This window comes from Pholis gunnellus, assembly GCF_910591455.1.
Source record: "Pholis gunnellus genome assembly, chromosome: 14".
NCBI lineage: Eukaryota > Metazoa > Chordata > Actinopteri > Perciformes > Pholidae > Pholis > Pholis gunnellus.
The window spans coordinates 10,924,173-10,985,120 of record NC_136541.1 but is presented as its reverse complement, the minus strand read 5'-3'; the positions used below and the strand labels follow the sequence as shown (position 1 = coordinate 10,985,120).

The 60,948-nt window shown below is 42.4% G+C and overlaps 2 protein-coding genes across 3 annotated transcripts; both read left to right on the top strand.

Moving 5' to 3' along the window:
* Positions 1 to 1,016: 1,016 nt before the first annotated feature.
* Positions 1,017 to 18,274, top strand: dnm3b (dynamin 3b; the record flags this gene model as incomplete). Its single annotated transcript, XM_079172729.1, has 20 exons — positions 1,017 to 1,177; positions 3,280 to 3,353; positions 3,571 to 3,720; positions 4,466 to 4,669; positions 5,607 to 5,705; positions 5,961 to 6,121; positions 6,462 to 6,604; positions 6,809 to 6,944; positions 7,599 to 7,666; positions 8,266 to 8,404; positions 8,590 to 8,676; positions 9,354 to 9,424; positions 9,581 to 9,635; positions 11,201 to 11,314; positions 15,250 to 15,359; positions 16,145 to 16,259; positions 16,648 to 16,812; positions 16,961 to 17,196; positions 17,291 to 17,464; positions 18,232 to 18,274. The coding sequence occupies 20 exons, from the start codon at positions 1,017 to 1,019 to the stop codon at positions 18,272 to 18,274; spliced, it is 2,505 nt and encodes an 834-aa protein (XP_079028855.1).
* A 3,689-nt stretch (positions 18,275 to 21,963) lies between these two features.
* Positions 21,964 to 38,343, top strand: LOC306706514 (SUN domain-containing ossification factor). Of its 2 annotated transcripts, XM_079173635.1 has the most exons (24): positions 21,964 to 22,166; positions 24,828 to 24,942; positions 25,223 to 25,342; positions 25,662 to 25,894; positions 26,127 to 26,240; positions 26,430 to 26,562; positions 26,652 to 26,769; positions 26,871 to 26,995; positions 27,103 to 27,170; positions 27,289 to 27,396; positions 27,488 to 27,593; positions 28,012 to 28,032; positions 29,030 to 29,085; positions 29,769 to 29,851; positions 30,104 to 30,169; positions 30,269 to 30,334; positions 30,499 to 30,589; positions 31,164 to 32,459; positions 32,576 to 32,663; positions 33,018 to 33,122; positions 33,387 to 33,544; positions 33,926 to 34,005; positions 34,151 to 34,206; positions 34,313 to 38,343. In XM_079173635.1, the coding sequence occupies exons 1-24, from the start codon at positions 22,102 to 22,104 to the stop codon at positions 34,775 to 34,777; spliced, it is 3,936 nt and encodes a 1,311-aa protein (XP_079029761.1). In that variant the 5' UTR covers positions 21,964 to 22,101; the 3' UTR covers positions 34,778 to 38,343. The 2 variants fall into 2 exon arrangements, with proteins under 2 accessions (XP_079029761.1, XP_079029762.1); XM_079173636.1 differs by lacking the exon at positions 28,012 to 28,032.
* The last annotated feature ends 22,605 nt before the right edge of the window (positions 38,344 to 60,948 follow it).

Here is a 60,948-nt window from a genome sequence, read left to right as displayed (position 1 = left end):
GTTGCTCTGCCTCGTCTCCAATCCCGCGCTTTTCATTGGTCCTCCGCCGCGTCGATATGGTGTAAGAGCGAAGGCGCAGCTTCGCAATTACACCGCGGAACAGAGGAGAGAGAGAGAGAGGGGGGAAAAAAAATGATTAATCTGTCAAAGGCGAATTTGTGTTTGGGATGAGACCGCTCTGACATTCAGCCGACCGGAACCAAGCCCACAGGCGAACACAATTAATGCACAGGAATTTGAGATCAAGCTGATGCACTGCCATAGCAGGTGGCGCTTGTATAATCGTCCAGGGTCTCGTCACTTGTCGTTGCTGCCCGATCTGCGCGTCGTTTCAGCACTGGACAGCGACCGGGACCATCGGACACCGAAAACACTGAGGGAATCCTGAGGCGGGGTAGGCTCACAACAGCGCACTAAAATATGTGATGGTTGCTGTGATATATTTTCAGACGACACTATTTTATACTGTGTGTCAACGTCTATCTGCACCCTGCGAACGATGCGTTGTTTTCGCCTTTATTACGCGCTGTTCGCGTGTGATTTGTGGATTCTGGAGGGCACGGGTTTGTTCAATGACACTGTATACGGAGCCTATGAAGCTCCACTCACCAAATGCCCTTGAAAGTATATGCTTCGTGCCGCTCGCTGTGTATGTGTGTGTTTGTATGTGTGCAAGGGGAGAGAGAGAGAGAGAGAGAGAGAGAGAGAGGGAGGTTATGGTGGTTGTGTTGAGCAACTGCGCAATTGTCTGTTCCTGTCTGTTCATATCTTTTCTCTGCACATCTCTCTCTCTCTCGCTCTCTCTCTCTCTTGGTGTCTCTCTCTCTCTCCTCTGCTTCCACAGTCGGTCCGACCCTCGCTTGGCTCGGGGCAATGCGCGGCTAGATGACTAGCCTCCATCAACAAGCACCGCGGTATCCCGGACTAATATAGCAGCGCCACATCCCCCCCTCCCCTCCTCTCTCTCTCTCTCCATTTTCATTCGCTGATCCCGAGTCCACCCGTCTAAAGGCACCATGGGAAACCGTGGCATGGAGGACCTGATCCCGCTGGTCAACAAGCTGCAGGATGCCTTCAGCTTCATCGGCCAGGCCTGCAACCTGGACCTGCCGCAGATCGCAGTGGTCGGTGGTCAGAGTGCAGGGAAGAGCTCTGTGCTGGAGAACTTTGTAGGCAGGTAAAATTGACCACCAGAAATAGGATAATCCCTTCTCCGGTTAACCTTGAGGATGACATAAGAGGCCTATGGAGCCAATCTCTGTGCAGAGTTCAAACCATCTTTCCCCAGCTTTAAGTCACAGCTGCTGCACCTTTTGATGATGCCTTTTAATTATGTTACGTGTAGTATTATTATGTTTTTATAGACACAAACTGTCCACTGTCAACACTGTCCTGTGGCTACTGACAGAGGAGGGAAGCAGTATTTGGGTTACAGCAGCACCTTAGGGATTTCAGTCCAATCAGTACCAACTGCAGTCAGGCTACTTCCAAGGTCCTAGAAATATCCACCTCTTCCTCGTTTGGAGGGCATTCAAATGCCGTTTGTCTCCTTAAAAAATGACACTGTCACGTTCTTTGTCCGATCCGAAATGCAGATTGTGCAGAGACATCTCACTGCATGAAACCATTTTAAAACACCATCCTGCTGTACATGTCAGCTCCCACTCCTGAAAACATACATGAATATTCATCATCTTGCCCTGGATTTTGGTCACCCACAACAAATAAATTATGAGCGGATGCATTTAATTTGATATTGTTTTTCAAGATAAGGATAAAGCATTCAACAACAAGGAGTGTGATTCTGTTGATAACAGAAATTCAAGTGTTTATTTTAGATAAAAGATAGATCAGAAACACAGCCACTTCCCACAACAACTGCCCATTTGCGAGAATATGATGCGCTTATGTCTGCTGCAAGAACCTTTTTTGCCTTATAGCCCATGCATCGCACATTTTAATTGATTGCTAGTTTAATATCAGAAATTTGCTGAAAAACTACCTCTCTAAATTGACTCATTTATTGTAGCATTTCTTTTTTTTGCTGTGCAGTGTTTGTGCCAGTTGATATAATATATAAAAAATGAAAGGGTCACTCTGATCTTACACATAAAGGTCAGTTTGCTCGCCATGGAGAACACTGTACCCAACCTGTGAAATCTGCTGTTTAATGTCCTCTGTGATTCTGGAGGAAGTTTTGCAACATCTGAGTAGGTAATTCTGATGATTTCATCTGATTTAGGCTGTAGACGAAACATATTTAACAGAAAGAAATGTGTTTACAAACTGGGGGTATTGATTTTGAAAGATGAGAGCAGGGAATTTCTAATGAAATATGCTATTGAGTTGCAGTATAGTAAATGGATCCAGCGTTTTTGGAGCTTTATCATGAATGTCTCATCCTCTGATGCTTCAATATTTACCAGGATTTTTTAAATCTGGGGCTCACATGTTCCCCAATTTCGTGGAAGTGCAACATTAGCTAGATTGTCTTCAGTGTGACCGAGTAGTTCCTTTCTTGAGCAGTTGTAACATGCATGTTTGCAGTTCCAGATGGATGAATAGATTTTTCCTGTTCCAGCCCTCATTGAGAGTCGTGATGCTGAGTAATGGTCCATCTGTCCAGTACTGTCTCTGCACCGTGCTGAATGGACAAGCAGTGGGCTGCATGGTCTTTTTTTTTTAACTCATCCCACTTGAGAGAGCTCCGAGGGTCGATATGTGTTAATAAGGTTTTCTTGGAGCAGACCTCTAGCATAGGAGGTGGCCGTGATGGCTGTCAGTTGTGTGCATACACATTCACACATACACACACACACACACACACACACACAGAAACGAGTTGGTGTGGAACCCCTCAGGAAATGGTGAAGTCATCGTTTTTAAATGAGAGCGCTTCTTGTCAGCAATGCAGCTCTTCATTTTGACCTGATGTTTAGCAGGTCACATTGTTCTGTGCTGTTGGAGAACTTGGTTGTTGCAGCAGCAGCAGCAGCAGCAGCAGCTGAAAGCTGCAGGAGTGACTGTGTTTTAAAATGGCCCCTATTCCACTCAGAGTACGTTGAATTGGCGTATAACATACCAGATGAGTGACACTGACAGGTCTACAGTAACTTGCATATAGGGTGTAATTATAATATATTTTCCCTTCAAGAGTTCCGAGGGAAAAAAGCCTCAAGATGAAATGATCAGTACACCAATAGCTATCCGTATAGTCTTTGGGAAATGTCTACATCAACTGTGGTTTGATATAATGAGTTTTGATTGGTCTTTCCTCAGGGACTTTCTGCCCCGTGGATCTGGTATTGTCACCCGCAGGCCCCTGGTTCTGCAGCTTATCAGCGCCACTGCAGGTGGGCGCACACACATTTACACACCCACACATGCTAGCATGCGCACATACACGCACATACACACATATGCAGCCTCCCCCTCTGCCCATTTTTAAATGGTACTGTTTTTTTTTTCCTGGCTTTTTTTCCCTCTCACACTGGCTTTCTTTTTCTCTCAGACACATGCAGCACAGCCACCACTAATCCCAGTTTTATATCTTCATTTTCATTCTCTCAGAATGGGCTGAATTCCTCCATTGCAAAGGGAAGAAGTTCACAGACTTCGATGAGGTTCGCACAGAGATCGAGGCCGAGACGGACCGCGTCACAGGGGCCAACAGAGGCATATCACCCGTCCCCATCAACCTGCGTGTTTACTCCCCTCACGGTGCGAAGCTCATCTCCCTTCCTTTCACTGTCAAGTAACAGCACACAATAACACTTTTGAATTAAGGTATATTGTGACAAGCTGTGAGTCATCATACTTTCGCTTTATTAGCTGGCAGAAAATGTTTTTAAAAACTGGGTCACTAGAAACACTAGAATGTGGTTTCGCTAGCAAAATAATTATACAGTACATTAATTCATTTCTATGTTATTGAGGAGTTTAAGGGAGGCAGCTTAACATATTCCTTTAAGTTTCTGAGTTAATACGGCTAAATGTGGTATTTTAATATTCAACGCTATACTGATGCTATGCTGATGCTATGCTAATGTTATACTGATGCTATACTTATACTGATGTCCTTAGATTGTTTGCATTATAAAAGTGAATACTGTACTTTATAACCAGAGCCTTGAATTTAAGAGAATTTGAATTGAGCTCCATTCAAAATAAAACTGATTATGTGAGTTGTTTAGAATTTTAATTTTAATTTAATTTAATTTAATTTGATCTTATCTTTTCTTATCTTATCTTATTTTTTCTTATTTTAATTTTAATTTTTTGGATGTTTTACTTCAGTTGGAAAATAGGGCCAATAGTTCTAATTTGATTTCAAATTGTTCCTGCTGTAGGAGGCAAAGTAAAGGGAATAACTAAGTAACTTCTGAAGATTGACTAACAACAGGCTACAGAAATGTCTCACAGGTATGGCCGGTTCTTTTTATATTGCATTTCTGTGTCCGTGCAGTGCTGAACCTGACGCTCATCGACCTGCCGGGGATCACTAAGGTGCCGGTTGGAGATCAACCCGCAGACATCGAGCAGCAGATCCGGGACATGATCATGCAGTTCATCACCAGAGAGAGCTGCTTGATCCTGGCTGTCACTCCGGCCAACTCTGACCTGGCCAACTCTGATGCTCTCAAACTGGCGAAGGATGTCGATCCACAGGGTAAGACGAGGGCACGAGGGCATGGAAAGGATTTTGGGAGTGAAGGAGGCTTTAAGTCAGATGTGGGATGTTGAATGGAAGTGAATGAAGCACGTAAAAGGAGGCCTTGTGGTTAGTGAAACTGACCTTAACAAGACATCTAATCTCCATCAGCTGCAGGGATGGTGCTTAGTGCCTGGTTCTCTTCCCTACAGGGGTCGATCAAGCGTCACATTATTATTAGAAACGAGGGGCTGAGAGAAAGGAGAAAAGAAGAATAAGGAGAGCATCAAAAGATAAATGAGGAGAGAGGAGAATGAAAATCAGAAAGAGATGGGTGGAATTAAAAAAACACAGAAGAGGGTGACGCGAAGGAAAAACAGACAGTGGAAGTGGGATAATGAGGAAGGGTAAGAAAGTAATCAATTTAATGCTCAAGAAGTTTGACCTTCAGACAGGAGGACACAGGAGAGGAGGATGAATTAGCTACGAACAGGAGGTGTTGGACAAAGCAACCTTGTGGGAGGGATGAATAATACCAGACAAGAAGAGTGAGATGGAAGAATATAGAAGGGAACAGAGAGATGTGATGGTAACAGCCAAAGATGCTTGGAAAGGATGACGTGGCGGAAGCAGAATTAAATGGGAGTAAAGAAAGAAGTACGAAAGAGGGAAGGAATAAAGGAAAGGAAAAGATAGATGTAAAGCTGCATTGGAACTGGGCAAAGGTCTTTAAAGTGCTCAACAACAATCCAAAACGCAAATATATTCAATTTACAATGATATAAAAGAGAACAAAAGCTCCCATTTAAGAAGATGCTACTAGCAAATGTTGCATGTTTACTCAGAAAAGTGACCCAAGCCATTAAACGATTATGAAAATAGTTCCTTTAACTTCCAACAAGCATTTCTAAATTCCCATTACAATCTTCCTCCCTCTTTTTAACCCATTTTCTAGGTCTGAGGACTATTGGAGTAATCACCAAACTGGATTTGATGGACGAGGGCACAGATGCCCGAGAAATATTGGAGAACAAGTTGCTGCCGCTGCGAAGAGGTGTGTGACAGTACAGTGAGCTATGCAAGCCAGAATCACTTTGGCTCTTGTACTTGCTTTTTCTTCTTGTAACACTCTCAAAGTCTCTCACTGTGCTCTTTATCACATTGTCCAATAACTCTGTTCTTGTTCTGCCTCCTTTCTCTTCACCGCTTGTCTTTCTGTTTGTCTCTCTCGTTGGTAACGCTGCCTCTATCTCCCGGGATTAACATTCATCATTTCTCTCAATTTGTGTCCATGTTTATTGATTCCCAGGTTATATTGGAGTGGTGAATCGCAGTCAAAAGGACATCGATGGGAAGAAAGATATCAAGGCAGCGCTGGAGGCTGAGAGGAAGTTCTTCTTGTCCCACTCATCATACAGGCACATGGCTGAGAAAATGGGCACCCCACGACTGCAGAGAGTGCTCAACGAGGTGATCATAGATTTACTCCCGGTGCTTTCCCACATGCACTTTACATAATTAATAAGAGGGCGGCCGTGTTTTTTTTCTTTCTCCCTCTTCCATTGTATGGCACATCAGTGTGGGTGTCAGTACGTGGAAAATGCACTCACTCTTTCTAGTTCAGCTCCTAATAATTTATAATTTCACTCAGACAGGCACTCCATATTTTCTCTGCTGTGTTATACATTATCTGCGGTTACAGTCTTTATTGGTAAATCACTGTACAGCCAAAATGCCAATAACATAATCTACTGATTGACTCCCATGTGATTATAATTTGTTTCATTTTGCTGGCTTTGTGTCTCCACAGCAATTGACCAACCACATCCGGGACACCCTGCCAGCTTTCCGCAGCAAGCTGCAGTCCCAGCTGTTGGATCTGGACAAGGAGGCCGAGGAATACCGGGGATACCGACCTGATGACCCATCCCGCAAAACCAAGCAGCTGTTGCAGTCAGTGCCCCCATTTTCTCACAACAACAGCATTTACTTGAGACTTTGTTGATAAAAGCTAAGTTTCCTACAAAAGGTCTGACCTCAGGCAGAGATTACTTTCTCTCATGGCCCGCATTGCTTATCCGCTCTTATTTTAGACGTTAGAAGTCGCTGCTGGTCTTTTATTTATCGTGCTTTTCTTTTTCATTGTTGTGTTTTCAGGATGGTGCAGCAGTTCTCTGTGGACTTTGAGAAAAGGATTGAGGGCTCAGGGGATCAGGTGGACACAGTGGAGCTGTCTGGTGGAGCGAAAATCAACCGCATCTTCCACGAGCGTTTCCCCTTTGAGCTGGTCAAGGTGACATGTTGCACATAGAGGAAGATGGCACACTGCAAAAAACTAAAACAAATGAAATAATCTACTTGGGTACAATTATTTGACCTCTTTCAAATAAATATATCTTTTTTTTCAAATTTGAAGATTTGTTGGCTTATATATATTGAACTAACTGGAATCCCATCATGTATCATTTTTTAAATGTAAAATGTACACTCTTCCCAGGTTGCTAAAACTCCCAACTTCCCAGTTTATGACCTCATTGTACTCAAAGGTAGCTATGGCACCTGCAGTCATCTGCCTGTCCCGTCCTGTACGAAGACTATGACACTCAGCTCTATAAAATTCCTTAAGCAAAAGAAAGTGCAGCTCAACTAATGACTTTTTTAAAATCTCATTTCAACACATTCAAACTCAGTCTTGAAGGCTGAATATAAAACTAAATTATATATTTAGCATTTCTATTTCCTCTCTATACACACCTTATAATGTCCTCTCTTGTGATTTTTTTAGTGAATGAGCCCTAAATAGCTTCACTATTATCAACACATTGATAGTACAAATTTCTCTTTTTTCTTCTTATAATCCTTATACATTTTTAATCTCTCATTTTTTTACAGTTAAATAACTCTGTTCTCTGTATCTGCTGTCTAAACTCCTCTCTGTTCCCTTCAGATGGAGTGTGATGAGAAGGAGATGCGTCGTGAGATCAGTTATGCCATCAAAAACATCCACGGTATCAGGTAGAAATGAATCTACCAAACTAAAAAAAACATTTTTCATTTTCTACACTCCCTGCGTTGCACCACAGCTTCATCAGCTTTTACCCAAAAGGCACAACATTCCTTCAAACATTTGAGATATACCTACCAGTGATGCTACCACTGCCCGTTAGCATTATAAAGGTATAAATTAATGAATTCACCGCCTAAAGAGAGTCACATATATTAACGTTGATGTGGTAAACATCATAACAAGTAAAAATACAGATCTTTAAATTTGGTAAAAACCTGAAATTACACGGTTTGGATGGAAATTTGTAAACAGCCTATCGTCCTTATTATGTTCTGTCCAGCCTCTCTGTGTGTTGCTATATTGGTTCAGCAGCGGTTAGCCACCACAGCCAAAAGAATTGCCACCCAAGCAAGAAATCTGACATTTAAAGTAACACCACATTTTAGCCTGAAGTCCCTTCAACAACAATCGCTGGTCTAATATCTATAATATCTATCCATGACTGTTTTTTAACACATCAATAAATGTTTTTGCACTCAGACTACCACAGAATATATGTTTCATCACAATTATACCTTTTTTTCCTCCTCCTCTTGGTGGGTGTCAGGACTGGACTTTTCACTCCAGACATGGCGTTTGAGGCAATTGTGAAGAAGCAGGTCATAAAGCTGAAGGGACCCTGCGTCAAGTGTGTGGACATGGTCATCCAGGAACTGATCAACACTGTGCGCCAGTGCTCCAACAAGGTAGCTCATGTGGTTTATGGGGGATTTGAAAGTCTGGAGGCTAACAGGAAGGAAAGATGGAATAATGAAAGAAAGAAAAATGAAAAATAAGCTCACTGTTATTTCTGAGTTCTATTTTTTACTATTCGTTATTCCATATTCCTCATTGCGTGGAGTGAGTGATAATCTGTAACATGTGTTTTCAGCTGGAGTGCTTCCCCATGCTGCGCGAGGAAACAGAGAGAATCGTGACTTCACATATCCGAGACAGAGAGGGTCGGGCCAAGGACCAGGTAACACTCGAACATTAGCAAACGTTAGTTTGCAATTATGGCTCTACACATTTGTTTATGAGGGAAGGTCTGTGGCAGGTATGCGCACGTATCTCAGTAGGCAGTTTTATACCCGTATCTGTCATTGTATTGTGATAGAATTATAAACAAGTTACCAATTAACCAAAAAGATTACTGTTAATACACATTCTGTATAACGTAATAGATTTAAAGAAATAGTTTTGGGAAATTTTGAAGAAGATCAATGCCACTGTCATGTCCGTACAATATAAAGCTTCCACCTGCAGCTGGTTAGCGTAGCTTAGCACAACAACTGGAAACAGAAACAGCTAGCGTGGTTCTGTCAGAAAATAGCAAGCTCCACATACCAGCATCTCTAAAGCTCACTAATTAACATTTTATATCTTTGTTTAATCTGTTCAACAAAGCTAGTTGTAAAAACAACACATTGGGGTTTTATGCCAGATAGAGACAAGCTAGCTGTTTTCCCCTGCTCCCAGTCTTTATGCTAAGCTAACTAGCTACTAGCTACAGCTACATATTTAGCGCACATACACAAGAGTGGTTTTAATTTTCTTATCTAACTCTCAGCAAATAAGAGTCTTTCCCAACATGTTAAACTACTATGTTCCTTCAAGAATGACTCGCTTCATGCTAAATGTTTTGTGTTGTTGCAGGTTCTGCTGTTGATAGACATCCAGCTCTCATACATCAACACTAACCACGAAGACTTCATTGGCTTTGCTAAGTAAAGACTCCATCTATTAGCTTGGCTCCACCATGACAGATCATTATGAACAAATGTTTAGATGATTTCATTTCGCCCCTGTGATGTTTTCCCTCATTCTCTCTCCTCTACATTCACCCTGTCTCTCCTGCCATCTCGGTTTTGTTGTTTCTGCAGTGCGCAGCAGCGGAGCAGTCAGACCAATAAGAGCCAGAGTTCAGCCGTAAATCAGGTAAGCATTTGTCATGTCTTGTATGTCACACAAACAGCAGAGCACACAAGGTCAAGGGAGTACTGCACACCCACACAGCAGCAGGATGGCTACTGCAGAGAGAGATGATAGAAATCTGATCCAAGATACTCTTTCATTTGAGTAAATCCTTTGCATTGCACACATTTGATGTTTTATACATTTTAGCCTTATGTTCTCTTTGAGTTTGTTATTATTATTTTATATTTTAGCCATGCATGGTGTATTATCTTTAGTGGGGCACCAGTTGTGTACAGTGGCTTGTTTTGCTTATTTGGTTTTATGATTTTGTCTCATTAAAAGAATCCCATTGGGTTCTATTACTTTATGCCACCATCATCACTGGTGTTGTTGTTGTTGAGACATTTCCCTTTGTTTAAACCCTTCCTGTGTCATCAAGGTGCCACTTTGCATTTCATCCCCATCCCTTAGTGAGAATCTCAGCTGCCCTCTTATGGGTGTCTGTTGGTGAGTATCACTCATTGTGGGTTATGGTTTGCATTGTCATTTGTGCCTGCAATAACACTTCTGCCCATTGGGTGGTGCTCTCCAGCACCACTGCTTTAGAACCTGTCTTTTTTGGGGGTTTTCCGCTCTTGATGGGTTCAAGAATTCCAAATTGGTTGTGTAAGCGACTGTTGGGCAGAGGCATTTTCTTAAATACAAGTTGCACTAGAAAAGCTACCATTTTTTAGTGCCTCAAGGTTTCTAAATCCCCCACATTCTGTTGCAGGCCTCTTCTCCTCCAGCATCAGGCCTGATTGTAAGAGTTTACTCTCTAGCTGTTAACTCTCTAACACCTCCTCCACCCACCAGCGCCCGAAGACTACAAGGGGTTGCCAACTAGAAAAATAGAAACAAAAAATCTCCTTGGTTTTGGCAGTTAATATATTATTTCTAAGACTAAAAGTGTGAGAATGATTTCTGTGAGATCGAGGCACTAAACAGCCCTCTAATGTTTGCCTATGACAGAAAGGCTTTGTAATGATTTGGGTAACCTCCTTAGTGAGTCTTAGGCGGTGCAAGACTGACAATAATCTAACCTAATAATCACTTGGCACTGTGCCCACAGGCCTGTTTCTGTAGGCTTGTAGGGTTAATACACCTAACACAGTTGACGTGCTTTATTGTGTGCTTGAAGCACTTACACAATGGTCACTTAACAAGCTAACACTGGCCTCTGCTTGAAGCATTGTGAACACGTTTCCTTGAATGAGACTGCACTGACACACAGTCACATGCTCGGCTCCGAGTGAGTCACAACAACACAATGACACACCTAACCTGACCTGACCTCCACGCACATTTCATCGCAAATCATGCATCGATTACCTGCACAGATTCATTTTGGCTAGCTTTAGCCAGGATGTGTTGAATTAAGTTGTTGTTTTAGAGGCGAGTGAGTTGATCTTTACAGATGAAGAGCTCCTGTCATCCTCTTTTTTTTCTTTAGTTTTTGAGTTTTTATTTTCTTTAATTTACTTTTTTTTAATTGTTAATTTTACATTACAGCAATTTTTGACTTTCTGATCGTACCCTCCACTCAGGTCATTCGCAAAGGCTGGCTGACCATCAACAACATCAGCATCATGAAGGGAGGAGCCAAGGAGTACTGGTTTGTGCTGACTGCCGAGAGCTTCTCCTGGTTTAAGGATGACGAGGTGAGCAGAGCAGCAATATTTTTTAGAATGCCAACGGATCAAATCACTCTTAAAGTGAAGGGGGTCGCTCGTAATAACAAATCCACAGAGAATTTTCCCTGACTCTGCAGTCCCACCTTGGCTTTACAAAGCATTTTATGGTCTTTCAGCTCAGAGTATTTAGCAGCTAAAGAGACATAAAGAGATATTTCCCTCTGGAGTTAGTGAGTTCATATTTATGACCTTGATGCTCAGATCAGGATGAGGATACAATAAGAGGTCAGATAATATGTCCCAGTTCTATGTTTGCTATGAATGTGTCCTGGTGGTAAGGAAGTTACTTTAGAGTGTGAAAATGATTGAGAAAATGTGAAAAACATTCTCTGTGGAATTGCTCTTTATGTATTTAACAAAAACAAAAACAAATCAACTAAAACCAATGGATTACAATCTGATGTTTAGCTGAATGGAAGCAGGAATTAAATTCATACACATGGTAGATAAATAACTTGGATCTCGTGGATGAATTTTATCATTTTTTATTTCCATTATCATTGATAATACATCGTAAAGACCAACAACAGCATACTGGTTTTGGAGGAAAGCACACCATTTGTGCCGTTCTGCAGCATTTGGTCCGTCCTGCTGGCTCATTAGGCGGGCTGATGTCTATCTGCCTGTCTGTGCCTGCTGTACAGGTTGGAGGTTATTCTGCACAGCAAGTGTAGATAGGCAGACACACTGCAACTCCTTCAGCCAGTTGGTGTTGTTGCTGCATTGTTGTTTCATTATTGGACCTTTCTTAGTATCTTACCAGGGTACAGTTCAAAGAGAAATACAACAAAGTACAATTTGTATTTGTGCAAAAGGAACAATTGATGGAGACATTGGTCTTCTCTCCCGACTGGATTATAGAATGGATGGGGTTCCACCTTAATGTGGGTCAATTAACTCACTCTTTGTGAGCATTTAGCCTTTGTTGAAGAGTCCCTCTTACATATGTGAAGACTGAGAGTGTGGCCATGGTTCTTGTCATTCCATTCATCTTTCCCTTTGTCTCTGAGTTTCCCTTCTTTTCTCTCTTTCTTGCCTCCCCATCTCTTTCCACTTGGAGTCCAGGCATTCACTTCTCCTCGGAGAATTTGGAACAGCCCCAATCCCAACCAAATGTTCACTATCACAGACACCCAAAATAAATGAACGCATACTCAGCCCTCAGAGAGCACATGGGCCGCACAGCACTGCGTCTACAGAATGTCATTTGATACGTTAGTGCGGTAATGTAGGAAATTATAGACTCCACTGGCTTCGCCTTGTATATTTCTGTTTTACACCCCATGAACTTTCTATAGTCACATACGCATACGCATGCACGTGCACACTCGTGGATACACACACACACACACACTCGCACACCCTCCTCACTCCTGTGGTTGGCAGTTACTTTGGAACTGCTCGCATTCTTGGCAGGAAAATCACAAGTTTTAAATCCAAACATCAGCCTCCAATACTTCGGCAGAGAGAAACCCCTCTATTAAATATCAATATCCTAAACCTTCAACTTCATAAGCAGCTATCACTTAAGGACACTGAGTCGCTGTTTTGTCCCGATATAATGCGTAATGTTACACATGCAACAGTTATGAAAGTTTCAATTTCCCCACAGACGAACGACACAAGAGCTTACCTAAATAGAATAACACTCATTTAATGGACCAGTGTGCACATATATTCTTTGTGCACTGGGGCTCTTGCACCATCTGCAGAACACTTTTTCTACCAGCCCTTTGCAGTTATTTGACACCACAGCAGTTTAGTTCACGTCGGCGTCCTTTGCCTTAAATCGTCCAACTCCATTTTGGCCACCCACTGAAATAACTTCACTGGAGGTGTCTGACTGTATTTTTTCAAACTCCACTTGATTGATTGGCCCTCATTCCTGGATGCTTTGCAGCCACACTCGCTCCTCCCCCTTCCAGGGGACCACATTTTCATCAGAGCACCAGCCTAGCAGCCTGCACACTTACTCATTCATACTATAAATTATGTGAGCTCGCCATTTTGTGAGTTTTGACTTTAAGTCTTTTATCGCTCTTGCTCAAAATTTTGATTCTATCACACGTTTTTTTTTTCACGGCACGTTGTCAAATCTTCAGTTATTGTTGAAAATGTGTGATGTATGTTTATTCCAAAAAGAAAGTGCCGAGTGTTAGAATGCACTTAGGACAAAATACAGATGAACAATACAGATTATGAATAGATGAAAAAAAAGCAAAGGGTGAGACAGAAAGAACAGATGCAAATACAACACACATCTTGAAATGCCAACAGAGAGACAAAGAGAGTGACACAGAAAGACAGACTGACAGAAGAAGGTCCATGCCCAGTCTAACCAATGTGCAGACTACTGTACACCAGTATGATAATGAACAGGTAGTCTGAACACTGGGTGGACGGAGCCGGAGTCAAGGGCCGGGCCCTGTGTGCTGTTTTCTGCCATTCCAGATGCTCGCGGGCGGCTCTGTCGTCCGTGCCCTCCCTTCGCCCCTCTCCATTTTGGCAGCAACGATCCCGTCTATCGAAAAACCCCTCAAAACTGCGATTTGCCTCATCCGTGTTTGGCGCCTTCCACCGGCCTTTTTGGTGCTCGTCTCTTGGCGTGTTTATTTGTTTTGGTAGAGGTTTGAGCTCTGGGTCCCCTCGCGGTCCATTTTGGTCACGCCGGCCATGAAGAGTATCCAGCCTTGACGTGGCATATTCGCTCAGACGACTGGGACAGACTGGCTGCACGTTCAGGGAGGGGGTATTACAAAAAAGAGGGAAAGAGAGAGACCGGGGGGGGGGGGGGGGCGGAGGGGGGGAGGGGGGGAGTAAGTGAGTGAGGAAGAGAGAGGAAGAGGGAGGAGACCCATGTGACCATATTTGGGCCGTAGTGACCCCTTGGGGAATACAACACCGAAGAGTCTGCAGAGTTTTCTTGTCTTGTCTTTTTGGTTCTCTCTTCATCCTATTTAAGTCTTACCTGCGACCATCTACCACCTCTTCCCGGACCTTCAGACCAGATGTGGGCTTTCTTCTGCAAATCTTTTGCAAATCCACTTATGTGTTCCTTCTTCTCGGTCTCTCCTCCTCCTCCTTCGCCCGCCGTCTCTTTAACTTCTCCCTCCTTCCCTGGTTCTCTGTGTGCTGCTAAGCACTACCAGATGTTGAGTTTTAACGCCAGGCTGTCATTTAATCTCTCCCTCTCTCGCTCTCTCTCCCTCCTTCTTCCTTAAAAAAAAAAAATCAGGCAGGAAGTGGGCCCCTCTGGAATGGAAAGAAAAAATATTGAGAGAATATAGAGGGGGAGGGATAAAAGAAAAAAAGACAGAGCGTTAAGAAAGATGGAGGCTAGGATGGAGTGTAAAAGTGAAGAGCAGAGTTTCATCAACCTAAGCATCCGTCACAGGCCCTCTTTGAATGTGATACAGCTGTGCTTCAGCTTCTACCTCCGAGGAGAAGCATTGTGTTTGAGCAACTGGCCCTCCAGCGCTCACGTAGATCTGCATTTTCCCCACCTTACTTAGTTTACTCAGCCTTTAGCTACCAGCTCTCCCTGGCAAAACGCACCGTGAAGAACGACTGTGTCTTGACCCGCACTGTAATGACTTCCACATGTGCTCTCCTTCTCCCTCTTCTTTCTCTGTTTCTGCTTCCCCCTTCTCCACACACTCTCCCCCTACCTCCCACTCTCGTGTCTCCCCCATTCCTCCTCCCTTCTGTCACCCCCTTTTTTCTTTGCTTTCCCCCTCTCCCCCTTTTTGAAAAACCTGATTTCACCTTTCTCTCGTGGACATATTCTTGCACAATTGGCAATAATTTCATTGCACAGGAATTCGTGCAAATAAGAAACAGGGCGAACTGCTTTTGTCCCAAAAGTGCTTGTGATCCATACCTTCTGTTTTCCTCATTCACAGGAGAAAGAGAAGAAGTACATGCTCCCTCTGGACAACCTGAAGGTCCGCGATGTGGAGAAGAGTTTTATGTCCAGCAAGCACATATTCTGTATTTTCAATACAGAGTCAAGGTCAGCTTGGAGATCTTAACATTTTCACTTCTGCTTTTCATGTGGCTGCAAATAAAACAAGACTTTGGACAGAAATCTTATGCAGTAGATGGAGTTAGAGAGTCCAAGGCCTGTGTGCTGGTGTGCCGGCTGAAATATGTTTCGGATTATGCATTTTGCACATCAGTATGTATGCATGATTGCAGGCTTGGGCAAACTGGAACTATTTCTAATACATCTACAGCTCAGTTTAAGAAGTTTGTTCTTTATATTTAGTATGTTCAAGAAGTACATAGAAGTGTAAAATAATTGTTTACAATACCAGACAGTGAATTATAGCCGGGGATTATCATAAAAACAAGTTACTTGAGGATCTTGAAGTTGTTATCGTAGGTTGATGATAACAAAAACAAAGGAAAAAACCCAGACAGGACTGTAATCTATCCATGACATAATGAAGCTGTGTAAAATGTTAAGTATCAGGCCTGTGTTTTTCAGTAATTGGTGCAGAACTTCCTGTCAAATGTTTTATGGCAATTCAGTTTCTTCATCCCTCTTGGCTCGAAACCCCAAAAAGGATTAAACAACAAAACATCCCACATGGAAGGAGGCACATAATCTAACACAGTCAATACTTCCAGATGTCAGAGTTGATATATTTTTGTTGAACACTTTTTGCATTAATGGGGAGCATTGTCTACATGTTTTGAAATAGGTAATCGTTTAGTTGGTTCAAATTGTAATGTTCATTTAATTAATTGGTGGTGTAAAATGAGAGCATATTCTCCTGTGTCATGGTCGTTTAGGAATGTGTACAAGGACAACCGCACCCTGGAGTTGGCCTGTGACGCTCTGGATGATGTGGAGAGCTGGAAATCTTCTCTCCTACGTGCCGGGGTCTATCCTGAGAAAGTCATGGCGGTTAGCAGACTCATTCATATCCTCCACTCAGTTTGTCCGTCACCATCTGGGTGACAGTTTCTTAGCTTTGGTTCCCCAGTTCTGTCTGATCCTTACATATTGTTATTTACTGACTTTACCTGTTTTTAATATTTGAGACATATTTTAACATATTTTGCAGGGCAATACTGGAAATATACACATTTGGCAAATGGGAAAAATGTTTCCTTAGTTTACTAACATTTACACTTCAGAGAGTTCCTGTGTTTTATTTCACAAAAAATGTACGCGTCCTGTATTAAATTGTCAGATTCATACAATGCACCCAATATCTTTTTTAAATGTAGGCCTGTCTCTCATTTTCTCTCTTCCCTTGTTTAAAAAGTATTTCTACTTTCTCTCTCTATAGGTTGAGAGTGAGACCACCACCGCCACAGAGAATTTCTCTATGGACCCTCAGCTGGAGCGTAAAGTGGAAACCATTCGTAACCTGGTGGACTCCTACATGGCTATTGTCAACAAGTGCATCCGGGACCTCATGCCCAAAGCCATCATGCATCTCATGATCAACAATGTAAGAAAAAATCACTCAGCTGTTCATTTATATGGGCCGTGAAGACAGCTTTCTTTTATATTACTGTATTAGAGTACTAATAGTGACATGATATCCACTGAGTGAAGGAAAAAAAGACTCCTACTTCACTACCTCTTCCTGCCACTAGGTCAAGGACTTCATCAATGCAGAGCTGTTGGCCCAGCTGTACTCTGCAGGTGACCAGAATACCTTGATGGACGAGTCCCAGGAGCAGGCCCAGAGGAGGGATGAAGTGCTGAGGACCCACCAGGCCCTGAAGGAGGCCCTGGCCATCATTGGTGATATCTCCACCTCCACCATCAGCGTCCCCATGCCTCCTCCTGTTGACAACTCCTGGGTGGGAGGTCCAGGTGGTGCTCGCAGGTAAAGTTCCTAGAATTAAACGGATCATACATGCAAATGCAACCTGCACCCTTTCTGTCCTAAATATTATTCAATATCTTCTCTCCTGCTCCAGGTCTCCTCCATCCAGCCCCACTGCCCCCAGGAGGATGTCCTCAGGCCAGCGCCCGGCTCCCCGAGGGGCCCCGCCACCACCAAACCGCCCAGGACCCCTGGGGCCCTTCAATAACAGTGCTGACAGCCCTCAGGCTCCCAGCCGCCCTAACAGGGCCCCTCCTAGCATCCCCAGGTAAATGCAACCTTCACATAACTTATCTGTCAGGAAGATGCAAAGAAGAAAACTGCTCTTCTGATGTCTTTGAGGGTAGAGAAGAAAGATTAAGACCCATATAACTACAATTTCTCATTGGAATTAATCATACTCTATTTATGTCTATCTCTGCTCAGAATCAAATCTCAGCTGCTCTTATTAAGTGATTTATATCTGCTACTAGACCAAGAGCTAATTCCTTTACAGCCAACAAATTGAATCTGTTTTTCTATGGAAAGCCAGCCAACAACAGTTTTGCAGGTGACCACGATGACGTATAAGTTGTACAAATTGTAAATATTGAGCTAAAAATGAAACGAGAGGTGTGTTTTTTTAAAATAGTGAAATGCTCAACAAATTGTTTGAAGAGCTCTTTCCAGGCAAATTCTTTCCCCCCGTTTCCATTCTTTATGCTAAGCTAAGCTAACCGGCTGATGGCAGTAGCTTCATATTTAGAATAAAGACGTGACAGTGGTATCGATCTTCTCATCTAACTAAGCATTTTAGTTTTTAACAATCTTTAAATCGATGAATTTGACTCTGTGTGAGACATTGAAGAAGTTTGTACAATTTTTACTTTGAAACAAAGCATCACACATCCCTTAAAGCTGCGTGAAGACTAATCTTGTCTCTTTTCTTGTCTCCTTTTGTCTTATTTACTCCTCTCTTCTCATTTGTCTCATCTGTTATCTGTCCTGTTCTCTGACACTTCTCCTCACACATTATCATTCATTTTCAACCCCAAGCCGGCGGCCCCCGCCATCTCCCACAAGACAAGCCCCACCGTAAACATCTAAATGGGTTCCTCACACACTTATCTCCCTCCCTCATCTACTTCATCCCTCCTCTACTAGCCATGGCTCTGCCGTCCTGGTCCCTCCTTAGTGCAGACACTGACGTCTTTGACCCCTTGACCCTGAATTCCCTGCCAGGTGACGATGTCCATATATCTATGTACAGTATGGTACTTGTATTGTGGTGTATGTGTACGTGCGCTTGTTGCTCGCCTGTGGTCCAGGTTTGCTTAGCAGATCCACTACCCAGTATCAGTCCCTGGAACCTCAACCCCCCCCCCTTCCTCACAAACCCCTCATCAAGGCAGCCACTTGCTGCTTCTACATAAAAATATGCTCAGCAGCCGCACTGCCCTACTCATTCCAAAATGCAGCATGGCACATAAGCTGCTTTTATTGCATGGGAGTGTGTGTACTGTATGTAGAGTGTGTGCGTGCGTGTGTTTTGTGTGTATGTATACGGGGGAGGGACTAATTTGCCTATATGTAGGCTGGGTTTGATTTAATATTGTATTAATTTATTGTATAATGCCCCCTTCAGTGTTAATTATCAGCTTAATGTTCTCTTAGGAACAGAAGTTGTATCTTAGTATGTGTGCGTGTATGTGCGTGTTTGTGTGAGAGTAACTCTGTGTACGTGTGTGCGAGTGTGTGAGGACACGTGTGCATGTGCTGTCCGTCTGCATGTTTGTTGACGTTTCATTTGTATTTGTTTTCATGGTCAAAGCTGTTAATGATGAATCATAAAACCCTCGGGGGTCAATTTAATGTTGGACTTTTGTGAGTTGTTCCTGTGTTGTAGTAGCAGCCACACACACATAGCAAGGCTGAGGAGCACCGTCAGTATTCTCTATATGGAAACAGCCTCAATAATACATTTAACCTTGTCATAGGTGTCCACCTGTGCTGTATCAATGGTCAAGTTGTGACCCTTGCAGCCTTAAGCTCAGGTTCAGATGCTGACCTGTGAGACGGAAAAAAAACAAGAACAACTTAACACAAGTTCCTTCTTGAACGAACAAAGAACATGTTTCCATTTAGCCTTTTTCTCAGGTTTGAAACTTGCAACTCCATGCCCATCACAACCTAGCGCTCTTTCTCTTTTCTCAACTCTTCTAGTCGCTCGTATTTCCTCTTCTCTCACAACCATCGAAGCTAGTCAGTCAGCATCTCCATCAGAGCTTAAGGTGGTATTGTCAATGTTCAAGTGCTTCTCTGTCAGTTTGTTATTGTGTATGTGGGCCTAAACTGTGTTCTGATGTATATAGGTAATGATAAGGAGATACTGTACCCGTGGACTATTAAGACCTCATCCAGGATCCTAGCGCTTTAATCGTTCTCTGTGTCTCTATTCACTAAATGCTCTCTTCTCTCTAATTTAGACTGCCTTACCGGCATGAGTTACAATTCTGTATTGCCAAAGCTAAATGTAGAAAGAGAATTGGAAAGTTTGAGAAAATAAATATAATCTGCTGAAGAACAACAACGAAATGGTTCCAGATGTAGTCAGATGGCATTGTTTAGCAGAGGGCATAATGGTAAACTGGGGAATTGCATCAGTTGTTATTTTTTGTGTCTCTGTATCGCTCCTCAATAAACTTCTTCCTCATAATGTCTCACTTTGTCAACAGTCTTTATTATAGATGCTGCTATAGGTTAAATAACCTGAAGTAGTATTATTACCACGTTCAATTATTTCTTCAAGATCACAAACTTAATGTTGAATTTTCTGTTAGCCAAAAGATGGCTCTAAGAGATCATTTTCATCACTGTGAGGCAGTGCATTACACATACATGACAAATCAATATTGCTGGCACCTCCTCCCAAATGTCTGGATTTATAGAACAGTGTGCAATACATCTTATATCATGTACATTAAACCAGACTGTGTGCCTTATAGTGAAACGTATATTGAATTCAACCAAAACATAAACCTAATAAATATCTCCCAATGTCCAAAACATAAATGACTGAATGATGAGCAGAGCAAACAACAGAAAACCTGCAGCATAATTCATTTTTATACATTCTTCTCACCAAAATGTAGGAAAATATCCTAATATTCAATTGTAAACATAAAGTGACAGTAATACAACCTAAATGCTTCATATACTGTCACACACTATCAATGTATTTGATAGAGGGGTTCAAATCTATGTCTGCAGGTACTAACTAAATAAATAGTATGTGTTCTGCCTTAGAAGTCAAAAGATATCTATACCAGTGCATGTAAGGATGGCTTTCTTTTTGGGGTATTGTGTACTATGCAAACTGCATTCTGCGGAAGACAAAGAAAACTATCTGATTAATATGAAATCAATGAGATTACTGAAGAATCAGCGCATATTTTCACTGGGCAGCCACATGATGGCGGCAGAGGCCACATTAAGTGTACAGTTATTTCAGTAATTTATGAATTTAAAAAATGTGGCAAATATTTTCGGGCAAAGTATTTCATTTCAAAGGAGCTTGATCAGGATAAACAGGGACTGCAGTGATATACTTATCAACAGCTGGCATGTTAGATGATAGGAAAGTTATATCTGTCCTATATATCCTAATATGTCTTTTAAGCTGACTGCTCATGTGCCATGTGGCTACAGTAGCTGAAGTGCTGCTCTGGTGTGATCATATCACAGACTGTCATAAATGAGGGTGTGACCTTTGGGCACAGCGCTGTTCATGTAGGAGATGCCCCCTTTCATTTAGTGTTATACTCTTAAGATGTTTTGTCCCTTGCCCTCACCTAAAGGGTTAAAACAATCGTTTTGAATGTTGCGTAGTTGGCTCCATCTAGTGACCTCAACATAAACATGCTGTTAGGCAGCCTGGACTCATTTTAGGCCTACTGCAGTATTTCTGTTCTGAAAAAAGAAAAGTGAACTCCCACGGCCCAATTAACACTTCTTTTTTAATTGACAAATTGCTTTTACTGCACATGGATGTACAGAAACGTTATCTCATGAGATGTTTTCGTATTCAAACGTGGCTTTACTACAAATCTAACTTGAGTTTATGTATAGCAATATTTTTTTTTCACCATCAGATGTTGACACGGCATCCGTCATATATTATCAACCCACTAAACACCACATCTCAGTGACTAGAGTCATATTTATCATATTCTGGGACCATTTCGATATCTGCAATAAGACTTTATAATAAATCACCTCTGGCCAAATCAATTACACGACGAAACGTTTGTTTGTTTTGTTTGGTTAAAGATTTGCACTATTGTTTAGTTAGTTCGTTTTTAATATTATTCTATTTCATTGTATATATTGTGCATTTTTATATTTAGTATTTTTACTCTGTTCTTTTTGTTGTATATATTGTGCATTTTCATTGTTATATTTGTTATTTTTATTGCTTTACCTGTACCATAAATGCGGCTGTAGCGAAAGAAATGTCCCCTTGCGGGATTATTAAAGTATCTATCTCTATCTAACATTTGAAAGGAGTAGCCGACATAAATACCTCACTAAAAGAAGCACCACCCACGCGGGCAACAATTGTCCTCGAAACGAACGCCCCTAGCACGTGCTAAGTGTGAACTGCGCAACAGCCTCTCTGCCTTCTGATTGGACGGTTGAGTCGCCCGCTGACACGCATTGACGATCCGTAGAAACAAGTTGTGTGTTTGTGGGGGAGGTGACAACGGTTAGCATCACACTTCACTGGGGAAGCAGCAAGCTAAGTTAACAAGAAACAGTTGGGGGAATTAATACTGAATTAATACTCTACACAGCTCAAGAGACAAAGGAGAAATCCGTATTTCCGAATAAAGTCACGGTGAGGATGTCTGTCCCAGCAGGAGAGGGATGAAGATGAAACCACTGTTATGGAGAGTTGTGTCAGTGTGGCTGTGTGTCGCTGTAGTCTGTCGGTAAGTTGATTTAATTTGCCCGATTTGGACTGAGTCTTATTACCACGTCATTGACTGTGAATACGTATTAAACTGTGGTTTAATACATCCATTACAAAGTATTGCATTAGCTAGCTAACTAGCTAACGTTAAAGTAAACATGACGCTACATGTGATGTGGCACCTGGCTGACTTCTGACTTGTTGTTACGGTTAGCTTGAGTTAGCTTGAGTTGCTGTGCATAAGTAGCTCGTTAGCTAGGTTTAACACAGCTAACATATAGATAAATAGATAACAAGTTGTATACCTAAGATAGTAACTATCTAACACGTACACTCCACCGTAATGGTGCTTATACGTTACTGAGTGATTTAGAAGAATTGACGTGAGTTACATACGTTGTAGCCCCGCCACAAGTATCAATCTCTTTAAGCGCAAACTGACAACATAACGTGTGTGAAAGACTTTTGACTGAAACAACCATGAGAGAATTTGCCGAGTCTAACGTTATATCGATGACTGTTGAGTCTCACGAGCCACACTGTCACAGAGCTAACGTTGGCCTACCTGACACAGATCTGGTTCATCTGCTCTTGACAGGATTATTGGTCGTTCACGTCAGTCAGCCAGCAGAGAGAAGGATTATGTAGGATGATTATGGGCTGCAGCCATGACATGATGTTTGAGGATAGCAACAACACACACCGACTACTGTACTTTAGATAGAGAGTAAAGGGAGGAAGTGGCATGATGTGTTATTATGCGTATTAATATCTGTTGTTGAACTGGCCTACTTTCACCAGCATAGCTTTGGTCCTCATTGAAGCCGTGGTAATATTTCTGAACCTTTTGATGTCTGTCTCTACTGTTGGAACAGTACAATTGTTGCACTAATTGCAATTATTTTGACTGATATATGATTTGCTGTATTATAGAGTACGATAATTTCAACAGAATCATTCTCAATTCCATTGACACACGTTTAAGTGATGATGTTCTCGGTCATTTTTGCAGGGATCTGTACTAAACACAGATTTTGTCAGTTTATAGACGTTAGTTTAGTTTTTGTTGGATAAAACACAGGTGTAATTGATAACATTGATTATGGCCCCTGTTGAGGGAGTGAGCTTTTAGTCTAACGGTCTGCTGGAGGATCTGAGACGCTCCCCATCTATTGACACTTTTAAAAGAAACCTTTAGTCATATCTGGTTAGCCTGGCATTTATTGCCTTAGTTTTGAAGTCTTAATCATTGGTTTTCATACTGTTTATATCGCTTAAGCCTATTTAAGGGACTCCAATTGTATTGTTTAAAGTTTTTGTCTTGCAAATTTAGTCTATTATTTATTTAGTCTGTAGTGTTTTTTTGTACTGTAATCTTGCTCTGTGAATCTGAAGCACTTTGTATGAAAGGGGCTAATGAGTTGAGTAGTGCATGAAATCATAATCGCCACAGATGTGATGCCATATCGCCACGTACTAAATCACCTTATCACATTATTACTCAGGTTGAAAATTGGAGCTTTCGATGATGCATCGTGTCATGTGACTGAAGTTGAGAGACTCACTAGTCATTCAGAGATGTGTCGCATACACATGATCTTTGCACATGTGGGAGACCTCTTTATCTGTTTAATGTGTTGCATAATAGTCTTGATATCCAACTTGCTCTGTAAAAGCTCATGCCTTAATACCACTCTTGCTCCTTTGGGGCTTTTCAATTAGAAAACAACTGCTCTGTTGTTCACGCACATGTCTAGCCCGTTACTAGTCTAGCCCCTCAAGTCAGATCAACAAAGCAGTTGCGTCAGCCAGCTCAGTGGCCGCAAGCCAAGTAGAGTACTTGACCTGGAATCCAGAATAAGGGTCACAATACTTCCCATTATTACTGCAGTTCTTTAAAGCCTTGCTACTGCTAATTATTGTTGTTTTCCTGCCAGGAGGGAGCACAGACTCAGTGAAATGCACAATAACTGTAATAATACCAATAACGGTGGTGTTTAAAACAAACATACAGGCCTTTAATATCTCTACACAGTGAAACTTCACTAAAATGTTTTTAATTCAGTTTTTTCATGTTGACTTGTATCTTGTCACTAAACAAGTGACAGACACAGTAGGTTTCAGACAACAGACAATAAACAGAACATATTGAAATATAACATTGCAGGTTTCACATTCATTTTTCAGGCCTTACACTCGGGTTGAGCAATATGCAGCTTGTTTGAGGTCTCTCTCTCTCTCTCTCTCTCTCTCTCTCTCTCTCTCTCTCTCTCTCTCTCTCTCTCTCTCTCTCTCTCTCTCTCTCTCTCTCTCTCTCTCTCTCTCTCTCTCTCTCTCTCTCTCTCTCTCTCTCTCTCTCTCTCTCTCTCTCTCTCTCTCTCTCTCTCTCTCTAAAAGAACATTTCCTGACTCGCATACAGATAAGATAAATAGTCTACGTTGGGGTCCAGGCCACCGGGACTTTCTCAGTGGGTCACGCTGTGACACTGGGCTGCAGCTTCCACTGTGTATGACTCACTGCAGTCAAACACAATGTTTAGTATGCGTGTTTCAAGAGTTTATGAATACCCATATGCAGTACTTATACTTCTCTCCCAGATACCAGGACAAGGGACCCACATTCAGACAAATTGACTCGCATGGTATGATGACAGTGCTCTTCTTTCCCCGTGTCTCGTAGGGACCCTAGTGGTTATGTCGGTTGCACGGAGTCGCACCAAGAGGCCCAGAGGCCCGTGTCCTCACAGGACGTCGGTTCGGAGGAAGAGTCGGGGGAAAGGAGTCGTCATCACAAGGTAGCATCAGCTGTATGTTATCACAGTACAACCCATTTCATTGCCCAGAGGTGTCACAGGGTGCTGTATAAACAAAACTCATGCGACCATACACTTCCATTATATAGTTTCCTGCTGATTTAAGCACACAGTAAACCTGCTCTCATGCTCGACTCGTACGGGATTTACAGTAGTTGCATAACAGTATCAGGGGGACGATTTGGCTTCTGTGACTGAACTGTCCCCTTTATGGTGTCAATGTTATCTGTGTATGGATTTGTGTGTGTGTGCTTTTCTCTAGATTGAGGAAAACCAGGTCTTACCTGCCCAGTCCTTATCTGAAAATGAGCAGTTTATAGAGGACGATCGGCAAATAGAGGAGCAGACAACAGAAGAGGTGGACGAAAACCAATATTTAGAGGTACAGTATAGTTGTAGCAAATTGAAACTTGATCTAAATGATGATCTAAATACTACATATTTGTTCTGTGCTGCTTAATGTACGTGAATGACCATTTCAAAGACAGATTTCCAAAGGTTTTTTTCCATTTGGTTTCCTCCAGAGCAGCACAACAGTTTTAGAACTGGATCCGCACCGTACCGTCCACTCCTTTTTTATTGATCTTTCCTGCAGCATGTGAAGCTTTAAGTGTTCGGTTGATGAATCTGACTCTGGGTAATAGGCCAACTGTTTTAATATTTCCCTCCACAGCTCAAATGTCTCTGTGTTTATCCATCAGGCCTTTGAAGCAGAGGAGCCGGCTGTAGAGGAACAGTTGGAGGCAGACAAAATAATTTCGCAACCTGAGCCAGAACCTGAGCAAAGCTCAGAGAATCAACATCCTGAAACCTCCATCCCTCTAGACCAGGACTCAGCCTCCCTGCTGCCTTCCTCCCACCCGGTCTCTGAGTTTGCTGTTGAGCTTGAAGACAACTCAAACACCCATAATCTTCAAGACAACATCCCAGATAGGCAAGATATTTTTACCTCCACAAGAGCTGTTCAGCTCATTTAATCTGTCAGTTATCTTTAAAACATACTTGCTTTGCTGTATCTCATTCTGGTGTTTCAGTAAATGTACGTTACTTCGGGTAACAGCACTGTATGAGAGCAACTTCCTTTAAAATATAATTTATTTTCTTTGACGTTTCCCTGCAAATAAAATGGCTGCAAAAGTGTAACATTGATTGTTGTTTCATTTCAGAGTTTCTGACGTAGCTGAACCCGAGGCTCTTGATTCTGACCTGCTTCCAGCGCACTGTGAAGAAGAAGAAGAAGAAGAAGAAGAAGAAGAGAATAACCCATATGAAAATGACAGGTGGGTGCGATGAGTCTTGTGCCCTACTTAGTGAGCTAAAAATATCGAAGGTAATATTTCTCTGGCATTGTCGTCAGGTTGGCTTTCACTGTAAGCAGCAGCATTTGGTTATAGGTCATATTAAAAGGCAAATGGGACTCTTACACTCCCAAACAAAACAACAATGTTTTTTTTTTCTTATTCTCACAGCGGTCATCCAGTTGTTCTGGAGAACACTTCCAATGTTCACACTGCAGGTACTAAAACCCAGAGTGACCCACCTCAGACTGGTCCCAGCACACAACATCGAGAGGCCAACGCATCAAACGTGCTAAAAGAGCAAGTAAGGAACTCGCATACCGAGTGAACTATTTTCCCTCTCTCTACTAAAAGAGGTGCCCCAGCTCTCATTTTCTCATTATCTCTTGACAGGACCCGAGGTCCCCTGTCGCCACAAGCACCGATTCCAGTGTGAGCAGCAAAGACCCCGAGGACATCCCCACTTTTGACGAGTGGACGCGGAATATGATGAAGGTCGAGAATGAAAAGAGTACGAGTCCAAGTTTGTCCTTTTTTCAAAGTTGTGTTAAGGTTGATGATTCAGAACACAACATTATTCCACGTATTTATTCTGTTTTGTCCTCTCAATAGCTCAGTCCACTCATACTTCTAACAATGGCGCTCCTCCTACGGCGAAGAAGGTCCAGAAGAACTTCAATAACTACGCCTCAGTGGAGTGTGGAGCCAAGCTACTTGGCGCTAACCCAGAGGCAAAGGTACCGTATGTGTGATACTACAGCCTATTGAGGAATCTGCTTACTCAGGGATGTTCACATCATGACAAATACGAGCGCATATTGATCTGTGAATTTGATCCATACAGAGCACTTCGGCCATTTTGAAGGAGAACATGGACATGTACATGCTAAACCCCTGTAGCAATAAAATCTGGTATGTAGTATGCTCGCATCTCCTGCTTTCTATCCACAGATTCAACCTGACGACATTTCTTTTCACCTCCACTTGAGGCCATTTCTTTTTTTAAGGCTTTTATCTCGTTCTCGCCCAGGTTCATCATTGAGCTCTGTGAGCCCATCCAGGTGAAGCAGCTGGACATCGCTAACTTTGAGCTATTCTCTTCCACCCCCAAAGACTTTCTGGTCTCCATCAGTGATAGGTATGCACTGCAGCTACCATACATACAGTATCCACCAGTTTAATACCAATTTTGGTATTCTTTCTATTCATTTATTTATCTTCCCCTGTAGATATCCGACAAACAAGTGGCTGAAGTTGGGAACCTTTCACGCCCGGGATGAACGCACAGTCCAGAGCTTCCCACTAGATGAGCATCTTTATGCTAAATATGTGAAGGTGAGTTTTTCTAGACACTTGACCATTGCATCTGTCTCCGCTCTATGCTAATGTCGTGCAGAGGAATCGCTGTAATCTCTTAATGCAGGTGAGTATTTAACTGTTCAGCTGTTTCGGTACATTTTCTCTCTGAATCTCTTTCGATGGAGGTTTTGGCCTCTTCACTGTAGAAAATGAGGTCTTGACCTTTTTGTGTATTACAATATCAGTGTTGATCATTTCATATATTATTATGGATAAGAGCACCAGACCTTTTCTGAAATGTAAAATGTAATAGTTTTTTTATAGTGTTTAACATTCTAGATTTTCACATTTGATTGAAGTGACTCAAATGAAAAGCGACATACGCTCTTCGGTCCTGTTTTGAATGCATGTGTACGTCTCTTTTAATTCTTTTTTTCTGTCTCTCTTGCTTCAGATGTTCACCAAGTACATAAAGGTTAGCCTGCTTTTCTTGTAGAGGTCTGTGGTTGTGTGAGCTGAATAGTAAACACGGAGGGGTGTTTTGTGTCTTTCTTTTTGTCTGAGTGGTGTGATCAACTCTAAACACATTCAGATCTAACTTGCTATGCTAACTGCTAACCTATTGCAACTTCAATAAATGCTCTTTGAATAGAATCACACGTAATGAACATTTGATAACCCCTAAAATGAAACCCACCAGTTGTCATCAAATAAAAACGCATATTATGTCAAATGATCTAAATTACCCTATACTGACATGTTCTTCAGGTTTATTGGCAATCAGTCAATGTTTCATTTAAACCCATTGTATTGATTTTACAATAAAACAAAATCATGGCTTTGCTGTTTTTAAATCTAATATAAAACGCGGCGCGGACAACAATAGAGTGCTCCGGGAAAGAGTCCTCAAGCACCTCAGGTTCCCTTGTCTCAAAGTCTATGGTTTTTGGTTAGATGCCTGAAATGAAGACTGTGATTAACACAAGTTTAATAGATTTTAACGCTTTGTTCTACGACATGAAATACGTCAGTAGCTACCCCTCTTGTGAATTTTGAAGCTCTTATGTGTCTTAAAAAAGGCAGTTGCTTTCAAGTGTCTAAATGAGACTACAAAACGTGATCGCAACTAGTCCGCCTGTACAGCCACGTTGTACATGCTCTTATAGCCTAGCGTTAGCTTTTTACCTCCGCCTATTTTGCATTCACGCTTCAAAAATCATAAAAGTGGTATTTCATTTGTCAAGATTGTCTTGCTGAACAACTGTGTAAAGATTAAAAAAAACTTGTGTTAAATTGCCACAGAGCTTTTTTTAATAATCCAAGATCCAATGGAGAACTCCATTGGCTTTTTGTCGAGGGAACCAGTGCGATGCTAACTTCCGGGCCAACAAGAACACGTCATCCCTGCAGCACTCTATACAGCACCCACTTCCATTACAATATCTGAATACTTTTTTTACATTTTTTTTCAGGTAGAGCTGGTCTCTCACTTTGGTACTGAACATTTCTGTCCTCTCAGTCTCATAAGGTACGTAATCATTAACATAGTTGTTAACATGATTTGAACGTTGTAAGAATCAAGAAACCTTACTATGGAACACGAAAGAGACGTGTTTGTATTTGTATGGATGTGTCATGTTCTTATCATTGTACTTCATTTTTATTGTTTTGTGTTTCATGTCTTTTTAGTTGATTATGCATTTTTCTATTCTAATCAACCAGTTGGCTTAAAGTGTGTCTCCTAATGAGAGCTTGTTGCATACTTCAGGAGCCCTAGATGGTGTCAAATGATGTTATGCAATATTTGTCATGTGGTCATGGCCAGCTCACTCTGACCACACCGTCTTTGTCCACGTTGTACTGTACACACAGCCTCTGGTGGGAACAAGGAGAGCTAATGCAGATGTTAGCAGCTGTTCTTTACACTTCTGCAAAATGCATATCCGGCTGAATTTTATGTACCGAAGAGGTGGAAGAATTTGAGAAAGAGACCAGCTGTTGGAGTACTCTCCTATAGTGTGTGTGTGTGTGTGTGTGTGTGTGTGTGAGAGTGTGAGTGTGTGTGAGGCTGTTAGTGTAGCTCTTTGCCTCCTGCAGGCTCTCCTAGCCTTGAGAGTGGATCACTTTATGTCGCTAGATGAGACAGATTAGGTTTCACTGTAACGTGAGCTTGGTTTTAGAATGATTTTCATGTACTTCTTTTGTTGCCAGGGTGTTTGGCACAAGCATGGTCGAAGAGTACGAGGAGATAGCTGATCCCGCAGAAAGACCAGATGATCAGGATGATGACTTGGGTGAGAACTTAGATCATCACATGTTAGGAATTTTCTCAGCACGCAAGTCACACAAACCAATTTCACACAGGATAGTATAATAAACTAGTCACATTGAAAGGACACTGTTCATGTGTGTGTTCAGGCATTATGTTTCTGGTTAATGCACCAAAATGCCAGAATTTCAAGTGGTTTTACATTCATACACATCATGAAACTTTAATGGTTTGTCATGGGACTGGTGCGTGTTATTAAGTACACTGCTCCCTACAGATTATCCTCCTGGATATGCACATGGTGAAGTCAAGTTATCCAACAATCTGATTGGATCAGCAAAGGGTAAGTCGAGTAAACATGGATTTCTACTGCATAAAGTTGACTACCATTATCCCAAACCTGGACAACTGTATTGACTTGTGTTTACATTTTTCCCTTCAGATGTGATTTTGAACATGGTAAATAACATTGCTGTCAATGTTCTCGGTGGAGGCTCAGAGATGCAAGGTATGACCAACGCAACACAAAGCTTAACGTTTCTGCCCAACAGCTCTGACATTCAGTTTTCTCTCACAACCTTTTTACAGTCCGTCAGTTGTTGACAATAAATGTTGGCGATGATTATTTGTGTGTTCACTCTCAATGTTGTTTTTCTTGTTTACTTTTTGTAGGTAACCTTTCATCACAGGAAGTGAACATGACTGAGCCATCGGACCAACTTGAAACCAGCTCTCCATCGACCACTACAGACCTCACTTCAGTGTGAGTACATGTCACGAGTCTTACTACATCTTTCAGAGTTGAACAAAGAAATGTAATTTCATTATACTGACTGATTTAAGTGTTATTGCCTTTGCTTCTGTAAAGGATGGTCCAGTGTACCTGATGCTAAAAGAGATTAGAAAGGAAGCACTGAAGCACTGTTCCCACTTAAAGAATTGAACCAGCTCTGGTCATGGCTGCCACTTAATACGTCCGGGTCATTTCACTCCGCTAGGAACCTTTCCGAAGCAAAACAGACTTTTTGACCGCAGCCCTAGTGTCATGAATGCTTTATGACCTGTAGTCTACATGAAAACCTATGTAAACTTACTTGTAATGTGTTTCATTAAGTGCCCTAGTACTTAAGAACTGTACAAACTAATGCTAGCACACTATGCTCAAAAACATCTGCTAGCTTTTATTAGTTCCTCATACCTGGACATTGGCTTTTCCATTAGCCAGTGGTTTGTGAAATAATGGATGAGGGTTGCTCTACATGCTCTCTAGATGTTATGTTGTTCTTTTCCTTTACTGTATTTACTATATGTACTATGTTGTCCTTCTCCCTCTGTAGTCCAGACTCTGAAGTGGAAGAGAGTTTTCCAGACCTTAATATCCCGTCCTCGGAGAGCTCTGAGTCAGAGACATCTACAGCTGATACAAGTGAACAAGAGCTCCCCCAAGTGGAGGAAAGCATTGTCATCCCTTTAGAGAAAGAGGAGGAAGAACCAATCAGCTCTACAATCACTCTTTTGGAAAAGGAGGAGTTTGATGAAGAAAAAGAGAAAAGGAATCAGCATGAGCGCCAGAACTACTGTTCACTACTTACTTCCTTTGCTTCCTCCTGCTCTTGCGCAGCTTCCCTCCAGGAGTATCTCCACTGGCAGTGTTCAGCCCCGCTGTCCAAAAAAAGGAGATGCCAAACTATGAACAGAAAGCAAATGATTATTCCCATCCTAACACCCACGCGGCATATACCCCTGACTCCCTCTGCCTGCCCTGAACCTCAGCAGCATTCCAGTGAGGTACATCAGCCCCATGAACAAGAACAAGCCGCTGAACAAGAGCTAGAGAGCGAAGCCAGACCGTCAGAAACGCCACCTCCCACAGGGAACGCGGTAGAATCTCATAAAGAGTCTATGTCTGAACCTCCGCTGTTGGAGCCCAGTCAGACCTCGAACATCCCCAAACCCAGTGCCACTGACTCATCCTCTGCCAAACCTTCCCCTATTGTGGAGACACCACAGCTGTCTTCTGAGGACCCAAAGCCAGAGAAGAGCCAGGACGTGCTGGCAGAAGAGAAGCACATTGAGCCTTCAGCCTCTGTCAGTGGCTCCATCGACGTAAAACCCGGGGTCAGTGCAGCAGTGGACGATGCCTCAGTGGCACCGACAGAAGAGAAGTCTGACATTGAGGTTCCTAAACCAGAGACAGACGCCTCAGTGCAAACCCCAGATAACACCGATGAATCCAAAGTTCTCCATCCCACCACCTCCCCTCAATCAGAACCTCACCCCGACCCACCAGCTGTACCTGAAGGTAGCACTATTTCCTCTGAGGTATCCCACCCTGCTCCAGACGCCATAACAGAACTTGAGCCCTCCGGTGGTCTCTCGGCCATCACGGAAACTAAAACGGAGGATTTTGCGGAAGACATCCCGACGTCGTCAGGTGGCAAGCCTCCCTCGCCTCCCTCGCCGTCGCTCTCAGACATCTACGCCGAGGCCCCCAACGGCACGGAGCAGAACGGAAACACAGTGCACGGCTCCAGCCAGAAGGAGTCCGTGTTCATGAGGCTCAGCAACCGCATCAAGGCCCTGGAGATGAACATGTCACTCAGCGGACGCTACCTGGAGCAGCTAAGCCAGAGGTGAGAAACGGGGACACGGACCAGTGCTACAGAGAGGGAAAAAAGCTAATTATGGTTTGTTTTTAAGCTGAGTAGAGGCTGATATTCAGACTTAATCGTCCGTGTTTTGATTCAAGGTATCGAAAGCAGATGGAGGAGATGCAGAAGGCTTTCAACAAAACCATCATTAAACTCCAGAACACTTCTAGAATAGCAGAGGAACAGGTGAGCAATGAAAGGGCACAGATGTTAGTCCAGACAGTTGAAAGTGAGTTGTCCCAAAACCATATTATTCTATTGATTCAAAATGCATTTGAAAGTCTTGCTAGGCGGAGTAGTCTTGCCACAGATTTTCTTTCTTCTGTGGGTTTATAGCTGCACTAATCAATATCTTAATTCTAGCAATCGATCAAATGACTACATGTAATGTGAACAGGGTCACTCGTAGTGACAAACTCAGAAAAAAACAACATTGTACGTTCAAATACTTATTCCTAATACCTACACATACCCTTTCAATGACGTGATTGTGTGTCTGTGCGCGCGGTTGCTTAATTTGTTGTCCTCTTCCTCCCGTAGGACCAGCGTCAGACTGAGTCCATTCAGCTGCTGCAGGGCCAGCTGGAGAATTTCACTCAGCTGGTTCTCAACCTGTCTGTCAGAGTCAGCCAGCTGCAGGAGGAGGTAGCTACAGCGCTCCAAGCATGAGTTGTTTTCAGCCTGATAGTAAATTTTGTCTTTTCATTAGCATCACACGTGGGTCCTGACCAGTCTTGGGGAGTAACTGTAATAAGGGTGCATAAAATGTAACTGTATTCTGTTACAGCAAAACGTTTTCTTTATATGGTTACTATATATACATTTTCCTCACTGTATTTTTCCGTGGTCACATTACATCAGACATGGCCGCTGTTGTCTTAATGTTCTGATCAATGGTCTGTCTCCCAGGTGTCAGACAGGCAGACCTACCTGCTGCTGTCTCTGGTGGTGTGTCTGTGTCTCGGCCTGCTGCTGTGTGCAAACCACTGCCGCATCGCCGCCGTTCCTCCAACCACCGAACCAGAGCCACCCATACCCAAGAGCTACACCTACTGCTGTCCTGAAAGGTAGCGAGACAATCAAACTGTTTCACTTTCTGCTGGAAAAAAAAAAAAAAAATATATATATATATGATGGCAATACTATCTTTATAACAAGATACAAGGAAAGATTAAGCCACACATACATGGTGGCAAAAGAAACCGCTCGACTGGAGAGGGTAAGTGTGAATAAGCACTGAGTGGCATCTCTAAATGGGCTATAACATCTAACGAGCAGAGGTTACTGTGCCTTGAACGGCTTCTATTCATTAAGCCAGTTTATTGATGCAATTCATCATCGAGAGCATCGCAGCTGGAATCTTAAGTGACGACACAGCCGTGACTCATGTCTTAATAAAGGTGCTACACGCAGCCTTGTTCCTCATACCATTACTGTTCCCTTAATAGGCAGTTCTCTTCCTGTGAGGAGACGGGCTTGAAGAGGAGTGCATCCTATCCACTCATACACTCACTTGCCGCCACTGAAGGTAAGGCTCTACCACATAAGTGCTATCAGGGTAATAATATGAATCTGCTTTAAGGTTGTTGTTTTTTTATATATCTTGAATAAATAATCGAGTTTGAGACATTTTGTTATCTTGGTAGAAATAAACCTCAATCTTTGGTTCACAGGCCCAGAAATGCTGCATGCAGAGGAGACGCAGAGTCTTTGTCCAGCTAACAGAAAGGTGTGTAAACATTAAATTGTTTATTTTTGTTAGATATCAGCTTGAAATACTGGTTGTAACTGATTAACAGTTAACAGTTCTTTCTCCCTCGCCTTTTCCCACACAGAGGAAACGCCGTAAGATGAAACCCATGGAGAAAGTGGAGACTCTGAAGCCCTCTTTTCACGCTCCAGAACTGTGTAATGGAGCCGTTTTATGTAACGGTGAACCCATCACCACAAACCCCACACCCCTCGCCAGAAGGTTGCTCCAACCTTTGTTTAGAGACTCGCCGTCGGAGGGCAGCTCAGAGGGGTCTTCACATTCGGATGACCCTTCCTTCTGTGGCATCACCACAGCTTGCAGCCAAGTCTGCGATGGGTTCCCTCCACCAAAGACCCGGGCGGAGAAACGGGCGTTTAGACGCAGGCGTCCAAAGCCCTGTTGTGCGGGGGGGGACTTGCTTCAGGTCCCACGGAGGGACCGGAGCGAACCATTGCACATCTCCACCATACAGGACATCATGAACAGAAAAACGGAGCAAAGCTCTGGGACGTTTGGGGTAAATGTTTCCCTCTCAGGTCCTGTTTGACAGGACTTCTTCTCACTGACTGCTTCCAAAAGAGGATGGATGTTATTTCTGTAGCCACAGGCAGCGTTCAGCTTCGATATGAGACAATCCCTTCACTCTGGTTTTTGTTGATGCTCTCTTCAGATGTTTATATTTGTTATACTTCAAATCAAAGAAATGTCTTCCCAGCTTTCCATTAAAGATTTTATGTTTAGTTTGGAAATATTTATTGTGACTATTGACCCTACACATGAACCAAATGATTCAATCAGGTTTTATTATTGACGTGCTGCACACTGGCTTTTGTTTTTCGAACGTCCATCTCAATTTTCCATCTATACTTTTTATTTCATAAACATGTGACTTCTATGTAAACTATCAGGACATTGCCGCAAATGTTCAATAACAAGCTCAGGATGTTTTCTGCAGTCTGTTCACCTTCAAAGTAAAGGCACAAAAACGGTCGCTGAAAATGTATTTTGGGTGTAAAGCAGAAGAAGACATGTCAACATGTTTTAGATTTTTTTTATATTGAAAGTGTAAAACTACAGCAACAAAAGAAAATGCACCATGCTATGTTCTGTTGTTGATTCAGAGAACCCGAAAGAGAAGAACGACTGTTTAATGCACTTCAATGAAAAAGCAAATGTATTGAGTGAGACTTTATAGAGCAACTGGTTCTGGAATAAGCTTAAATGAAACCACTCAACCTCAAAAGGACCCAAATCAATATTCCTAAAACAGCTTAATCAACCATCAACTGCACTCAAGTCCAGTCATGAAGTTGTTGGAGCGAAAAACAGGACATATTAGTGGAGTGTTTAATCAAAGTAGAATATTACTTTTTTTATATTACTTGGTGTGTTTACACTAGTGCGGCAAAGCTAGTGGTACTGAGTGAATCATTTTGGATTAATACATGGCATAAAAATCCTCAATTGCTTCAAGTTACTAATCATTATTCACAAGTCGAGGCCAGTGGCTGGGTAGAATAGATTTAAAATGGTGTTTTAATGGCACTTTGGCTTGAGAGGCCGCAATGTGTAGCTAGCCTCTCACTTGCAGAGTCAAGTGACCGGAGTGTGGGAAACTACAGTACGCATGCCCAAAGCCTTTGCCAGTGAACGCTGATGACACCAATTTGGAGCTGATTGCGCATTGCCCCTCCGCTGTTTGATTGGCTAGCTACTTAGCACGCTACATGTGCAGAAGTTAGTATGAGGAAAAACCTCTGTGTCCACCAGCAGAAGTATAGTGTTGAGAACCAAAACACTTAATATTTGTGGTTCTGCGGGGGAAACAGCTAACAGCAAGCATGTCAGAGAGAGGAGGCGATTGTCAAGAAGTGGCTTTAACAATAATCACAAGCATCTTTCTGAGAGGATCACCAAACATGAAAACCACAGGACTGTGCAAACAGAGCAGCATAACAGCAGCACGAGGAGATCCGGCATGTGCCATTCAGCCTGTGTTAAAGAGTGTGGGGAGTTTCAAATAGCGCCTCGTGTCAAATTGTAATGTTGTGCAATGTTTTGGTTTTGCATCTGTAGTTGTGCATCATTGTCGACCTAAAATGCCACTGCAGGTTAGACATTGTTGATTTTTTTTCTGTTCATGTTTTGAAAAAGTTTCTGTGAACATGAGGCTGGATGGTTGTTGTGATGAATACACATAGCACATGTAAATAGTACGTGCATGGGCTACAGTTTATGGACTATGTGAGCTAACAGGATCAGTTAATAATAATAATTGTTGACATGCATAGTCCTGGAATTGTACAATAACGTTAGACACTTTACATTTGATATCGCCACCTTTTTTTTTCTATAGAAGAATGAAGCTTAATTCTATCAAGTGCTGTAAAAGACAGGGAACTATTTGGATAAGGGTTGGGATGGATTTGAGCTCAGACCTTGTTAGAGCAAGCTTCCACCTCACTGAGGTATACTAAGCAGGCGAATGGGCCCAGCCTCAGGAGAGCTGTTCTGTAACTGAGCAGGAGCACTTGTAACAATAATGTTTTCCCAGTTACAAGAGAGAATTTCGTTGTCTAATACAATGTCATTGAAAGGTAGCAGTAGCCGCTTATTCTTGCTGCTGGTCTTAGAAAGATAGTATTTGCCAAATGTGTAGTGCTTGTGCTGTTTGTTTGTAGTTGAGTACCAGATACAGTTGGTTTAATTCACTGCAATATGAACAGCAGAGTAGATTACAGTACGGTGTTATGTTAAAATCTGAGAGTCACCTATTTGGGGGGGGGGGGGGAGACCCACAATATAGCTGACATTTCTTAACAGATCACAATCTGATAGGTCACAGAATATGTTGTAACGTCTTTAATATGCCACCGACATGCAGAGGATTTCCTGTGATTGGCTGAGTGACCTTGCACAGTTCTTTTTAAAGGAAATTGTTCGTTTTGCAAATCCTCTCAACCAATTAAAAAGCTTAAAATGTCTAACAATTGAAGCATACACATTCGAAGGAGGGAGGACACACACACACACACACACACACACACACACACACACACACACACACACACTCTTGCACATGTTGGTAGACATGTTCACATATACAGTGCAGTAACAACTAACTGTAAAAGCACGAACAAATATTCTCACACACACATGTTTGCATCACTGTGAGTTTATGTATTCATGAGACAGCAGTTTTGATAACAATAACAATGTATGATCCAATCATTGCACCCAGCTCTGCAGGTAAAGCTGAACGACTGTAATCTCTCTTATGTAAGTGTTTCGTTGCTTTGTCCAGCAGGGGGCAGTGCAATCCTCTGATAAACTTTCTTATTATCATTCTTTCGATCCCTCACCATCATTCTCCACGTGATGAGTCATTACTCGGGATGGAAGTAAATGAGTTCAAGGGCTATTACTGCTCTCCGCCATGCATATTAATCTGCTTTTGTCTTTGCCACCATGGAGCCACTCAAACTGCTGTCCTTATTATCATATGTGCGTTCTTTTATTAAAATGCTCTTGTTAGACTCTGAATCAAGGAATATGTGCTCACTCTTCTGTAGTATTCATTTGAAGTGTCTCATGGAAATCAGAACACTGGCTGAAAATGTGTTTTGAAGACGTCATCTTTTTGATGTGCAGCCTCAACCAAAAGCATTTATCATATGGCTCCAGCTGTGTATTTCAAGTCAGAAAAACGGGATTAATTCCATTACTTACACACGCTGTCTGTCGCTCGCTGCGGGCAGGCACGGTCAGAACGGTGGTGGATGTGAGAAATTAGGTTAAAACCTCTTTATTCATCTGACCCGGTTGGGTTGCAGGAGAGCCTTTCAGAGATAAGCGGCCCTGATGCTCTTTTTTTTTTTTTTTCCTTCATTTTGTTAACAGAATTCCTAGGTTTCTCTTTGTAAAGATTATCTGTAAATGCAGGGCTGCAATCCTCTTTTCCCGGGCACTTTATCCGAGGTCTGTTGTGGACTGAATATTCTCAGTGTGCTTTTGTGTCTGGATGTTTTTATTTTGATATGCAGTTGTCTGCTCAGATACTTTGTAAGCTTGCCTGAATCCTAACAATATGGAATAAATGAAGTCCTGACTCTCGCCAGAAGTGGTTTTCTAACACTAAAAATATTTAGTTAAGAGGCATTTTACCCATAACGTCATAAAAAATACTACATAACCTGTGAAAATGGCAATATACATAGGACAGATACTGAATAGCTGAATTGGGTATGAGTGACAATGGGGCCGATCAATTCAAATGAATTCTATATGTTTATACTTCTAAATGCCAATAACAAAGCCCTGGTATCGCTATCGGGAATGAAAAAGGCCGATCGGTGCGTCCTTGGTGAAAACATTTGTGAAATGCATTCAGTTTCTTTTTGTTAAGGCTGAAGATGTGTTCAGACAGAACGTGAAACACTACTTTTGTTTGCTTGAATTTGCCCACTGGCCCATTTCTGTAGTTTATTTACCCCAAATTGACTGATCTCAGAACTCACCAGGAACTCCATTTCTTTCTGTTATTTTCATCGCTCTCCTATTTCCTATCGTCTCTGTGCATATATGATGCAACACTATATCGTAAAGCCCTGGGATAAGTGCATCTTTTTCCTCATGTCAGTTTCAACTAGCACCAACACATCTGTGCCTGAATTTGCACCTCCGTGTGCAAATTGCCATGTAGTCGCATCTACTCACGTCTTTTTTTTTTTTTACTGACTCTACATGCAGCAGCACGGCCTCTAAAATGTACCTTGTGTTCTGGTTGAACACAGCATGAGCAATAAGGGTTATCAGGGTTGACTTGTTTAGGCTTGAAGACTAAACCGTAATATAACGGACAAACCGGCGGTACAAACCTGCAGCATATAGGGGCACGGAAATGTGTGGGCATTTACCAAGCAGGTAAGGTGAACCGCAACGATGCTCTTGGTTGCACATATGGGAAATGTGTATTTGAAGCTTGACCCATTCTAGCAGGAGATACCGGCATCTGTTAAAGGTTTCTCATTGGGTCTGAATACCCATCTGTCCTTTTTTAAAAGGGCAAACCCTCACTTTCATTTTTCTCTACACATCCTTGCATCTTCCACCTTTCTTCTCAGGCGCATAGGTCTCTCTCTCTCTCTCTCTCTCTCTCTCTCTCTCTCTCTCTCTCTCTCTCTCTCTCTCTCTCTGTGTGGGAGGGGGGGTCTGTTAGTGAGGGGTGAAGGATCCCGTCGGTGTGAGCGTATATGCGAATGGAGGAGAATAATCCTCTGAGTGCTTTGCTTTCTTAGATTTTTGCAAGAGGGGAGTAAGGGGGGGGGGGCTTCTTTGATGTTCTGCGGATACCATTTGAGAGCGCTGCATTAAATGCGGATTTACAACTCCTGTCACAGATTCTCCCATCCCCTCCCACCGCCGCCTTTCACGAGCGTTATTGCTCATTTCCTTCTTTTTCATTAAATAACCTCGCTCATTATATTTCTTCGACCCAATTTCCCTGCACTTCCTCCCCAGTGGCGGACGTCACAATAAGCGCACTTGTAGTTGTGATTTAGGGGCCGCTAAATCTTCTTCCTGGTTGAGCTACAATGGCATTCAGACAGGGGCCGTTTAGCAGGGTGCTTAGCGAGAGGCCGATAAGACGTTGGCAGCCACTTGGAATCAATTGGGCCGTGCCTTACCCCTCGGTAAGCCCACTGTCACAGAAGTCCCATCGCCATGCGCTTGTGATTAAGCCCGGTGTGTGTGTGGGGCTGAAGCAGACTGCTGCAGACATGCCACATTGGATAAGCTTTCGGTTGAAGATGTATGTGTATGAATAACAGTCTCCTCCAGGGAAGCTTCTGCTTAATGTTTCATAGACTTATTTCCTCTGGGGCCCCTCTGTCATCTGAGATTTGCTGCCGTCTGATGCGACACGCAGAAACAAGAGGTGTCCCTGTCCCCCCCCCCCCACGATCGTGGCTCATGTGGCCCAGGAGCCGGAGGTTTCCGAGGGGTGATAATGGATACTCGTCACATATCACTCGTATGTCCCTGCGTTCATGCGACGTGAGTGCAGATGTATGGACATGCAATATTGAGTCCACGTTCACTGGGTCACACTGGGCCCGTATGGGTGAGAGAGAGAGAGACACACAACTGAGACACACATACACATAGATGAGATGTGACATGTTGACTAAATACGGGACAGGATGCACTTCATTCAGCCTAGAGTAAAGAATGATCATGCATGACGTGCACTTTCACAGTAGCGTGTAGCCTAACCTTTCCCCCTCTGATGAATGAGTCACAACCCAGATGCCATAAGGTGACCTTACTCAGTGTGTGCCTCCTCCGACTGAAGCCGGAACCCATCTTCAGGTCGTCTACGGACTTCTCAAAACATATCTGACGTTGTTGATTATTCTTTCTTTTTGAATCTATATAATTAGGCGCTTTTAAACTAACTAGAAACATGTTTATAATGCATATTAGAGCATATTACTTATTTGAGCACACACATATTCATGATCTTAATCTCTCACACACATCTATTGTCAATGTTTTCACTAATTATATAACATCCAGTATGTTGAATATTAATGTTAATGGCTTAAGTCATTCATGAATTAATCGTGGATTCTTAGTTAAAGATGAGCTCTGCTCTACTTAACACGAGAGGACACAAAAATGGTGGGTAGTGTGAAAGCAGTCATGAAATAAGGATGCATCGCTAGTAACAATTCAGACGGTCTATTTTACACCAGCTAAATAAAAAAAAACACGACAATCATAACACCTTTTGCACAAGCAAAGATTGTGTTATGAAAACTGAACACGTGTTTAATATAGTTTCCCATTTTTTCCCTTTTTTTTTTTTTTATAAATAAAACGATATCCGAGAACATAATTTCAGCTTAATGACAACACATGTTTATTGATTATTGACATGGCCAATCAATATATGATGATCTATATATGACTATGGCTATGTTTACTAAAGGGGTGATTATAGAGAGGGTTACAGGCGGTGTTGGGCAGTAGGGGGGGGGGGGGGGGATTTGTTTTCCACATGTGGAGATTACAAGAGCTGTGACGTATGGATGTGGAGCATTTGTTGTTTAAAGGTTCCTTTGATGGAGCTGAGTAACAAAAGTAAAGTTACCAGTAATGTAACGCATTACCTCTGCTGCTGACTAATCAGTAAAGTACTTTTTGAATGAGTAATTGAGTAACTTATAATACTGGTTCCACACTAGAATGCTCTGCTCGCACTAAAGATCTACGCAGCATTAAAAAAATGTCAGCTTAGTGTGGGCACAGAGCCAAAAGGGAAGGAAAACATGTTTTGAATTTCACCTGGCTTAGTGAGGTCATGCAGTAAACGTGATGCACCACTTTAATTGAGAGCACACTAAAGTGCACTTGCTGATATGTACAATATTGGTGATCAAAGTTGATCGGGAAAGATTGAAAAGTGAGTGTGTAGATTACACAGCTACCAGAGAACTAATCTTTAGTTACTGGTTCATCCATCTAGTAAATATTATCTACAGCATAAGCTGGTTTGCGGGAGATGAAAAGCACGCGGTGGACAGAAACATGGAAACCCCGTAGAAAGCTAGAGGCCATCTAGAGATGAGATCGCATACTAATTCCGAACCCTCTGTTGAAACTGAACCACTTTGATTGTCATCCTTGACATTGCATTGTTGCTAGGCAAACCTAATTTACCAGGAAATCTAGACAATGACTGCATGGTCTCATGCGTCTCTGTAATGTGCTAATTGGTATTTAAATTAATATGAATATCTCGTGTAGCTGCCTTTTTTTTAAAAGGTGATTGTGATTCATAGTGCTTTGAACAAACACTGATATTATGTAACGTGGCTGTGGGGAAAAGCCTCGCATTGGCTCACAAGCTGTGCGTCGAGGCAGGTGAACTGTACGAGCAAAGACAAACTGTGTGCCGTGTCTGATATATTTTTCACTTCTTGTCGATCTTGTCACTATGTTCTCGTGACTCCAAAAGAAGAAAAAAAAAAAACACTACACACTGAAAATGTGGAGCTTCCTACACAAACGCCTCTGTGTGTCGTGGATGTCATTCAACCTCAACCTGAGACTGATGATTCACTCTACATGTGGCGAACCGTATCGTCTGTGAGTCAAAGGCCAAGAACACGTTCGTGGTGTTTTTAGAAGAGCAACAACGTGTTGTGAAATTTCCTTTTTAAGCAAAGTAGTTCTCCTTAGCGTTGTAGAGAGGCGGTTTGAAGGCGACTGCACTGACCCTGACACTAAAAGAACCCTCGAGGGTTAGTGCCCCCCCCCCTCCTCGCTCAGATTGTTGCTATGGTTACACTTAATGGGGGGGGGGGGGGGGTTCTACAGATGAAGATATGATGATGGTGTTGGTTCCCGGGGCTTCTGCTTTCGCATCTGGCCCCCCCCGTCCTCCGCATCACGACCTCTGTCACCTTCCCTGGGGAGACACTTGCCAGGTGAGAGAAGCACGCAGCGGGTATTAGAAGGACCGGGTCGACTGTGCGCTCCCCCCCCCCCCCCCCCTGAGCAAGGTTGTGTTTGGCTGATGCGTTGTGTCCTTTTCGCTCATTTCAGAAATACAAGGCAGGTTTATTTTCTTCCCACTAAACCAGGGAAAAGGACGGACGAGCTGATTTACAGCATAACTGGCGGAATTGTGCTAAATGAGATTTTACGGTTTAATCATTTTGAGTTGACTTCAACTTTGAGGCCCACTGTGTTGTTTCAACATCTAAGAAAAATAAATGTTTTCAGGGAGTGATGATGTTATTGTTCTAGTGACTGAATGAGACGGTTTTTATAATGTTTACAAGGGAACATGCACATTTAGTTACTGTAATACTGAGACTCTGGCCCTGAACATTCTTTCTTCTCAGTGACGGGGATACTGAACACACTATTATCTGTCACACTTTTGGTTATTTCACATGAGGGATTTCTATTTATCTTTTCTTTTTTTTTTCTTTGCTCGTCTCGCTGGCTGGAAGTGGGCGTGGCTTGGTTGTCACATAGTTCTGTGCATCAATCAGGTTTTACCAACACTATACACACTTTCAAGTGTTAAATTCTTACTGATAAAAACCTAAAGATGTTGTTTTGACTTTCATTCTAATTTATTCATGAATATGTAATATTATAGAGAAGTACTTTGATTATCAGTTTTCAGGAACAAAATTTCATTCATTCTGAAGACCTCGCAGCTGTCACTGATTTTAAAGACCATTGTTATTTTGTCATCATTAAACCTAATATCCAGGCTTTGTCCATTTAGAATTCAGCTTGTGTTAGCGGACATTTACGCATTCACACATCCAGCAGACTTGGAGCACCATTAGCATTCATTCTTTTGTTGTTTCTGGTGACATGGCTAATGTAACTCTCTCTTAAGCTCTGTTTTGGTTTCCCCCAAACCCCTTGAAATATCGGTCTCTTTAACAGCTAAATGCTCCACGATGTTCACAAGCTAGTTGCCACCTTTGTGTGTCGGCCGGTTGAACGTTAAACGAATATGTTATTGTAATGCTAACTCTTTTAAACCAGAAAACTTGCCGAGGAAGTCACCTTGAAATACTGATGCTGCGTATCCATGTTGGCAGCCGCCCATATCAGTGGATCAACTCCAAGTCTTTCCTGTGGTGGCCCATCACCATTTTGGCTCTCTGTTTTCTGTCTTTGAGTGAGAGATGTTAGTGTTCTGAACTTTTCAGGATCACAAAAACATGAAAAGTGAATCCTTTTTTCTCATAAAGGTTACGAACCTGACTACGAATACCTCGATGCATCTAGTGAAACAGTGCTTGCTGAGACCTTCCTAATTAACTCCCTCTCTCCCTCTTTAGTTTTGGGGTATGCAGAAGGTTATTACTCCGCTTCCTACTTACAAGTCTTTTATTAGATCATGTTGATGCCATATCGGCCCTGAGCTCATACATGGTGTCATGAAGGGTGATTATTTGGTTTGAGGTTACAACAAGAAGGTGGTAGAAGAGAATAGGTTCCTGCATGCTCACAACTTTGGTCCAGATTGATGCAGCTCAACAACCGGCTATACAATTTTTTTTTTTTACAGCAATCAATCAGACATTCTTGGTCCCTAGTGGATGAATCCTACTGACTTTGGTTATCCTTTAATTCCTATGGACCCTTTTACAGGCGATGTCATCAAAAATAAGCGTGTGCATGTTTGCAATCAAAGTCATAAATATGAGTTAGCAAGTTTTAAACATTGAATTCAAATTCTTAACGGCTTCAAAATGCTGTTGCATGTTCGGTCGTCAGAACTGATATTCCAACGGCGGACTCAAGTTCCACATGATCGGGAACGTTTCGTAGCAACGATTGTTTCAATCTAAGAAGTGACCGTGTTAACTGGTGACTTTCAGCCAATGCGTCCGTGGTTACTCGTAGTAACTTGCATAAATTGGCGTAGATAACAAACACAGAGGAGAATGTATTTAAAATGGATTTGAAGGCTTGTCCGATGACGCCTGCATGTTTTTTGTTTTCAACAGCTGCCTTCACTACAAGCAACCGTGGAGAATCACCTGTTAACATGGTAACTCGTTCATTGTCATTGTGAGAATGTTAGCTTCCCTACATTAGCATTTAGCTCAAAGCCCTGCTGTCTCCGATGCTATTCATATCATATCAGAGTTATAGTAATTACGAGTTTCGGACACCTAGCGTTTACATCGACCTCCAAGTCGGAATTACGACTGGGAAACTCGTATATGCTTAACAACAGTGCAATTTAATGATGCAGAAGTACCCAAAAACCAAACAAATATGACTTGAATGAGGCCTGAATACAGTCACAAATAGTCTCCACCATGGAGGCTCCTAAGTCTTGTTCCGCTGACAAATGAAAGGCTCTCGGCTCAGAATAAATCTTTATCCATGGCATCGGATAAACCTTCATGTGGAGTCACATTTGGTCTCATCTTTGTGCATGTGATTGTAAACATGTGATCTGTGTGTGTGTGTGTGTGTGTGTGTGTACTGAGTTAGCTCCCACAGAGACATTCAGTCTTTTGGGCCAAGTACTTTGCTATTTCCTATCCAACAATCAGGTTAGCTGATTTCACGAAGAGACATTTATGCTAAAGTTTACACGTGAACGTTGCTCGAAGAAGAAGAAGACAATGGTCTGTCAAATAAACTTTCTCCAGCCAAAGTGATTAATTCCGTCTTTTGCCTTCGGGTTCATTAAGAACGCTGTGTTAATCTTCTTGTGACTGGGGCCAATCAGAAATAGGCCTATGACTTATTTTGGATATGGACTCTTTGACTCTGACTAATCACTGCGTGCTGCTGACTGAGTAATCAGTGATTGTGTTTGGCCTTACATGACGCTGTGCCCCTGTGTGGGCTTTAAGAATAAACAATAGGCAATGTCATACGGTGAGAGAAACTTGACTTCACTGACTCGTACTGTAAGGCCATATACAGACCCTGTGTTGTAGGAAATGCCAGACAAGTGAAATAAAATACTAGACCAGAGACGAGAGCTCTGATGCATCATGGGTAGTTAAGACTGCACAGAAGTGGGTTGCTCCACATTGGGAGCAGCTACTCTACTAGCGGACTCCTTAGGCTTGCTTTCTGACATACACCATAAGCAATTTAATTCCTCCAGAGTTACTTTGTGCTACAGTCCTATCCACTTGAGAGCCTCGACATCATTAATCCATTAAACTTTAAATTCCAGAGGATTTTTAGCCCTCCCGCTCCCAGATTAGCAGTTCAGTGCGTTTCTGTGTCAGTTCACTGGGTTGAAATTAATTTCTCAACTAATTTGGTAATTGCACGCCAAAGCTTTTCTATCTGTGTGGAGGATAAGTTGCATCACACTGCTGCTATACTGCAGGCAGGTTAGATGTTTGGGAAAACTGCGGTTATGTTCACTCTGCAGCACAGGCTTTTTTTTTTTTTTTTATTACTGTTTTGGCATCAATACTGAAGTAGTACTGCTCATAACGCCTCATGCATGGGCAAATAACTGACTGTCCGGATCAAAGGCATTTTCTATTCAACACGTGAAATCCAAATTGTAGAATATTTCAAGCTGTGACATGCGAGAAAGCAGCAATCGTATGTCGACTGGAACATATTCATTTGCACCAGCTTTTAACCATTTTCTCTGAATGTCTACTCTAATTGTGAGCGCTGTATTATACAGGATGGCTTCACTGAATAAGTGCTTGATTCACTGCTACAGCCTGCTTCGCCCATTATGGATAAGCCCCTCTGACACACTGATGTAGAGGCTACTTCTTTCATATGCTGCCGTGTGTGTGTGCGTAAACTCAGTGTGAATGCGCTCTCAATTGCTGTGGGTGGTGTGGGCTGTAATGAGGGAGGGAGGGAGGGAGGGGGGGGGGGAGAGATGATGTGGGCACTTTCTCTCTGTCCCTCCCTTCTACAGTGTGAGTCACTGTCTCCCTTGGCGCCTCCTCCGCTCTCCAGAGAGGATGTAGACACACACACACACACACACACACACACACACACACACACACACACACACACACACACACACACACACACACACACACACACACACACACACACGACAGTTCTGTGGTGGCATGGGACGGCTGGACCCTGTCCCCGCTGATCACCCCCTCCCGTCTGACATCTCTGCCTCTCAGCCCTGCTTGAGTTCACGAGGGGTCGGGGGGGGGTGTCGTCATACGAGCACATCACACAAAAACATGGTGTCTCCTCAGCTGTGGATCCACTAGCTCGGAGTCTCTGGGAAAAAAAAATAAAAAATGACAGCGCTTGAAATGCACATCGGCGCTGTTGTGACACTGACTACAATTACACTAAATTACCAGTTTGTAGTGAGGTGTAATAACAGCATTGCTAGTCATTGTTCCCATGGCGCCGGCTGCGCCGCTTCACTCATATGAGGCCCATCTGGCGGCAGAGATGTGCAGCTCTGTCTTACAAGGTACACGAGAACATGAGGTGCACCCTGTTATCACGCTACGCCACACACACACACACACACACACACACACACACACGAGCGTACTTGCCTGAGGTGTGAGAGTCGTGATAATGGCGTGTCTTGCAAACCCAGTCATCACGTGTCACTTCTGACAGTCATTGCTCGCCTCCCCTGATGGCATACACAGACATATGCACCAATATGTGATTGTTGTCACAGAGGTATGAACAACAGAAAGGAGAAGGCTGACAGGCTGTGATGAGGAAATGTGTTGTCTAAACATACTGTTTGGATGTTTAAGAATATCTTGAATGTATTGTAGACACGTTTTTGTCCCTTCTCAGCCTCTTCTCCTTCTCACACATCTTTCACAGAAACAACGTTCTCATTAAAGATGCACCTTTACCGATGCTACTGGTATCTGTATCGAGTCTGATACTGTGCTCGTGTACTCGTATTCGTGAAACTACTCCGCTACAACCACACCTGATACCACTACGGCATTCTTGACATTGACCTCTCGTCTGTAGGGCCTAATGAGCCGCCCAGCTGCACAAACGGGTTAAAACCATCATTTATCACCAGCTGCAGTGTATGCATAAAGCAGGCAAATGAGTCCCTCAGGTCACCTGATTGGGAGAGTTATGAGCCACAATGTTGCGTTCATTGTCATGGACACATAAAACCACTTTCCCAGTAAGTCTCCACTGCAGCAATTGCAAATGAGTGTCCGGTTGAGCGAGAGAGAGAGAGACTGGCCCAATCTCCACACTCACAGACTTTTGAGGCGCACTCTCGTTAAGTCCGTGAGGGTTTAGGGCTGTCCCACTGTCAAATCGTCGAGTGTTTGAGGGCTCTCTGGCAGACATCTTGAGCCCTTTATGAACACTTTCAGTATTAGTCAGTATTAGATGCAGACTTTGCCCAAGGGAATTACCCATAATTCATTGCAATGTGCCGTTAAACACGGGGTAACCGGTGGAGGAGCATGGAGGAGTAAAAAAAAAAAGGACGCCTCACCTCAGCCTGTCATATTAAATTTACACAGAAATATTAAGGATTAAAGATGGAACAAAAAAAAAACATGAAATCTGAGGATATTTATTCATCAAATATTTTCAAGGCTTTAGGGGGGACATTGGGATTGGGTCAGTGTGTGACAATGAGTATGACGTCAGCAGTAACAGCTGAGGACGTCGCAGTGCAGTGTGTGTACAGTATAGTTGTCAGTGAATAAATGCTACAGCTCCTCCAAGACCCGGGAGGAGGCGCGAGCTAAATTCATGGGTCTAGTTGATGATAACAGTGAAGGGGGTGAGCCAAGAAGTTCAGGCGCACTTAAGGTGGGCTGATCTTTTAAGGTGGATCAGCACTATTCACATTTAAGTGACAAGTCGCTCCTCTTTTTCATTTTAACATCCTTTGACTGTTTAACCGATGGCACAGTTAAAGGGTGAATTATTAACAGCCTTACTGCAAACTCTGCTCCGTTTGTGTCAGGAAAAAACTCAGTCAGTTGAATGTTAAATTGTCAGCAACAGCATCAGGTTGGATGTTTAGATTGTTACAGTGTCATCTGATGTTATGGTATTATTGAGTACTCCTATCGTTACTCAAATGTAAGTACTTCTATCGGTGCATCCCTCGTTATCATCTGTTAATATCACATATGGTATAATCTGAAATCTTGGGGGCGGCTTTCTAAGATGCCATTTGTGATGGCATTTGAGCCGGTGCCTGGAGTTGTGCAGTTGGTTAGAACGGTGTTTGCTCTGCCATCATCCCTAGTCACCCCTAATCCTGTGACTGCAGCTGTACACACAATGGGTAATCTCAAAATGACTCAATTGTGTGTGGCAATAAAGACACACGTTGGCCATGAAGAGGAGTTATTTGTTGGAGCTTAAGGGGACTGTTGTTGTTTTGTTCACCGGGGAAGGTTGAACGGTACCAAATGTTCACCTGCCAATACTAATACTTGGATGGGGACCAACGTGGCTCCTGCTGCTACTAGCAGAGAAGGAATCTTTTTTTTCCCCCGTGAAAAGAGAAAATACAGACTGTGTTTGTGGTGTAAGGTTATAAACATCACATGGTGAAACTCCGGCTTTCCTCAAAGTGGAGGAGCTTTTTATCCGGCCTATGCCCTTTGCAGAATGTATTATTTAAGACACAGACACAAATGAATTAGAATATTCAAGAGATTGAATCATTTTTGCTGGTTATGTGCTCAGGGAAACTGTGGCCTGTAATTTCATAGAGTGATTTCCTGTTTACAGAGGGACACCAGGCCCAGCGTGGAGGCTCGGTACGACCACGGGCTGTCTGTTGCCGTGGCCTCTATTTCTCCCCCCGCCTCACTGAATTCTGTGCACTGGCTCAGATAATGAACAGTCCAACCCAAGGGGGACAATTAGCTTGTTAATGTCTGATCTGAGTGGATATCCTGTGGAGGAGTGAGCGCTGCCACGCTAAGGCCGCTGCAGCCTACGAGGCTGGCGCAGTGACACAGAAAGGATCAAACTTAAAACACAAGCCCTCTGTCTGACACCGCTGTGCGTCTCCGTCACGCGAGGAACACGAACCCCGCAATGCATTTGGGATTCGCTGTCTGAAGATTTCTTCTTTTTTTTTTTTGCACAGTGCACCCCCACAGATTCCTACTGCTCTTAACACTCGAAGCCGGCAATTGCCTCGACGAGTTGAATCCAGTACCTTTTGTCTGGAAACCCTCTTGACACACCAATCAGGCAAAGAGGCAGGGCAGACGCTGGGAATTTTAATCAGAAAGAGAATATTGAGTTTGTAGGATTTTGAAAATGTGCCTTTCAAACAAAATGCTGCCAAACCTCTTTTGATATGGAAAACTACTACTCCTCCTTCATGAATTTAATTATTTTTCCTGTCTGTACAATTGAGTAGCCCGGGGCACTATGACCCTCATTACATGAGCTCTACATATTAGAGAAAAGCCTCCATGTTCCTTTTATTTGCCTTTCATTTTTTAGACTATATTTATTTTCTCCTGAGTCTGTACTTCACAGTGACTCCCTATCCGAGCAGACAGGGCGGTGCTCCGGGCTGACGGGGTGTTAAATAGGTTGTGAGGTGGTCTGGAGGTTATATAAGTACAACAATTGAGTGTAATTAATTGCTGTATAGTTCATGAGGTTTATGTCAACCTTAATGTGATTTAAACCCCTACAACAAAAAATGGGTCAAGACTTGCTTTGTTGTAAGTCAAAATCTTACCAGTCAAGTTACTTTTTAAGAAGTCAGATGTTGTAAAAATCTAGCTTGCTGTTTGATCTTAACAGCTGTCTGTTTCTGAACGCCTCCAGTTTTTCTACTTCAACAAGCTTTCAAAAAATAATGAGATATGAAAATATCTCAAATGTTTGTCACAATTTCTGTCTTTTTTGTTTATTTCATTCGATTGAAGTACATTGGAGGGTCTTAATTTGTATTTTCAGATTATATAACTTGCTACAGTATCAAAGGATGAATGCAGATTTTGTAGTTGCACACATTTGTAGGATCACACCAATTAAATGCATTCATCTCCTAGAACTATATATTTAGAGGACTGATGCCTTCACAGAATATAGTCAAAACTCTGAGGTGATAAGCTAACAATCTATCTCTGGGATATCTGCACGCAATATTACTTTACACCTGTCGGATTTTAAAACTGAAGGCAAACATGTTCAGCTTGTGCATACTTAAAGGAGCTGTATTTTACAATTGGAACATAGCAGCAAACGACTATCTAAAGGAATAGTGGAGTAACGTCTACCTCAGCAGAGAGTGAAGTCACTGCGGTTCCCCCTCTGGAATACACCGTTAGCTCTGTCAGCACATTTGGCTTTAGTTAGCACTGTTAGCGCAGTTAGCTGTGAGCCGCAGGCTCAGCCGTCGCCATGTTGAGAGGCAATCAAAATGCTCCCAATCTCGGACCTTGCACCTTTAAACATGCATTAACTGACTGTGATGGTGGAAAAGACAACACTGATGTATTATCACCTTTTTAATTTGATATGTCCAACATGACAAACTGTTTATTTCTGCATCATATAACATAAGTAGAGTCGTGCTTCTGGCCTCAAAGCAAATGCAACTCCAATAGTCACAACAGTTTTACCTCAGTTTTGTTCTCCACCAACTCCAAATGAAGGAAATAACTGGCTCTTTAACTGCTAAATGCTCCACTTTGTTCACAAGCTAGCTGCTAGCTGCTTTGTCTGCTGTTTAGTGCTGGGCAGGTAGAACTTTTCTTTTTGTTGAAACTGCTGCCGACTGCATTAGTGCGGTGAGACTGAAACAAAATGGCAACGTCGCAAGCTTTTAAAACCATAGAGCTGAAGGGAACTGCAGTCGGGTGATGTGTGAAGAGATGCCTTTCACATACAAGTAGTCATTTGATCCATTGTTAATATAAAATATTGATTATAGCCACTTTAAATGCATTACAGTCATTTAGGCTTTAACGATGGGCAGTAAAAACTGGTTCGTCTTAGGCTATTCTCCCCATCTGTATGCTAATTAACTATTGCAGTCATATTACTCACATCACTTAGGTTAATGCAGAGCCATCAAAGTGGATATAGAAACTGTTTTCACCTACTCTTTATGGACCAGCTTGATGAAGAGAGGTACATTCATGTATAAGCCATTTAAACATGCCTCCCAAATCTTCATTGTAAGCGTATAAGAAGCATGTTCAGTTTCTCCACATTGAGTTTTTGGATTTATTTTACAAAGTTATATGCAATAAGATCATATCTCCCAGATTCTACCGTCCTGTAGTGTGTTTTTTTTTTTTATTGGATTTAAAGATTTTATCCATTACTTTGCACCTGGTCCCTATTATTGCTAAGGCTTTTGCCCTCTTATGAGTCTGTGAGCTTTCTGCAAGTCTCAGCTGAAGCTCTTTTTGCTTTTCCCTAACGGAGACTAAAGATTAAAGGTGACCGGTGCTTCTGCCGTCAGGGCCCCTATAGGCTTTCGCCTGAGGAACTCCGGCTGCCAGAACAAGTATAATATTTTAAATCACTTCTTCTACTCTGCAATCTTTCATTTATTGTTCCCTTTATTGGGTTTCTTGCCTTTTACTGTTACTTCTTTATTTTTTCACCAAATGTTTTGTTTTGAAAAGCATTATTCCATAGAATCAGCACACATCAGTCCTCGCATATAACGTGTAATGCACAGTTATCGTTACGCACCATTAAAGCACAATGTGACGCACATTAACTTAATATTGGTTACAGGAGATTCAAGGGGTTTTATGATTTGGTTAAGGTGAGCAGAAGGCTGTTATGTATTTCAGTTCTGCTCTAGGAGCTACAGTATGTATGACGCTCCAGGTTGTGACACTCTGGAGTTACTGTCGGCTAGAGCATATGGCGGGCTCTTACTCTTGTTTTGTGGACCCTTTAATTAGTGCAGCGGTCCAAATGAGGTTACTGCAGTGAAGGGAAGAAAAAAATCCAAAGAAAAAGAGCAGGGGAGAGAGAAATAGTGTGTGAATTGGGGGATGTGGGGCAGCGTTGGGGGTTGGGTATCCTGAGAGCACAAAATGTTATGTAATTCAGTGTTTGGTTATGTAAGAGATCAATAGTTTAACTGTAAGAACTCCAGTCCCCCCCCCCCCCCCCCGCCCCTATCCGTATGCTCGCATGCTAATCATTGTTCTCCTCTGAAGTTCACAGCTAATTGTTTCTCAGGAGAGGTGCCTGGCATCCTCTGCTGCTCCTGCTGTGGAAACAGAGATGGTGTTGCATGCCATGTTGTCAGACGCACACAGGAAGAACAGCACTACTTCATTAGACAGGTTTCCCCCTGTGCTTTTTAACATTAAAGAGATGGGTCGTGGTGAATTTGCTGAAGTGACCTTATGAAGTACAACTACAGGAATCCTGTCTACTCGGAGAATCACGTGTCAATTGCGCTCCTTTTGAAAAAAATAAAAAATAAATCCGAAACCAAAAGGGATACATTCATATTTCATACTTTTTTTTTTCATGATTGCACTACTTACCCAGCGAACAAGAAATATGTGGGGCAGCAGAGTGAAAGCAGATTTTCTTGCTCCCAGCAGGCAGTCAACACGACTCCTCATCGGTTTTGCTTTTTTCAGTTCGACATCGGCCCTGAGCGGGCGAGGCGGCAGGTCTTTAACGAGTCTTGGTCGGCCCTTTTTGGGCATGTTGCTTAGAATGAAAGCCACCTTCAGCAGCTAATGTCTGTGGGAAATTAAAATGAAATCAATCTGCAAGTTGAGTTGGAGTTAGAAATAAGTGAGCTTACCAGACCTCTAGGCTACGTCAGCTGCTGCTAGCATAACACACCGGAGTCCGTCATCGAACTGCTGGTGGTCAAGTTGCATTGGGGGAGAACATGTGTGCAATTATAAAGACTCTGGGGAAAAAAAAAAAATCATGAGTCTGACTGTTTTAGGAGTGCAATGGTAAATCAATGGAGTCCAATAATAATACATTACATTTATTATTTTTGTGTTTTTGTCAAAAAAAGGGATGACTAATTGTGATTTGAGTTAATAGATCACCTGAAGTTGCATCCAAAAGCTTATATGAAAAAAATACTATCCAAGTTTTAAATGCTGTAAGGAACCGAGTACATGCAATGGAGAATTGGCATTTCACTTCAACTGAATGTCTATATATGTGTCAGAAAGCCAACATCATGCACTATGCAACTCTACATGACACCTGTCAAGACTGCGAAATGGCTGTTCTCTGTTTTCCAATTCCCCTGCTCCATCAGGATGGCCTTGTTCCTTTTCTAACTGTAGAGAGACAGAAGGTCACAGCGTTTCCTTTTTCCTTACATCTCTCTTTTATTCTCACCCTCTTGCCTTATTTCTGCTCTCTCTCTTTAGCAGCAGCTTTCATCTCTTTCATTCCCTTTTTATTTTTGTCTTATTTCCTAGCTTTTGCTCTCTGTTGCCTTTTGTCTCTTTTAGTTTTCCTCTCTCTCTCTCTCTCTCTCTCTCTCTCTCTCTCTCTCTCTCTCTCTCTCTCTCTCTCTCTCTCTCTCTCTCTCTCTCTCTCTCTCTCTCTCTCTCTCTCTCGCTCGGCTTCATCTCCTTCCTCTCAGCTCAGCTGCTCTGGGATTGTTTCTGATCATTCCACATCAAAATATCTTCTCCTTACTGTTGCCCTGTGTTCCCCTCATCTCGACCATGTAATATTGAAGTCAGAGGGGACAGGCCTGCTGTTTCAATGAGTGCTCGTTCACGGAGGAGGAAAAAAAGACCGAGAGCAGGAGAGGGGAAAGCGATGTCACCCACAGCCGAGCCGGCGAGATGAATGCACTCTGACTAAATCTCCCCTTTAGCCACTTATTATTATTCAGAAAGTCCAAACCCTGCTCTACTGCAGCTCTGAAACTGCATATGAAATGTGAGGGATGCATTTGTAGACGGTCAACAAAAGCTGTTTAAGGCTGAGACTGAGAACAAGCTCAGACCTTTTTGATAGATTTGATTACTGCACAAATGCCATTAATGTAACCATGCCATTAATTACCAAATGTGAATGAGTCTTTTTTTTCTTTTTTTGAGATTCAAAATTGGGCTCGGCCATTGAATTTCATGTTTCTACTTGACGGGTGACCAACTGTGTTTGGGAGTAAATAAACCACTCTCATTCAGCCATTATCAAGAACACAATAGACTACACCTGCTGGGTGAGAAAACAGACTTTTATTATGGGTCCCTCTGTAGTGCAGCGCACCAATGACTCCACATAGCAGCACATGTGCAATTAACGCAGGACAGATGGTCCAAGTTCACATCAAATCAATGCCGGGGATGAAGGGATGGGGAGGGAAGCCCGCATTGCCCTCGAGGCCGCCACGGCTTCGCCGTCACTGATGCCTGGTTCGGTTTGACACGTTTGATCAGGTGACTCCATGCAAAGTGTATCCACTTTGAAATTGAAATGCATGCCAGAGAGTACTTACAGCACCCCTCTGTGTTTTGTAACACAGGTGGAGCTGCATTACAAAATCCATAATATTATATTACTCTCATACATTATGCATGCGACATGCCATTAGTGAAGACAGGTAGGGGTTGGGCCAGGAGGGGTTTTAATGAATTTTTCAAGTGGTGATGATGATGATGGGAGGATTTGCATTTGCGGTAGGTTACGTTTTGTTTGTTCTGGAAAATTGGTTAAGATTAAGGTTCATGGTCATGGTGTGCTTGTACCAGCTAATACTGTTATAAAGAACAGGAAAACATCAGGTCATGGTATGTGTGCTGTGATCCTTGTGTTTGGATTAATTAATTAATCTCTGCAGTAATCCTGACCTTGTTAGGTTCATTTCCATGCCAATGAAAGATGTCATACTGATTACTGATTTAAGTGACACACTGTGTTTGACCATCATGCCATACTGTAGTCAATCTAGGAACCCGACGGATTAGCCTCTCGGTTCCAGGGTAGCAAGCGGATATTCTGGCCAAGACTTCCTTTTTCGTGAGCTGCTCATTGTTTACCAATTAGCAACTTAAGATGCAAGACTGTAGTTGGAAAAGTTTAAAAGCAAATTTTAAACCAATAAAAAACAAAATCATCGTCTGACAATAGCCGGTGGGTCAGACTGCAAATGGAATCCGGAACGCTTCCAAACCAACATTTTGTCTTGTTGCCTATTAATGCAGATGTTTATAAAGATTATATTTTATTATATGATCATCGTAAGTTAGTATAGTAGGAAATTAATGCCTGCGAAGCACCAAATGCAGGTAAACAAATTGGCGTTTGAGATCTCCCACGAGTAACTGTTTTTTACTAAAGTGCATTATATCTTTTGGCATCTTCTGTATTGTCCATTTATCATTAGACAATAAGACACCAGATCAGCTTGACATTTCTTTGTTGACCTTGGAAACAGTTGACAAAACAATCTCAACTTAAAGGTTCGAAATTCTAATTCAAAGCGAGAGAATGAATTCACACTCCCTGTGTGTGTTGTAATCCGAGCTTCTCTGTGCTTTGTTTACGTTGTGCGTGTGTGTGTGTGTGTGTGTGTGTGTGCGCACGCTCCACTGGCTAGTTAATGGCCGCCAAACATTGAGACGAGTCATCTTGTGAGTAACATAAATGTCTGTTCCAAACTTCACTCAGAAGTCAATCCATCCATTAATCAAGACTATGTTGTTCAGAATACAAAATGTCAAAATCCTGGTGCTGCTGGAGGAAAAGTCAGAGAATACCAAGGATTCATCCTTTTGAGGACACGTTTTGATCACATTTCCAGTGGTTGTTGAGATATTTCAGTCCGGACCAACGTGGTCCAACCGATTGACATTGACTCCCTAGAACCATGATGCATGGCTAGAAAATAATAATATCATTATTATTTGATAGAGCTTTGTTGATTTCATTTACAAGTATGAACAATGGAGAAAGTTTAAAAAGCTCTAGCATCTGATTTAATCAGAATAATAGGCTGTAATAACAGGCTCCTGTGCAACTACATAGAAAACAAGTTCAATGGTTTATTAATGCAAATTTATTTCAAGACTAACTCTGCATGGTAAATATTTTATATTGCCCTGCCATTGGCAGCCGAACCAAAAACTTAATTACAGACTCTGCCAGTCATAGATTTGTTATACATGATAATAGTGTTGCCCGTTCCTTCCTCCAACATTAAAGAAGACATCAGAGGTTATAAACTGCTTTCTCCCATTTGCTACAGACGTTCATATTCCACCAGAGGCTGCAGTGTAAAATCACAGAATATTCATACCTCACCCTCTGCCCGTACAGCGTCAGTGCTGAGCCGCCGTGATTACAACTGAAGTGTTGCGATAATGACCTTGCTTCGGGTACTCAACAAAATATTAATTAGAGGTTGCTGTGTTTATGAGTCGGCTGTGGTCGTTATGCAACCCGGGCGAGCAGAGCAGCCGACTCTTTGGATGTGAATCCACCAAAAAAAATTGTGAGGTTGGCCTTTGTGCGAAGCTGCTGTTAGAGAAACCATATCATTATTAGTCGGTAGTTTTCTTGACACATATTCATCAATAATGTAAAAGCTCCGAGTTGAAAAATCAATACAGTAATAACAGAAGTCCATTCATTGGCAGTTTTAATAGCATTGCTTGTTCCGGGGACTCTATCATGCTGATGATGATTTCCTTCAGCACCTGCAGTCGCAGAGGAAGCCGTTTGCAGGGAAGGCGTTAGAGTAGATAGCATTATGAGCATCCTTTGCTAATGAACTGTTTCTAGTTCCCTAACCAAAGCCTGCAGTCCCTCTCTCGCTCCCTATATTTTACTGCCCCTCCTTGTGCTTGACAGTCTGATTTGTATTCAGGTGGCTTCCTCTCCTCCCAGTGTGTGACTCTGCAGAGCAGGTGTCCGTGGCTGTGGCTCAGACAATGATAGGCCACTGATAAGCTGCCTCGCACAGACTGATAGATAGGCGCGGACGCCGTGTTTTCCACCGAGGAGATTGACAGGTTTTCAGCTGGTGTTTTGCAGTTATGGAAGGTCATTCACATGCGGGGAACATAAACTTGCAAATCCCCACGGATGTGCACTGTATGCAAACACACACGGCTATGTGGTACGTGCTACTTTTTTTTTTTACCATGAATTTGAGCTAAATTCACACGCATGATCAACTTTATCGATGTCAACTATTTATAGATGAAAATGTGGTCCTGTGTTGAAGTAATAGTTGATCATTTTCCAAATGAAATTATCGCTTTCTTGCTGAGATTAGATGAGAAGATTGATGCCACTCTCATGTCTGTACGATTAACATGAAGCTCCAGCCAACAAGCTTAGCTTAGCATAAAGATTGGAAACAGGGGCAAACAGCTAGCCTGACTGTCACAAATTATCCTTTTTGCACTTCAGTTTTTGTTGGATTAAAAATAGACTATATAACGGGATATAATGTGTTATCCAGGGAGCGTTGGAGGTGTTTGTAGGCGGATTTTGGCTCGCTGTTTCCTCTTATCCAGTCTTCACGCTAAGCTAACAGCTGCTAGTTGTCACTTCATATTTATTGTACAGACACGAGAGTGATATTGATCCCCTCATCTAACGCTCAAAAAGTGAATTAACACATTTCCCAAAATGTTGAACTATTCCTTGTAGGCATGTGATGTGAACAAGCATTAACGGTATATAAAACAAACATGACTTACTCAGATTTAGTGTAAGTCACTGTGTTTAAGGCCCTGCCTGCAGGTTCCAATCCTGTGGTTTGAGTTTTGGTGGTGGGTCTATCCTTTTGTATACATTTAGATCACGGACTGTACCTTTTTTAAACCGTGTCTTGCAGCACAGTGTTATCTTTTAACAGCTGTCGGACTTATGGACAGATCCCACAGGTCGACGCGGTCCAGTATTCCTCAAGTGAACCGTTATGTATGTGATATTGTGCCTCCTGGCATCCGGCACGATACCAAGGCGATTATCTCCTGTAATCTTTAATAACGTCCCAGGGAGGAAGATAGACTTCAATAAGCTGCATCTGCTGTAACTTGCCCTGGCTGAACAAGGAGAGCGGAAGAGGGAGGCAGAGAGATATGTAGTGTTAGCATTGAGTTGCCTTGTAGGTTTGGTGTGGCAATGAATCTTCTAACCTTTTGTGTGCCTCTGTTGGTGCCGTTCATTTTGCAGATGAATAGCGTAGCAAAATCAGATTCTGTTCAACTGGTACAAAGCAGTGGCCTCACGGTCATTAAATGGTCCAAAATGTTCACGGTTTACATTAGAGGTAGACGAGGGTTAGGGTGAAATAATGCTCCGAATTGAATTTATTTAATAAAGCAGTGTGGTCTGAATTGTAGCTTCAAAAAAACAAACTAACTTTGTGACTTTGTTCGTAGGAGTAATGTTTGTGCCCAAGTTTCTTTAACGAATGAGGCCCCAGGGTGTGTCACTCCCTGCTGAGCTGCAACGTTAATGTCAGTGTGTGCATCTGGGTGTATAATTGAAAAATAACTTCATATAAATTAAGAGTGCCAAAGCAACAGCACAGCAATGTGATGTAAGTAGAAACTGAAGGAAAATAAGGAAATAAGAAATTGTGTTTCTGTTGCTGTTGTTGTTTGAAACGGAACATATATTGTAACATTTTCGTTCGCTAAAAATGTATTATTCTACCTTTGGTTGTACTTAGCTCCACCCTCTCTTATCAGTCGTGCTTCCAAACAAAAACAAAACATTGCGATTACCAAAAGGTCAAATCGAGGCTTTAAAGCACTAACCAATGGGTGACATCATGCTGGCTACGTCCATTTCTTATACAGTTTATGGTTATAACCAACTGTACACTACCTGCACTACACCAAATGATGACAAAATTAACAATAATCGGGTGAATATGGTGGATCATTTAGCTGCTATGATAGTTATGTCCCTCAGGAGTTGGTGGAGACCAAATCAAAGCTAAAAAGTGCAGCATTAGCGTTCGTACGAGACAAATGTTTAATATTCACTCTGTGTGTGTGATGTGTTAATAGGCAACTGTTTGCTAACCCCTACAGGGTGATCATTTGTCAATGTTGTGTGTACAGATTTCTTGCGCTGACCCCAAGTAAAAAAAATGTATCGATTGTAGCCCCAATTTCAATTGACCAGCATCCAACCACTATCCGGCTCCGCTCCATAGACTCTCAAAGGCTTTTTGATGATTGTACAGTGAATAAAGAGCTTTACAGGAATGCTGTTGTTCCTTAAATTCATTGTCTTCGGTCTCAATCACCAGGTGATGTGTTGGTTTTACTTTTACACTGTAGTTTGTATCTTTTTAACCTGTTTTTGCTGCTGAATCAGTTTGATGCCCTGGTTATATCCTTTAAACGCATACTGTAGACCTTTCTGTCTGCCGTTCTTCTTTGTTCTCCTTCCAAAAAATTACATATCTCTTCAAGGAGTGCAGTTAGTGAGGGCGCCATGGTGATTCTGACTACTTAGCAGAGGGTGGGACTCGGCAAAGGTTCAGTTGTTGTCAATGAAGGAAATAAGAGGGGCTACCTTCATACAGAAACTTTGACTGATGCTGCCAGTCAAGATAATATAAGGGAATGACGGATGTGGCCTTTGAGCTGAGGAAGTAACCTGCAGGGTACTTATTTTCATTTTCTATTACTTTTCATTACTATGAAGGCATGAGCCTGGGGGCAGATTATGTGTTTGGTCGTGTGTGTGTGTGTGCAACTTTGTGTTTATCAACGGCTAATTTTCACATACTGCAATATTTTGGGTGACCAGTTATAGCTGCATGCTCAAGGACCCGTTGTGGTTCTGGAGACTCACACTTTCGAAAAACTCCTTTTTATTACCTATTTTATACGGCCTCTGCCTGCTTCTTACTGCTCACCCACTACTCTTAACCGGCCCCCTGGCTGCTATTGATAACACGGCTGAGTGCATTGGGGCGACTGTGGCTCAGAGGTAGAGCGGGTCGTTTTTGCAGTCGGAAGATTTGGCGGTTCGATTCGGGATCTGAGTGGCTAGACAGCTTGACCAGTTTGCCGTTCTGTTTTGGCATGAAGTGTACGATGCAACAACTTTGAGCCCATTGCTTGTAAAACGTTGCGTAGCGGCTTGTTTTTGAGTTTGAATGAAGTCTGTTTGACGACGCTTTACAGCACTGGTTGTACTATTTCAATCACACAATACAGCTGTGGTCGTTGCAGGCACACCCGGCGGAGATCTGCACTC

Bases quoted from the DNA above. Each gene is read 5' to 3' on its own strand.
- LOC306706514 (XM_079173635.1), top strand. From the start codon at position 22,102: ATGAAGATGAAACCACTGTTATGGAGAGTTGTGTCAGTGTGGCTGTGT. The intron at 25,343-25,661 runs GTACAGTATAGT...TTTATCCATCAG, and splicing joins ACGAAAACCAATATTTAGAG to GCCTTTGAAGCAGAGGAGCC. The intron at 30,170-30,268 runs GTAAGTCGAGTA...TTTTCCCTTCAG, and splicing joins TCTGATTGGATCAGCAAAGG to ATGTGATTTTGAACATGGTA.